The sequence below is a fragment of the Coregonus lavaretus genome (genome assembly GCF_964263955.1).
Source record: "Coregonus lavaretus genome assembly, chromosome: 10".
Lineage (NCBI taxonomy): Eukaryota > Metazoa > Chordata > Actinopteri > Salmoniformes > Salmonidae > Coregonus > Coregonus lavaretus.
Genome location: NC_139997.1, coordinates 42,128,510 through 42,193,343, shown reverse-complemented (window position 1 = coordinate 42,193,343; position 64,834 = coordinate 42,128,510). Strand labels below are relative to the sequence as shown.

The following is a 64,834-nucleotide window of genomic DNA, read 5'->3' as shown; positions in this document are numbered from 1 at the left end:
GAGCAACAACAGCGGAAAAGGACACTGAAGATACACCAGGTAATAGTTGTGGGTTATTTTATGTCAAATCCCACATTTGTTATACAAACATATTATCACTACACTATGTATCACTAGACTATGCTATCATTACATATTATCACTACACTGTGTATCACTAGACTATGCTATCATTACATATTATCACTACACTGTGTGTCACTAGACTATGCTATCATTACATATTATCACTACACTGTGTATCACTAGACTACGCTATCATTCAGTAGCAATTTTAGCATGGAAATATTGGTGGGGCAAACTCCCCCCCCCCCCCCCCCCCCCCCAAAAAAAAAAATGGATGCATGCCAGCAAAGCCACTACATAACACTAAACAATACATGAATTGCACTATAATGGTGACAAACGGTGCCGACAAACTGTTAGGGCCTACATAAAGCTGTCCCAACACCTTACCACTACACCTGGCTATCAGCGAAGCCTTGTCTGGCAGCGAAACAGTTCATTCAGCCTCATTTACTACCTTTCATAAAATAAACATGGCTGACTTGCTTAAACAAATGTGGTTTCTACTGACAATTGAGATGTACAAACTATGGCATAAGGGGATGACGAGCGGATAAGAGGCAATCCGTAATTTCAATTAAAACAATGAGCGAGCTAGGACGGACGTAGTCAATATAACTATTTGTTCAGCACTTTTGAAATGTAGGCCGACAGAATTCAGAACATGGGCCATTCTTACAGTATTCTCCCTGTACACCAACTCAGAACCGTAGGATAAATAAAGTGGGCATATACACAGACAATGAAAGCTGTTACAATATTCGATTATTACATTTCTCTAAAACAGGCTATTGGCTTCTTCACACACTGCTCGCTCAACCCGGAAGCCATCCGCAACAATGTGTCGGAGGAAACACTGTTGAACTAACGACCGAAGTCGACCGACCGGCCCGCCACAAGGAGTCGCTAGAGCACAATAAGACAAGGATTATTATTTATTTTTTCATTGTTTGCAGACTGATATGTGACACGTATTAAAGCCACTGCTCCAAAACCGCCATAAAAAAGCCAGACTACAGTTTGCAACTGCACATGGGGACAAAGATGGTACTTTTTGTAGAAATGTCCTCTGGTCTGATGAAACAAAAATATAACTGTTTGGCCATAATGACCATCTTTATGTTTGGAGGAAAAAGGAGGTCGCTTGCAAGCTGAAGAACACCATCCCAACCGTGAAGCACGGGGTGGCAGCATCATGCTGTGGGGGTGCTTTGCTGCAGGAGGGACTGGTGCACTTCACAAAATAGATGGCATCATGAGGAAGGAAAATGATGTGGATATATTGAAGCAACATCTCAAGACATCAGTCAGGAAGTTAAAGCTTGGTCGCAAATGGGTCTTCCAAATGGACAATGACCCCAAGCATACTTCCAAAGTTGTGGCAAAATGGCTTAAGGACGACAAAGTCAAGGTATTGGAGTGGCCATCACAAAGCCCTGACCTCAATCCTATATAACATTTGTGGGCAGAACTGAAAAGGCGTGTGCGAGCAAGGAGGCCTACAAACCTGACTCAGTTACACCAGCTCTGTCAGGAGGAATGGGCCAAAATTCACCCAACTTATTGTGGGAAGCTTGTGGACGGCTACCCGAAACGTTTGACCCAAGTTAAACAATTTAAAGGCAACGCTACCAAATACTAATTGAGTGTATGTAAACTTCTGACCCACTGGGAATGTGATGAAAGAAATAAAAGCTTAAATAAATAATTCTCTCTACTATTATTCTGACATTTCACATTCTTAAAATAAAGTGGTGATCCTAACTGACCTAAAACAGTGAATTGTTACTAGGATTAAATGTCAGGAATTGTGAAAAACTGAGTTTAAATGTATTTGGCTAAGGTGTATGTAAACTTCCGACTTCAACTGTAGGTGCTAGTTCTAGTTGTTAAATCGAAGTGTAGTCAATGACAAAACATTATTCTCATGTTGAAAAGGTCATGTTCCAGTGTTTTGGAATCTTACTTTGTCTTATATTCATTAAATGTTTAACAATGGTTGTTGTTCAAAATGTTTGCAATATAATATTTTTTTCATACGTTTTTTTTATACATAGATTTCATTTCCACCACACCTTTGTTAGGCCTACTGCTGCTAGGTAGCTCTCTCTCTGCTCTCCCCCTCCCCTCTGTCTGTCCTTGATTGCAGGAGTGAAGTCTGGTGTGCGGGAGTCAGGGTTCCAGCTGCAGCTCATTCACCATAATCACCTCAGCCTTTAAGACCCGGTCAAACTTTCCACTCATCGTCAGATCATAGTCAAGACGACCATGTTAGTCTCGCTGCCGACTCAACCTGTTTGTTTTCGCTCTTTGTGTTTTTGGCCTGTTCTATTTACTTTTCTCCTGTGCCACAGATTATGGGAACCTGACTTCTGCCTCCGCTTCACTCCTGCCACCACCATCCTGCTCCCCACTACCGGACCTCCCTTTTGGACTCACCACGGACACTAGGACATTACGGTACCACACCTGCCCTGACCTGGATCTGTTACCCTCCCTGTAACCTGGACTTGCTCTTCCCCTATTATTGGAAACCTGGACTTTTTGAACATTGTAAATAAACCTGTTAAACCTTCTCTGGCTTGGTGTACTTGTCTGCATTTGGGTTCTAATCCAGTTAAATCATGACAGTATGATCTGACCAACATGAACCCAGCAGACAGTAGCTTGGATACCACCCCAGAGTGCATTCAAATTCGGACTGCTATAGCCAATCAGGACATTTTACTTGGCCAACATGATACCCTGTTTAAGACTATTGCTGAGAACAGTCAGGTGCTGTTTAATCAGGTTCAATTACTCACCAATCAGGTGTCTGTCCTTACTACCCAAGTTAATAATGCAACCCTCGGGCATGGCATACAAACTGCCCCTTCTCCTGCTCCACCTGTTTTTCCTGGCCCTCCAGCCCAGATCAGAGAGCCTTTTGTTCCTGCTCCAGAGCGCTATGATGGGAACATGGGAACCTGTGGTGAATTTTTGACTCAATGCTCGTTAGTGTTTGAACAACAGCCCCTCACCTACGCCTCAGAAAGAGCCCGTATTGCCTACCTTATCAACTCTACTAGCGGTTCCGCTCGTGCCTGGGGATCCGCGGTCTGGGAGAGTCAGTCGGACATTTGCAACGCTTACGTGGCCTTCTCCACTGAGATGAGGAAGGTTTTTGACCACCCCGTACGGGGCAAGGAGGCTGCGAAACGGTTGTTGTCTCTTCGGCAGGGGGTTCGCAGTGTGGCGGAGATGGCAGGCATTACAAGGAGTGTTCATCAATGCTTTGTCTGAGACTTTAAAAGATGAGTTGGTGTCATATGATGTATCGCCTACGCTGGATAATCTTATTTCACTCACCATCAGGTTGGATAATCGGATTCGGGAGCGCCGCCGGGAGAGGAGTGTTAGTTCCAAGCAACTGGTCTGTCGTCAACAAACTCCTCCCCGCATCTTCCCTACGGAGAAAGCCGAGTCTTCCCGAGTCGATACGAGGAGCACTGAACCCGAAGCCATGGAGGTGGGTCGTGCACGGTTGTCCTCAGAGGAGCGTGCACGTCGTATTCAGGCTCGGGTCTGCCTGTATTGTGGAGAAGCTGGTCATTTCGTTCCTTCCTGCCCAGTTCGTCCGGGAAAAGGGCCGGCTCATCATTATTGGGAGAAGTTTTGGTGAGCCGAGCAGCGGATTCTTCCTCTTCTCCCCGCATTCTGCTCCAGGCATCCCTCCAGTGGCAGTCCCAGAATTTCTCTGTTAGTGCGCTGGTTGACTCTGGTGCCGATGAAAGCTTTTTGGATCGAGAGTTGGCTCAAAAAATGGAGAGAGACTGTTCCTATGGACTGTCCGCTGCAGGCTAAGGGTCTAAATGGACAATTGTTGACCCGTATTACTCATCAGACTGTTCCTGTTTGTCTCAGAGTGTCGGGTAATCATCAGGAGAACATTCAATTCCATATAATTGACTGCCCACAGACCCCCCTGGTCCTTGGTATCCCCTGGCTCATAAGACACAATCCACACATTGATTGGGTGACCGGTAGAATTGTTTCATGGAGCACATTTTGTCATGTGAATTGTTTGTGTTCTGCTCAGACCCCTGCCAGCACTGTGCCTCAACCTCCACTGGAGTCCATGGATCTTTCTGCTGTCCCTGACGTGTATCATGACCTGGCATCCGTTTTCTGCAAACACAGAGCTACTTCTCTTCCTCCTCACCGGCCTTACGACTGCGCCATTGACCTCCAGCCAGGAGCCCCTCTCCCCAGCAGTCGCCTGTACAATCTCTCCCGCCCGGAGACGGAGGCTATGGAGAACTACATTCGGGACTCCTTGGCGGCAGGTATTATTCGTCCTTCCTCGTCACCTGTAGGAGCGGGATTCTTTTTTGTTGCTAAGAAGGATAAGACCCTCAGACCCTGTATTGATTTCCGTGGACTTAACAACATCACCATTAAGAACAAATATTCTCTGCCTTTAATTAACTCTGCTTTTCCCCTCCTTCATGGTGCAACTATCTTCACTAAACTGGATCTACGAAATGCGTATCACCTGGTGCGCATTCGTAAAGGTGATGAATGGAAGACTGCCTTCAACACACCTTTGGGACATTTTGAGTACCTGGTTATGCCTTTTGGGTTGTCCAATGCCCCTGCCGTTTTTCAGGCACTAGTCAATGATGTCCTTCGGGACATGTTGAATCGGTTTGTTTTTGTCTATCTGGATGATATCCTGATTTTTTTTCAGAGTCCTCCCAGGAACACGAACTGCATGTGCGCCAGGTGTTGCAAAGGTTGTTGGAGAACAAACTGTTTGTGAAGATGGAGAAATGTGAATTTCATGTGTCTGAGACCTCTTTTTTGGGTTACATAATAGCTCAGGGGGAGTTGCGGATGGACCCAGCTAAGATCTCTGCTGTCACGGACTGGCCAGCCCCCTCCACCCGCAAACAACTTCAACGATTCCTGGGGTTTACGAATTTCTACAGGAGGTTCATCAAGGACTACAGCCGCATTGCGGCGCCACTCACCGCTCTCACCTCCATCGCACGACCGTTCGCTTGGAATGAAGGGGCCGAAGCAGCGTTTGAAGAACTGAAACATCGCTTCGCCTCGGCTCCCATTCTGATGCAGCCGGACCCCGACCGCCAGTTTGTCGTGGAGGTGGATGCATCCGACACTGGGGTAGGTGCGGTGTTGTCACAACGTTCACCGGAAGATAACAAACTGCATCCCTGTGCTTTCCTTTCACGGAAACTTTCTCAGGCAGAGAGGAATTATGATGTTGGCAATCGTGAACTGCTCGCCGTGAAGCTGGCTCTCGAAGAGTGGCGGCATTGGCTGGAGGGGGCGGAACAACCCTTCATCGTTTGGACGGATCATAAGAATCTGGCATACATCCAGTCAGCGAAGCAGCTCAACCCCCGTCAAGCCAGGTGGGCACTATTTTTTGGTAGATTCAATTTTTCTCTGTCTTACCGTCCTGGGTCACGCAACGTCAAACCTGACGCCCTGTCTCGTGTTTTTTCTGCTGTTGATACTGGTAGTAACCCTGAACCCATCTTGCCTCCTACCTGCAGTATTGCGGCCATTACATGTGACATCGAAGGGATTGTTAGACAGGCTCAACATCATCAAGCTGACCCTGGGAGCGGTCCTCCTAACCGGTTGTTTGTCCCTGAGTCTGTTCGCTCCCAGGTACTTCAGTGGGCTCACTCGTCTCCCCTTACCTGTCACCCTGGAGTTACTCGGACCCTTGACTTTGTGCGACGGAAGTTCTGGTGGCCCAGGATGGAGGCAGACACTCGAGCCTTCATTGCTGCTTGTACGGTATGTGCACGTAGTAAGAACTCCACCCAGGCCAGCGCTGGTCATCTAAGACCTCTGCCAATACCCAGCCGGCCCTGGTCCCACATTGCCTTGGATTTTGTCACTGGACTTCCCCCCTCGTCTGGAAAGACTGTCATTCTTACTGTGATTGATCGTTTTTCTAAGTTTGCTCATTTTTTGGCCCTACCTAAACTGCCCACTGCTAGAGAAACGGCTGATATTTTGGTTGAACATGTGTTCCGCTCTCATGGTCTACCCACGGATATTGTCTCTGACAGGGGTCCCCAGTTTGTCTCCCAGGTTTGGAAGGCTTTCTGTAAAGCTTTGGGCATTACATCCAGCCTGTCCTCTGGATATCACCCCCAGACCAACGGGCAAGCCGAGAGAGCGAACCAGGAGATGGAGACCGCTCTCCGCTGTGTCACAGGGTCTAACCCTGGGTCGTGGAGCTCCATGCTCCCCTGGGTGGAATATGCTCATAACACCTTGACTAACGCTTCCTCTGGTTTGTCTCCCTTTCTGTGTGCTCTGGGTTATCAACCTCCCCTGTTCCCTTCTCAAGAGAGGGAACTGGCGGTACCCTCGGTGCAGTCCCACATGCGCCGCTGCTTCAAGGTCTGGAGGAAGGCCAGGGTAGCTCTGTCCCGAGCTTCGGTGTACATGCAGAGGCAAGCCAACCGTCACCGGTCCCAGGCTCCCGGTTACTCTCCTGGTCAAGAGGTATGGCTTAAGTCACGTGACCTTCCATTGAAAGTGGAGTCTAAGAAGATGGCGCCTCGTTTTATAGGACCGTTCAAGATACAGTCTATTGTTAACCCCTGCGCGTTTAAGCTACAGCTTCCTGCCTCCCTACGGGTTCATTCCACCTTTCATGTTTCCCAGATTAAGCCTGTGTCGGTTAGCCCTCTGTGCCCGCCCTCTCGTCCCCCTCCTCCGCCCAGGATCGTGGGTGGGGGTCCGGTCTACACTGTCCGGCGACTTCTGGATGTTCGCCGCCGGGGTCGTGGTTTCCAGTACCTGGTGGATTGGGAGGGTTATGGTCCTGAGGAACGTTCTTGGGTGCCCAGGAGCTTCATTGTGGATCCTGCTCTGGTCCGTGAGTTTCATAGGTTACATCCTGATAAACCCTGTCGGTCGCCAGGTGGCGTCCGTAGAGGGGGGGGTACTGTTAGGCCTACTGCTGCTAGGTAGCTCTCTCTCTGCTCTCCCCCTCCCCTCTGTCTGTCCTTGATTGCAGGAGTGAAGTCTGGTGTGCGGGAGTCAGGGTTCCAGCTGCAGCTCATTCACCATAATCACCTCAGCATTTAAGACCCGGTCAAACTTTCCACTCATCGTCAGATCATAGTCAAGACGACCATGTTAGTCTCGCTGCCGACTCAACCTGTTTGTTTTCGCTCTTTGTGTTTTTGGCCTGTTCTATTTACTTTTCTCCTGTGCCACAGATTATGGGAACCTGACTTCTGCCTCCGCTTCACTCCTGCCACCACCATCCTGCTCCCCACTACCGGACCTCCCTTTTGGACTCACCACGGACACTAGGACATTACGGTACCACACCTGCCCTGACCTGGATCTGTTACCCGGACTTGCTCTTCCCCTATTATTGGAAACCTGGACTTTTTGAACATTGTAAATAAACCTGTTAAACCTTCTCTGGCTTGGTGTACTTGTCTGCATTTGGGTTCTAATCCAGTTAAATCATGACAACCTTGTCATTTCCATTACGACCCATATTTTTTTAGGTAAATGAGTATATTATGTATAATTTACATTGATTGATTTGTTTTAGATAGGGAAATCATATGGTTGTTATCATAATCTCACAAAAAGCTTGGGTGGAAATATCTTATTTTTCATGAGAAATAAATGTTTTCAGCTGTCACCAAGGCAAGTTTATACATTCAGGCGTCATGTTGAATTATTAATATTAGGAAAATAATTACTTAAACGATACAAGTTAATGTATAATGTCAAATTTATAAGAAATGTGTTATAAATAAATTGTATGATATTTCATTTTCAACTAAAATGGATGTTTAATGACGTGATGGAAATTACTTTTGTCTATGGCTGTCTGGGAAAGATGACAAAAAAATATAAATTCCAGAATAGTACAATCGCAGCCATAATCAGATATTGTTTCTTCACAAATCAAATACAATTATAATACTGGTAAAATGGTGTTTCAGTAAGTTTTTATTTATGAAAGATTGCAGTGCCCGAAGTTGCAGAATCACCCAAATAGGAAATTAATCAAATAATATTAGGTTACACAAATATTAGTTTTCATTCATACAAAGTGTCGGGTGAATTGCCACAGTAGATTTGCCGTGGTAAATTAGGAAATACTGTACTTTATTTATATTGTACGGAATGCTTGTAAAAATTAAATCCCCTTTAGGGCTCAATCTATTCAAACTGAAGCGTTACAGATTCCGAGATAGAAATGTAAAGGTAATTTCCGATTGAGCCGGCGTTTATCATGAATGCAGTCTCTGCTAAAGCGGGAACATTGCCTTTAAATTTCAGTCATGCTGTAAAGCTGAACTTCTGCGATGCGGATTGAATAGAGCCCTTAGTCTGTTCAAAAAGGACACTAAATTGTTCCGATTATAATACCAACCAGAGGGCGAAATCTTGAAATACTTTGGTTGCAAGCAGGACTAACATTAAGGTCACACACATATTTTAGGGAGCGGTAATGAGGTGACCAATAATGGTTGCAACTGGAGTTCAGCTGTGCAGGTGAATTTAGCATGTAGGCCTATGTATGGTTGAATGACATCAACTGGCGATAATCTGTGCGGCAGGTAGTTTAGTGGTTAAGAGCATTGTGCCAGTAACCGAAAGGTCGCTGGTTCTAATCCCCGAGCCGACTAGGTGAAAAATCTGTCGATGAGCCCTTGAGCAAGGCACTTAACCCTAATTGCGCCTGTAAGTCGCTCTGGATAAGAGCGTCTGCTAAATGACTAAAATGTAAATGTAATCGATGGTTGAAATAGCCCCATTGTTATTTGATTATATTCCAATAGGCTCTGTAGGCTACCTGTTAGCTTATCCAATGTCGTCCCCTTGGCTCCGTCAACTCTATTACCATCCTACCAACAAATATGTAAGACAAATTGAGTTGCATACACCCAATGTCACATAATGAAAGGTGTGAAAACCGATAATAGGGTTTCCCAAACTCAGTACTTTGCTGAACTGACGCCACTGGGCTGGTCACTAGATCGCCCAGCACTCATGAGGCTTGGAGCCGAGCGCACTACTCGGCTTTGGCAGTTCACAATGCTCTCTAGCAAGCACTAAAATAATAGATACATAGGCACGTCGTTTTTTTTATCATTTTGATTTAGACCTTCCCAAACCATAGCACTAACCTTAAGGACTCGGAAATTCCTTAACTGTTAACCTTTGAGTTGTGTGCTGGGGTCAGTGGCAGTAACCGCAAGACCACACGGGCACTGAGGTAACCAAAAACATTTATTCTACCTATTGCTTGCCTTCAACATATAAAACCATTGATACAAAATGTAAATAAATCCCTAACAAAAAATACATCTACCCCCTACAAATATGTCAATTCATAGTGAACAAAAATATAAACTCAACATACAACAATTTCTAAGATTTTACTGAGTAACAGTTCATATAAGGAAATCAGTCAATTGAAATAAATAAATTAGGTCCTAATCTATGGATTTCACATTACTGGGAATACAGATATGCATCTGTTGGTCACAGATACCTTAAAAAAAGGTAGGGGCGTGGATTGCAAACCAGTCAGTATCTGGAGTAACCACCATTTGCCTCATGCAGCGCGATACATCTCCTTCGCATAGAGTTGATCAGGCTGTTGATTGTGGCCTGTGGAATGTTGTCCCACTCCTCTTCAAAGGATGTGTGAAGCTGCTGGATATTGGTGGGAACTGGAACATGCTGTCATGCACGTCAATCCAGAGCATCCCAAACATGCTCAACGTGTGACATTACATCTACATTTTAGTCATTTAGCAGACGCTCTTATCCAGAGCGACTTACAGTTAGTGAGTGCATACATTATTTAATTTTTCATACTGGCCCCCCGTGGGAAATGAACCCACGCCATGCTCTACCAACTGAGCTACATCCCTGCCGTCCATTCCCTCCCCTACCCTGGACGACGCAGGGCCAATTATGCACCGCCCCATGGGTCTCCTGGTCGCGATGCAGTGCCTTAGACCACTGTGCCATTCGGGAGGCCAGTGAGTATCCAGGCCATGGAAGAACTGGGAGGAAGCAAGGAAGAACTGGGACATTTTCATCTTCCAGGAATTGTGTACAGATCCTTGTGACATGGGGCAGTGCCTTATCATGCTGACACATCAAATCAAATCAAATTTTATTTGTCACAATCGGCGAATACAACAGGTGTAGACCTTACAGTGAAATGCTTACTTACAAGCCCTTAACCAACAATGCAGTGTTAAGTAAACAATGGATGCATAAAAAATAAAAGCAGTAAAATAACAGTAAAAATAACAGTAGAGAGGCTATATACAGGGGGTACCGGTTAGTCGAGGTAATTGAGGTAATATGTACATGTAGGTAGAGTTAAAGTGACTATACATAGATAATAAACAGAGAGTAGAAGCAGCGTAAAGGGGGGGGGGGGGGGGGGGCAATGCAAATAGTCCGGGTAGCCATTTGATTAGTTGTTCAGGAGTCTTATGGCTTGGGGGTAGAAGCTGTTAAGAAGCCTTTTGGACCTAGACTTGGCGCTCCGGTACCGCTTGCCGTGCGGTAGCAGAGAGAACAGTCTATGACTAGGGTGGCTGGAGTCTTTGACAATTTATAGGGCCTTCCTCTGACACCGCCTGGTATAGAGGTCCTGGATGGCAGGAAGCTTGGCCCCAGTGATGTACTGGGCCGTACGCACTACCCTCTGTAGTGCCTTGCGGACGGTGGCTGAGCAGTTGCCATACCAGGCAGTGATGCAACCAGCATGAGGTGATGGCGGCGGATGAATGGCACAACAATGGGCCTCAGGATCTCGTAATGGTATCTCTGTGCATTTAAATTGCCATCGATAAAATGCAATTGTGTTCATTGTCCTTAGCTTATGCCTGCCCATACCCCACCGCCACCATGGAGCACTTTGTTCACAACGTTGACATCAGCAAACCGCTCGCCCACACCACACACGTGGTCTGCGGTTGTGAGACCGGTTGGACGTACTGCCAGCTTCTCTAAAATGATGTTGGAGGCGGCTTATGATAGAGAAATGAACATAAAATTCTCTGGCAACAGCTTTGATGGACATTCCTGCAGTCAGCATGCCAATTGCACGCTCCCTCAAAACTTGAGACATCTGTGGCATTGTGTTTTGTGACAAAACTGCACATTTTAGTGTGGCCTTTTATTGTCCTCAGCACAAGGTGCACCTGTGTAATGATCATGCTGTTTAATCAGCTTCTTGATATGACAGCGCCTGTCAGGTGGATGGATTATCTTGGCAAAGGAGAAATGCTCACTAACAGGGATGTAAACGAATTTGTTCAGAAAATTTGACAGAAATAAGCTTTTTGTGCGTATGGAACATTTCTGGAATCTTTTATTTCAGCTCATGAAACATTTGACCAACACTTTACATGTTGTGTTGACTGTATATTTTTGTTCAGTGTATTACAATCCACATAAAAAATATATTCATGGCAAAGTGATGGTGGCCTAGCCACTGAAGAAATAGATCATCCATGATAGATTATCACACCACCATCATACTTCAGTAATTCTGCCAAATGCAGTGAGAAGTATAATACTTGGGGAGAGGCATTCTGATTACTCTGAAATGATGTTCTCTTCTCATGCCTCAACCCACAGATGATCAGTGCCATTTTTTTTTTTTAAGGCTTTTAAACTTCAATCGTCTTAAGAGGGATGAGACGAATCGAACAAATAGTGAGGAATCCATCTCATCCCTTTAGCTTTTTTCCTGTCTCACTTTCATATCGTCCCCTTGGCTCCGTCAACTCTATTACCATCCTACCAACAAATATGTAAGACAAATTGAGTTGCATACACCCAATACCCATCACAATTATGGGAGGCCCAATAAGAAAATGAGTCATTTGGTGGTATAATTGGAAATGCGCCTTGCCTGGCCTCTCTCCGGTCTCCCAGAGGGCTTTGCTCATTTGTAGAGGCACGCTAGGCTGGCTAATTCCAGCACTAATCACTGACAAACTGCAGCATCAGGCCCTTCCTCCTATACTTCTACTGGAGCGGAGAGAACGGGATTGTTTGGAGAAAGTTACGAGGAATTGCTTTGTTAGGTTTGGCATGGCTGCTTGTTAGGTTGTAAGTGTTTTTTTTCTTCCATAATACGTTTAAAAACAACACAAACTCCACTATAATAAAATACATTTAATCACCAACCAACTCTGGGGTGGGTTAATTTCCCTCCATTGGTTAGCAGACAAATCACCTTTGTATTTATTCACAGAAAGTGACAGACATACAAAGGGGCTAATAGAAACAAGTTGCCAAAATTGTGTTTTTTTCTGACAGTCTCAAAATCACATCTTTAAACCTAATGAAGAAAATAGTCTCTTCAAGCCAAACCAGTCAGGTCCATTCTGAACTAACATCTAGACTGGTGCTGTTCATAAGTCTTTAGAGGAGCAGGGCCAGACCACAGGAAGAGGTATGCGTTTATGTCCTGGGTTCTGCCTTCTGTTCTGCTGTGCTGTGCTGTGCTGTCCATCTCTCCTGCTAGCTCAGAGCATGTCACTCCCGCACTGCACCTTAAGCGAACGAGCTCTTCCCGAATAGTGAGCGATACAACTCAGTCCTACACCATCAAGGAGAAAAACAAATGTTAAACATAACTTTTTTCAAGAACAAGCATCATGGCAAAATTATGATCAAACCTGGCTTTCGCCACAGGCGTAACATTTCAATGTGACAGAATAGGTAATCAGTGAGTGACAGAGGGATGAGACAGAAAAGAAGGAGAGGTCTCAATCATGCATCGGGAGCAGGAATAATTCCACATTCATGCGTCTCAATGACTTGACGGCACTTGAGAGACAATGCCAGTGACCCAGTTGCAGGATTCCAATTACTGGGTATATGCAATAGGCCAGATGAGAGGAGAGACAGAGCAGGGTCTTTACGGAGGCCAGGGCCATATGATTATGGCCTGAACACAAGTGTCTGTCACTGTCTTGCCTGTCCATGACAAAAAGCAGACCAACACACAGCCAGGCAGGGCGGGAGGGAATCAGGGAAAGGTCCCAGCTGCACTCAATCTCCATCTCGCTTGGCTGGGCTGCCTCCTCCTTCCCTGACCAGCTCAGTCATTTCAATCAGTCAAATGTTCCAGACAAAGTGTCTCTACTCAGAAAGATGGACCGATAGAGTTTAATTTTGAGACAGGGCTGGTTTTGTTTGTGTACGACTGTCTGCACATAGATCACAATTATTTTTTTCTACATCCATAAAACATAATGTTCAGCATATACATGCAAATGCACAGCATGTGAAGCCTGTGTGCGTCTCTCTGCATATGGAATAGACACTAGATGGCAGTATGTAATGTCACCAGAAGTGACATGTCTCCGTTAATTGTGTTGAGACTATTAGAGAATCAAGGGAGCCAGTTGACCTGTGCTGGTCTGGTGCAGCCAGTTGACCTGTGCTGGTCTGATCTGAATGCAGCCAGTCATGCCAGGACTGCTGTGGGTCCACTTCCATGGGAAAAGGCAAAGGACGCGACCAACTATAGGTAGCCTAGAGGTAGTCCCTGAAACATCACTGCAGAACATGAACAGGACAACCATTTCTCCCACACTGCACTGCTATTTACTGCAGTGGTATCAAACAACCTATACATTCTGTTGGCCAGGGTAGAGAATTAACCACTCCTACAATAGCATATACAGATTATAATCTATTACAAATCTGTGTATCCACTACGGCATAACCAGTCAGTGCAGGGTCCCAGTCACTGTATCTGTGTAATGTGTTGTGTTGTGTTAAAGAGGGGCCTTGTGTTGCTCTCAGGGAGCAGGGAGCCAGCCTGTCTGTCAGACAGCCACAGGGGCTTAATCCCCAATCCTAATTTGAAATGCGCCACCAGGGTCAAGGATTACAATACACTGATCATCACCACATAATGCATAAATTCTCATTCCGCCTGAGCTCGGTAAACATTGGCTGGGGAATACTGAGGAGCGCCGGGAAGACAGGGGAGGAGGAGAGGAGAGGAGAGGCTCAGAACCCAGCATAAAATAGGACTGACTGACTGTGTCTCTGTGTGTGCGATTGAGAGAAGACAAGAGACGAGGAACAGGGGAGCTGAAGTGGATGTTGGAGGTGCAGCCTGCCTCAAATTGCATATCATATATGTCACATGCAGAAATGTGCCATGATGAATGTCTAAATACCTTCTAGAGGAATTAAATGTGCACAGGTGTGCAATGTGCATGTAATAATAAATAATAATAATATGCCATTTAACTGACGCTTTTATCCAAAGCGACTTACAGTCATGTGTGCATACATTTTTACATATGGGTGGTCCCGGGGATCGAACCCACTACCCTGGCGTTACAAGCGCCATGCTCTACCAATTGAGCTACAGAGGACCACAAAATGTAAAGTATGTATGATACTTGCATGTGGGTGTCAAGTGTGATCAAACGCACATCCTTTAGTGGAGTGCAGGGTAAGAAAAAGACAGTATAAAAGAAAGAGCACACTCATAATCTCCACCACGTACCTTTGTTAATAAACAAACTACGTTTAGATCCTGCATTGTATGTGGGCCCTGTCTGTGACAGCCCCCTCCCCCCTCCCATTAACATTCATGGAGCCAGTGGAGCATTGCGGGCTGCGTCCATGAAGCCAGCGCAGCGTTGAGATATGGCGGTGGGGGAGAGAGATAAGAGGGCCAGGAGGGAGGGTGATATAGAGGGTGAGGAGCGCTGTGCCGGGGCATTCATTCCCAAAGGTCACCCAGTGTGGCTCTCTGGGAAAGGTCAGCGGCCAGCCTGATGCAACGGCCATACATCACCATTATTACTGTAGGCCATTGATTGCTATGGAAATGAGGTGGGCTGTACACACGGCAGGGCTGGGGAAGGTCAGGCCATTGAGCAGTTATTACCGTGTTTAGAAAACATGTCATCTCACAGTAAACACAACCTCAGCCTGCACTACCCTACCTACAGTATGTACTGGACGAGGACAGATAAGGAGGACAGTCAGAGGACTAGCCAGCTACTGTCCTCTCTGTCTCCAGTGTGTGCTGGGAATCAGTATGGTCTCACTAGCATATGGAAAACTACAACACTCCTTCTATGGCCTTTGTAAACTCACATATAATAGGACAATCAGCAGTCTATACATTACAACTGAAGAACCTGTTAATCTAATTTTGAAATCACATCAACACTGACCAACTACAGAAGATGGCATCACAGACTAAAAGTCTTGTGAGTGCAGGAGAGCAAGTGAGTGAAGCAGCACACAGGGATTTATGGGAGGGTAGCCGTAATGAGGACAGTCATTTCAGGTTTGTGAGTGAGGCTGAAGTGAGTGTGTCAGATGTATGGCTGTGACAGGAGGACAGGACAGCGGAACACTGAGCTCTGTGACTTACAGCCCCAAGATAGAGGAGGAGGTGGTGATAGGTTGAAGAACAGGTCAATATTGGCATGTCAGTGAAGTGTGCTGCCTTTACTCCTGTAATGCACCAATAATAATCAACTCACCGTGCGTCGTCATTCATGGAGCTGTGGTCGATGGGGGCCATGAAGTTCACCAACTTACTGTGGATGTGGAACCTAGACAGACACATATGCAAGCGCACACACAAAAACACACACACAAAAACAAACATCATCAGAAATAGGGAATACACACACGTTCTATTATGTTGTAAGTCACTCTGGATAAGAATGTCTGCTAAATGACTAAAATGTTAATGTAATGTACATGTGTGTAACTGTGGTTTGTCCATTATGAGTGTGAGTGTTTGAGTCCATGTGTTAGTTCAGTGTGCCTGCGTGTATAAGATAAACAGAGAGAAATACAATGGGCACAAAAGGCGCCAAATAAAAGGTTGGCCTTTCCACTTGGAATACCTGAAGAAAACAAATAGCGTAATTGCACTTTTTCCACTGGAAAATAGTTTTATACTGTATATATATAAATACAAATTATCAATTTGAGTCCTCAAATATTTAATCAGACCACATGGAAATGTAATTTACATTAACAGACGGGTACATTTTCTATAAAAATATAATTGAAATAACTGAAAGGACTATAGATAAACCAGCATATAAACCAGCATTAGAGGAAGTGAAATCTATTAGTTTTTTCATAAATGAACCATGGGGAATAAATGCTGTCATTGGGGCCTCCATGGACAGAGAAACACAGATTGTTCTGCAGTGGATGTTAAAAACAGACCTAATACACCTAATACTGCTAACTGACATAAATGGAACAAGACATACCAGGAAACAAGGGCACTAAATTATTCTGAGAGTTTTAAATGTGGAGAAAAGGAAATATTCTAGTGAATCAATATTTCCTCACATTATACCTTCGCTGTTCCCTCCACTCACCTGACTTTGCGGCCCTTGCTGGCCTTGGTGTCCACTTTCTTTTTTATCTTACTGCGGAGCTTCTGAATGGCTAGCCATTGTCTGGAAGAGTAGGAGAGGAGAGGATGTGAGGGCCCCTATCAGACAAAGCCTAGAGGGGTAACCCCAGATCCTAGCACCACACACACAGACGCATGCACACACACATCACTCACCTGCCCATAGCCACCTGGTCGTTGGGGTCTGCAGCACTTGTCTTGCGTTCAATAAGCTCCCGCAGAAGCTGTTTTGAACAGAGTAAGGTGAGAGGAGGGATAGAGAGCAAAAGGGGAGACTTAGTTTGGTGTTTCGAAACACCATTTTGTTTCAGGTGTTTCCTCTGTGTGTGTGTGTGTGTGTGTGTGTGTGTGTGTGTGTGTGTGTGTCTGTGTGAGAAGACGTCTTTATCACCCCTGCTCAATCACCAAAGTACAGAGCTCTCTCTCTCCCCCTCCTCTCTGCCCTAGCAGCAAATCCATTCACTTAACCTGGACCTCTTCATCAGCGTCAACCCAGCAGCCAACCACAGAACATAGGCCCAGGCCACCCAGGCTCTGCCAGAATGAACCACCGCTGGGCATCAGCCTCGGTTAGAGGAGTAACACCGTCCCAGGACCCCAGAGCATCATCAGCACTGGACCTCACAGTACAACATCTTAATGAGGACAGTTCTCATTCACACTCCATTCACACAATTGACACCGACTACACATAACCCCACACAGCCCCACATTACAGGCAGTAGTTTCATTACTCAGCCCTGTTCCTTTGTGTTCCCCCCCAGAGATAATAACGTCTTGTCTTGACTGACCGGACCATTTTGTTTTAATCGGCCACCATGCAGCCCTCTCCCTGACCCCTATCAGGAGAGAGAGAATCTTCATTAATGTCCCCAATTAACCCCTCTGGCTCTCCCTCTATGGGGCTCTCTCTCTGTATGGCCAGTTTCCAGGCTCTGAGACAGGGAAAGATAGTGAGAATGGGCACCAGCAACACAACATGCACACTACAGTGGGAAGAAATGAATCACCCCCTCCCCATAGCTTTCCTCATCCTTGGTTAGGACGTAGGTTAGGAATGTGCATATCTTGCAGTTCCTTAGTGAATGTAACTGTTAAAGCTCCATTGGTGCTACATAATTACTCTAATCCAGTGTGGGAGTGATTGCTCTGTTCACAGACATGGTTAATGACTACGCCTCAGCTGTACTGAGCAGTGTGAAGATAGTAGTATAGGAGTCAGCATCACAAACACACAACAGTGATTTATGGCATGCACAGAGTTGCTGACTAAAAAGGTTTCGGTGAATGCAAACATCAGTCCAGCTCTGGCCTGCTGTGAGAGGTTAGCCACATTAAAACGCATGTATTACTGGAGTATTACTGGAGCATGGAGGGCTTAGTCCCACAGGGAACGGCTCTGAGCTGCACTTCCGGAGCCCTCAGACTGGGATGACAAGCCGGTGTCCTCTAAAGGACCAACTATAATAACAAGGGCAGTCCTGGTACTTCACGCGACACAATGTAGATCCAGGATTATTGTGTTAAGCCAGACCTAGACTCACATCACCATGTGTAGAGGTTGAGGCACCATTCCCAAGATCACAGCATCACTTACTGCTGATATGCTGCCTGTCTTTTGTCCATTATTATGTGTCCAATTTTGTAAAAAAATGGAAGTGTGGTATCAAACAATATATATTTTTAGGAATGGTTCAGTCCTTGTGTGATGATTGTTTCATGCAGATCGGTTGACATTTACCTGGTGATAGAAATCATCATCATCAAAGATTTCCTCGTCCAGGTCTTTCAGATGTGTGTTAGCTTTCAGCAGCTGCTCTGTCCCCTGAGAGAGAAGAGAGAGGAAGAGGGGGGAAGCGAGGGGTGAGAACGAGGGAAAGAGGGGGAGAGAGAAAGCTCTCCGTCATGTAGCGATGCAGGAGGTAAAGCCATAAACTCCAGATGTAACACCCCAGATAAACAGGCTGCTCTCCAGATAAAGTGGCACCTCTGGAGGAGGAAGAGGGATGGCTGAGCCGCGCGGGACCCTAATCTAAAACTGCTGAAACAACCCCACTCTCCTCTATCTCCCATAATGTATTTATTTACCAACCTGCAAATGCTCCTTTTTTTTTTTTTTTTTTTTTTTACCTTTATTTAACTAGGCAAGTCAGTTAAGAACAAATCCTTATTTACAATGACGGCCTACACCGGCCAAACCCAGACGACGCTGGGCCAATTGTGCGCCGCCCTATGGGACTCCCAATCACGGCCGGTTGTGATACAGCCTGGAATCGAACCAGGGGGTCTGTAGTGACGTCTCAAGCACTGAGATGCAGTGCCTTAGACCGCTGCGCCACTCGGGAGCAAAAAGGTTGGAATCATTTTGGGCCGTAACATTGCCTACATTTCAGGTTAATACAGTTCAGATGCTGCAGTTTCTGACTAGATTAAGTTAAGATACAGAGCTTAATGCATCTCACTCAGTTAATGCTGTAACAGATGAATGCTTAACAAACTAGAAGGAATCTGACTGAAGAGGGGGTTTCATGGTGACAGCTCCCACCAACTAAAGATACACTCCTAAAGGTCCAATGCAGCCGTTTTAATCTCAATATCAAATAATTTCTGCGTAACAATGAAGTACCTTATGGCCTAAACTCACGAAAGGCAAGCGTGTGAGGCGTGTGTGTGATTTATTTTAGAATGCATTGTTTTGAATTATAATGACCTTACCGAAGCCGGGCGGGTTGTCCGCTTTGACATCTCGCTCAATTAGAACGTGTCTCTATTTTTGCATTTTATAGCTGGCGCTGCAGTCACACACTTTTCTTTTGTATGTTGTCATTATTCCATTTGTTTTATTATTACTCATTTGAATTGGAAGAGGTAGCTAAGGGTTGAGGCTTTAGCATACATGCTAAATTAGACCAATTCATCCACTTATGGAAACACATCGCTATCAGCAAACATGATTGGCGATATGGACTATCCTGCTAGCATACAGTCTCTGCTCTGCCTGTCAATGTCCTTTCCACCTGCCTCGCTCTGCTTGCTCTACCCGCCCGCTTCTGGTGAGTTTTTCGCTTCTAAGCAAATAGCAATTTTTCAAGCAAGAATTTTGCTAGGACTTTCTGGGAATGGTCTGAGTGGTGAAGGGAAAACTAGCTACTTTTGGCAGAGAGGTTTGGAACGCTCTTTATTATTGATCTATTAACTCATTTTACCACCTGGTGATGTCACCAGGCAGGCCAAAACTCCATTCCACCAAAACAGGCTGACATTTCTGGTGGTCTTTTCAAACAGCTCTTACACTAAAAGGGCATCATCATACTTTTTACATTGTCACAATATTATTCCAATCTCATAGCGTGGAAATATATATAAAAAATGGGCCAAAAAGGTAACTGAAAACGGTGTTGTATAATGCAAGGAACCACTTTGCAAAATACAATTATTAGGCCTATTACCATACAGAGAATCAAACAAAAATGTAGGCTACCCTCTGCCTATTGGCTTCTTTGTATATTCAAGCCTGTCTCAAAATACAACACTGCCCATTTAAGGCTCTCCTGGAGGATGGTTGGCCACCCTTCATAGCCTATAAAATATTTCAACATTAGCTTACAAGTACAACCTTTATAAAAAATAGATTGACAATGAATCAGGAATCAAATGGCTAAAGTAGGCTACTTCAAAGCAAGGTAACTAAGGCATGTTTATTTATAAACATATTCTAGAATATTCCGGTTTCAGGGTAAATCTATTGAGAGCATGGGACTGTACAAACCCTGTTTGCTGACCAAGAAGTTGCTATAACTGTGGAAATAACTCACTAATTAGCAAGGAATATCAACAAATGAGCACACGTGGCTACATGCTTTGATCTGAAAAGCTCACAACCAGGGATGATTGAAAGGTCGCTGTCAGTGCAATACAATCCTACTCGATGCGCTGTGCAGAAATTGGGAGAACAGCAATACATCACATCCAGAGGACAATGATCCAATTCTGATCAGAGTACTTGTTTGATATTGTGATTTTATTGCCGCGGACAAGCGTTAATGTCGAGCTCTGCTTACAGTCAAAAGGAGGACACGTCACTACAAACACTCTCAGGCTGCTTTCGCAACATGTTACCTATCCTACATAACCCTCCTTCTTCCCCTCCAGTCTCACCTCTCCCTCTGCAGTGGTGGTCTCAGGTAGGGGGGCCGTGGCCTCTAGCTTGCCAAGGACTCTGTACTCTGAGCGTCTGGTCTGGGTGCGTCTCAGCAGCCTCTCCTTGTCCATCAGCACCTGTTCCACCTGGGTCAGGATGTTTCTGTCAAACGCCCCAAAACCCTGAGAGAAGAGATAAACAGTCAGAAACAATACCTTAACTCAGTTACAGCATCAGTACCATAAGATTATTCCTAATGCAGTATGTCCAGTGAAAAAAGTACCTCAACCCTGGAACAATAAAGATAGATTACAGTATAATTGGCATGTTAGCCCATGGTTTATGAGCGCTATTAAATGTGATTGAAGGGCAGCAGAGGTGTGCTTTAGGGACAGATGGTGGCATTATGCACAGTACTTGCTGATGGAGAACACACACACTGCAGTGCATACTGGTTAGATGATGAGAGCTGGGGGGTGGTGGGGGTTGGTGATGTATGCAAGTCCTCCTGACCTTGCTGCTCTTCCCCATGGTCAGCTGGGTCTTGTCGTGCCATTTCTGCAGCGTGGCATCGCGGTACGGCTGGAAGGCAGCGAAGCGCTTGGCCATGAAGTCTGGGTACTCAGCCATCTCCAGCTTCCGTTTGGGAGGACCTGTCTCCACAGCCGGTTCCACTGCTTCCTTAATTTCATCTTCCTCGTCACTGTGAATCTCCTCATCCTCCTCACTATATTATGGATACAGAACAAAATAGTACTCAACACTATTTTAAAGGCCCAATACAGCCATTTTTATCTCAATATCATACATTTATAGGAAACAATTAACAAGAACCTTACTGTAATAGTTTTACATTCAAATGGTCAAAGAGAAACAAAAATAGCTTTTTAGCAAGAATTTTGCTAGGACTGTCTGGGAGTGTTCTTAGTGGGGAGGGGGAGGGATATGTACAGTGGGGGAAAAAGTATTTAGTCAGCCACCAATTGTGCAAGTTCTCCCACTTAAAAAGATGAGAGAGGCCTGTAATTTTCATCATAGGTACACGTCAACTATGACAGACAATTTGAGAAAAAAATATCCAGAAAATCACATTGTAGGATTTTTAATGAATATATTTGCAAATTATGGTGGAAAATAAGTATTTGGTCACCTACAAACAAGCAAGATTTCTGGCTCTCACAGACCTGTAACTTCTTCTTTAAGAGGCTCCTCTGTCCTCCACTCGTTACCTGTATTAATGGCACCTGTTTGAACTTGTTATCAGTATAAAAGACACCTGTCCACAACCTCAAACAGTCACACTCCAAACTCCACTATGGCCAAGACCAAAGAGCTGTCAAAGGACACCAGAAACAAAATTGTAGACCTGCACCAGGCTGGGAAGACTGAATCTGCAATAGGTAAGCAGCTTGGTTTGAAGAAATCAACTGTGGGAGCAATTATTAGGAAATGGAAGACATACAAGACCACTGATAATCTCCCTCGATCTGGGGCTCCACGCAAGATCTCACCCCGTGGGGTCAAAATGATCACAAGAACGGTGAGCAAAAATCCCAGAACCACACGGGGGGACCTAGTGAATGACCTGCAGAGAGCTGGGACCAAAATAACAAAGCCTACCATCAGTAACACACTACGCCGCCAGGGACTCAAATCCTGCAGTGCAAGACGTGTCCCCCTGCTTAAGCCAGTACATGTCCAGGCCCGTCTGAAGTTTGCTAGAGTGCATTTGGATGATCCAGAAGAGGTTTGGGAGAATGTCATATGGTCAGATGAAACCAAAATAGAACTTTTTGGTAAAAACTCAACTCGTCGTGTTTGGAGGACAAAGAATGCTGAGTTGTATCCAAAGAACACCATACCTACTGTGAAGCATGGGGGTGGAAACATCATGCTTTGGGGCTGTTTTTCTGCAAAGGGACCAGGACGACTGATCCGTGTAAAGGAAAGAATGAATGGGGCCATGTATCGTGAGATTTTGAGTGAAAACCTCCTTCCATCAGCAAGGGCATTGAAGATGAAACGTGGCTGGGTCTTTCAGCATGACAATGATCCCAAACACACCGTCCAGGCAACAAAGGAGTGGCTTCGTAAGAAGCATTTCAAGGTCCTGGAGTGGCCTAGCCAGTCTCCAGATCTCAACCCCATAGAAAATCTTTGGAGGGAGTTGAAAGTCCGTGTTGCCCAGCGACAGCCCCAAAACATCACTGCTCTAGAGGAGATCTGCATGGAGGAATGGGCCAAAATACCAGCAAGTGTGTGTGAAAACCTTGTGAAGACTTACAGAAAACATTTGACCTGTGTCATTGCCAACAAAGGGTATATAACAAAGTATTGAGAAACTTTTGTTATTGACCAAATACTTATTTTCCACCATAATTTGCAAATAAATTCATTAAAAATCCTACAATGTGATTCTCTGGAGAAAAAAAAATCTCATTTTGTCTGTCATAGCTGACGTGTACCTATGATGAAAATTACAGGCCTCTCATCTTTATAAGTGGGAGAACTTGCACAATTGGTGGCTGACTAAATACTTTTTCCCCCCACTGTAATCTGAAAACTAGCTGTTAATGGCAGAGAGGTTTTGAACTCTCTTTGTTACTGGTCTATATCAACTTATACCGCCTGGTGATGTCACCATGCAAGCCCTAACAGGAAATAACACAGCAAATGTATTCACACTTTTACAGTGTTAGTTTCATCAGTTGTTGTACAATATGATACAAAACACAGGAAAACAGAATTTTGACTGCACTGGGCCTTTAAAAGGTAGGTTGAATTGCAGGGCATTTAAGAAAAATATTGCATCCCATTCTTGTTAATCAGGAGAGTGGTCCATGTAGCAGAGCACTACATGTGTTGTCTGTGGGTGTGGACGAGAGGCAGTGCTGACCTGTGTGCGCCCCAGGTGTTGCCCAGGGAGATGGGCCTGGTGTCTGGGTTCTGATGGAGCAGCTGGTCCTGTAGCTCCAGTAGAGACCTCTGGAGAGCCTTCAGGGCTTTGTGACCTTACAGAACATCATAGAGAGAACATGCTGTCAGGATGTAATATACTAACAGAGAGATATGGGAATCAAGAGGGTAAAGATTGAGGGAAACATGCTATGAATATGGTGTTGTCTAAAGTAAACTTAACATTGGTCTTTGTCAAACTCTGAAATGACGATTAGTAGTAAATATGATTACACATTTTGTATGAATTAGGGGGAGTATGAGTGTAAGTGGCATAAATGTGCAAGTCAATTCCTCAATATTAGCTGGATGGAACAGGGAAAATAATAAAACAACGTTATGCCGCATAACAATAGAAAATATGCCTCATAACTTCACTTCTACAGCAAGTATTCCCCCCAAGCATGACTGATTCAAATCTTTTGGAGCAGATCCGCCTCGGCTTTTGTTAGTCCACATCTTGTCAACATCCATTAAAACATGCCACAAATTCTTGAGACTTTGCCCTCCAAATCACAGGGCGTAGAAAAAGAAAGGAGGTGGGGAACACTTATGATTCCATCCTCTTCAACTTTAATCAAAAGTACACTGGCACGCCGGAGCCCCCTCCCTCCCTTTCATAATAATGGGCAGCTAAAAATTCAGGAGGCAGGCTCCACATCAATCACTCGCCAGATTTGAGTCCAATGCAATAAATATGCAAATGAGGAGAAGCAAGTGTCTCGTAGCTTTGAGATCAGCGCAGGGAGAAAAAAAGGGAAAAACTGTATTAATTGCCCATAGCCAGAGGAATCCTATTACTGTGGGCATTGATTATAAAAGTGTGAGTGATTTTCATGAGGGAGGTGGACTACCACCACGCCTTGAGAAAAATAGTATTAGAAGAATCAGGACAAATCGGTCAGGTTTAAACAATAATGAGAGAAAGTCAAACTAACGTTTTACATATGATTCCACTGTGGAAACCACAAGGATGAAGATATTCTTATAAGAAAAGACAGAAAATATTATTTGGTTATGACAATCTTCCTGTAGTGATGTTTTTACCGCCAGCCAAGCCTACTTCAGATTCTAGTCACATAGTTTGAATTATTTTCTACCCACCAAATACTAAACCATAACACTAGCGCCAGCCTTGTCCACCAAGATTAAACATTCATGTTTCAAATGCCAATGCGTTTAAAGTAACTTATTTTACGCACTAATGATCATTGCATATGCAGGCAAGCAATACACATTTTCTAAATCTGTGTCTGGGAGATAACATGTCTAGACAAAACATTCAGTATTATGACCACATAATTTACTGGGTTGTAAACTTTGTAATGTGTGTTTTTGTGTAATTCTTTGACATTTCAATTTTTTCCCAATTTCCCCCTGGGGATCAACAAAGTTAAATTAATTTCATATTCTTGGTAGCTGTAAAATAAAATGTACTGTTTAAAATATAACCAGAAACAAAGCACTCACTCTTCTTCAACGCTCCAGCAAACTCTGCTCCACCCCTCTTCTTGAACTCTGGGAAGGTATGTGGTTGTGGCAGCTTATTGGCTGTCAGAAGAGCTTTCTGCATTTTAATTCGACCCTCAAGTAGCTGGTCCCAAAGAGCTGTGGAGATTCAATAAAAATAATGACAAGGTTGTCTACTGAGAAAAAGAGGTGATAATATGTGCTTAAGTAGGTTCATAATAGTGAAGAACATATACTACACATAGCAGGTCTATCAAAATACATACCAAGTTGATCTTTCACAGCTTTCCCTTTCTCCACCTCTTCATCCACTTTCTCTTTAGAGAATGTCATCACAGCTCCCACATCGTCAGCTTCATCCTCCATCTCTTCCTCCACACTCTCTTCATCCTCATCTTCCTCGCCATCCTCATCACCACTTTCTTCATCATCATCCTCCTCCTCCTCCTCTTCGCTCTCTCCAAGGTGATCCATCCCCTCTGTTAGCTTATGTAAGCCTGTTTCTGAGGGAAGTGTGATGTCAGTCTCCTTCCACTTAGACACCAAGCTTTTCATCTTAGCGGTGTCACTCTCAATCTCTTCATCATCATCTTCATCTCCATCTCCAGCCTCTCCATCCTCCAGATCAGCATCATCAACATTATCATATTCTGCTTCCTCCTCCTCCTTTTCATCATCATTGTCCTCGTCATCATCCTCTCCTAAAAACCCACATTGCAATTGAATGATAAGACCAGGATTCAATATTACATTTGAAAAAAACAAATGGATGTTCATTAATAACCATACAGCAATCCAATGAAGCAATTCTAACTAATGCAGGCAGTTAAGGCTGTAGATGGCCTTCCACTCAGCACCTGAATAGCAGTAGTGATGCCGTGTACACAACAGCTTAATGCTGTAATCAGTTGTCTTCTAAGTTTAAATTGATTAGCTGCATGGCCCGTGTTTGACTTGCAAATCTTTGCCTTAGTCAAGGCATTATGTTTGGATAAAAAGGGATTAGCTTGATTAACAACAATGCAATTTCTCCATTTAATAGCCCAAAAAAACTGCCCACTTGAAGATGTAGGCCTAAGCTATTCTATGTTACATGCTTATTATAATTAAATGTCTACACATGATATGACGATACACAGCTGAGCATATATTAAATTGGAAATAAGGAACATACATCCATTAAAGCTATGGTATCTTGTTCACCAGCAATGTGTCTTATGGTAATAATTATAGGAGACATTAACAATATTATAAGAGAGTCCAGTGTGGCATGAGAGGCACATTTATTTGTAGTTTATTTTGAACTGAACGATAGACAGTTCCTTAATGTACAGGTGCCCCTTGCAAAACCACAAGAGGGCAGAATTCCACAAATAACAAATGCAGTGCATTGATGAAATTGCTTTTGAAATACATCCTTCCTTCCTCCCGTCCTAAGGGTAATCATGTATCTGATTGAATAAGTAAAATCAAGGTTACTACCTTATCGTTTCACCAATCCAACCTTGTCAGATCAATTCCAGGGACAGAAAAAAAAAAGGATACATTTCAAGTACTTGAATCCAAACTATCAGCTCTCATCCAACTTTCTTGACAGGTTCCTTATTTCCTTTTCCCTGTGGTCAGTTGCATTGATTATCCAACATATACGTTTAACATTATTATAAATGACACATTCATGTTCCAACTCACCAGAACCTGCGATCTCCTTTAGCAGGTCTTTACGGGAGGTTGCCTTGCCCAGATAGCGTTTGTCTGTCTCTTCCAGCAGAGTTATAGCTTTCTTCCAGAGCCCACTCAAGGCAACCACATCATCATCATCACCACCACCCTCATCAAACGCCTCTACCACCTTGGCTTTCGTCTCTGGGAGGAATCAAAACGGTGAGTTTGAATGATTGAAAACTGCAAGTTTATATTCATATCTGATCAATATACAAAGTGGCTGGCAATAATAGCTTACTGTTCAGGGTCAGAATGTTACAAATAAATCAGAAGAATTCTTCAAGAGAAAGACAAATCAAGTGGAATAACTGACAGGATATTGCCCCTCTCCATAAGGTCATGTAAATGTTGATTTGTATCTTCAGCAGAGTGGGAATACAGCATCGAGCCGACTTGCTAGCAATGACAATGCATATAAGAGGTTTGGAAAGATACGAATACTAGCTAGTTAGTAACATCCAACATCTCGTGAAAATATTTAAATGGTCAATATAGCTAGCAGCACCAGTAGCAGAATCAACTGTTATTAGAACTGGTGCAGTGGCTGTCCATCCTACACTGTGATCAGTTTGAAAACCTCACAACAAACACATGTCTATGTGGCTGGTTGCCAGTACTGTTGATAACTTTTGGCTAAAAGGGTGGTCATTTTTGGGCATCAAAACAGTTTATGGAGGTGTTTCGTGCTTTCAGTGTACTACTAACCTGTTAGCTAACTGGCTAGCTTAACGTTAGCTTTGCATGCTACCCGGCGTGTATGTAACGAGTTGATACATGAAAACGGAAACATTGTCCTCAAATCGAAAGCAAAATGTACCTATAAAACATTACAAACAGTGTATACCTTCATCTTGATCATCCTCTGGATCCGTGAACTTGGGCAAAGGATTTAATAAATCCTCGAGCTGTTGTGATATGTGGCCAGCCATCGCTTCATGCGCTCACAACTCACACATGTTATACCCACGTCATCAAGAGGCGACTCAAAGATAGAAATATAACAATAGGTACGAAATAGATCAAGCAAGCGGAGGTTGTTGTTCAGCCTATTTAATTTGGATTATTAAAATAATTAAACCAGATAATGTTGGGTGGACGACTACTATCCGACTTAATTGTAGTTCAGCATAATACACCGTAAAACCTGCAGGTAAAGTGGGCTATAATATATAGTAAATAAATAATATACTTTCTATATGTTGTAGGCCTACTTCTATAATTACAGTGCCACCGGGTTGTGACCGCAAATGTTTGCTGCCAATTCATACATGTAGGATCTCATTATCATGTTAAAAAAAATTTTTTGTGTGCATTTGAGAAATATGTAGGCCTACCGGTATATCACATTTTCTTAATTTATAGCCTATATTTTCCTCTTTCCCAACTCTAATCCCCATATAGGAGAGGCCTGTACGTTCTCAGACAGCCTGATGTCAATTAATCTGGTGATGGAGAGTTGAGCAGCATTGTAGACGTGGATGTGGCCCTCTGTGTACTGTAGTCTAGTCAGTGAGTGGATCCTGTACATCAGACACCCCCAATGTCAGGGATTAAAATAACATATCACTAGGGCCTAGGTGCAATTGGGTAAACTGTACTTTAGGTCTACTGTTTTAGAAATCAATCAAGTGTGCAGAAGGTGTGTTAGAAGTGAGTGAAGAAAGAACAGCAGCGTCCATATTTTCAACCTAAAAACGCCCCCCCCCCTATCGTTAAAAAAGCTTGCCATTTTTTTTGTACATGTTTTATTATACAGTGAATGGTCTAATATGCACTAGAGGTCACATAATCATATGAGAGTTGATATTTCAAGAATATAGCAGCTGCAGGTAGCATATTTGACCATCAATGTTTAATCATTTGGACTTTCATGTAAAGACACAAAATAAAGCCTTTTGGACTATGGTTGTTCAATTCAGTGATCTGCATGAAGTCTTTCCACAATAGACAACCTCATTATATAATTAACTAGAATTTAACACATTCTGTTAAAAAGTGCTACTTTGTTTCTTGTAGTATGTTCAGCAATTGATGATGCAGCAATTGAATTGTGCTTTTATCCTTATTTGGCAACTGTCTATTTGTGTTTTTAAATGTTCTCCGAAGTAAACACAATAATACAAACTAGCACAGTGAGGAACCATGACCATAATATAAATAGAATAAATACAAAAGTTTGGTTTGTTGCTTGAAAGATGTTCGCATCTGAATCAAGAGGTTTCAAACAATGCTCATATTCAAACCCCTGAAGTACTGTAAATATATACGTAAACAGTTGACTGTTCTACTGTATGTCCACCTCAAACCATTGTCCACTAATTTTTAAAAGGTTGACTTCTAAAATATTTTTATATTAAATAAAAGGTAATACAACTTTTTAAAGTTTTCCTTTTGAAGGCAAACTCTCTAGGATTTGGCAAAACACAGAAATATACAGAGAAACAAAAACAAATCGAGAAATAAGCACGATAACCAAAGCCATCATAAAAGCTTTTGGTCAAAAATCATTTTTATCTGATATGGTAGACCCTCTAAAAACAAAAGTTCTGCTGAATGGTGAATACAGTATTCACCATTATATGACTGCATTGGAGTCTGCACTGTTACTGTGTGTATTCTTAAATAAATCTGCAACATCAAAACAGCAGTAAAGGTAGTTAGAGACAAGTAATAAATTAAATACATATATATAATTACATTAATTGATGAATAAGTAAATAATATAAATAAAAGGGGATACTCGCTCAGGACTTAATTTGCCTCCTAAGTCAATAGTTAGCCTTGGCTTCATAATGTCCTGTGGGCTACCAGACAGTGCCTTCGCTCATCTCTGAGGAGGGGTGTGACAATTGGTTGCTGTATCCACTGCCGTTGAGGGACAGTGAGGTGAAGGGTGTGCTGACGCCACACATCTCACTTGAGATGCTGTGCATTGACCCAGGTCCGTTGGGTTCTGGGCTAGGCGAGTCCGCTGGATGGTGAGATATGATGTCAGTGAAGCACTGCACCTCGCCACATGGGTGGTGCCCAGCTAGGTGATGGTCCATGCCCCCTAAAGGGGTGCCAGCGGGGCCAGAGGAGAAGCCTAGGTCCACTGGAGTCTGGGCCTGCAACAATGGGGGGCCTTGGGTGTAGTACTCAAAATGTCCTCCAGGTCCATAGTATTCACTCTGATAATCTACAAACATATACACCAGAATTATTATGGGAAATGCTTGTGTGGTGAAAATAAAAACAATAACAATATGTACTGTACTGGTAAAATGCAACTATAGGAATGCCATTTAAATTACAAAAAAAAGTACAACTATTACATTTCCAGTAGTATAAAGGGTTAATTTCCCATAATAGTGATTTGGAGGATGACAATATTGTAATTAGACTTAAAACAATGACAACTATTGCCAATTATTTTCCCTTATTTTTTTCACACCAAGAATGTTTAAATGTAATTCATACATTAAGCATAGACCTATTGCCCAATTGTTTTTTAAAATACATTAAAACACCTTTGAATTATGAGTGATATTAGGAATCTAAATAAGGTAAAGGCCTGTGCATGGCTCTCATAGTCAAAATGCATTTCTGATGATCTTTAAACACAAATGTGTTATTTGGGTGGACCATGGTGAATATAAAATACCTTACCTCCATAGTATGAGAAATGACCGTTGGGAATCAGCTCCCCGGGTTCGAGTCGGTCCACCAGAGTTCTCATTCTCCTTGGACTGCGGAAGAACGAGTGCCTTCTCGCCCCCAGTGCACTCAGCTGCTTCATGCGCCGCTCTTTAGACCGCCGGTTTTGGAACCAAACCTGCACAACACAAATTACATGGAAAGAGCTGATTGAAATTGAGTTTTCAACGCCAGCCAAATATTTATTTTGTGCATTAAAAATGTGTGCAGCTTCTCGAGGTCCCAGGTCTGATGACATGTTGTGAGATGCCCTTTTAATAACCATGACGACGTGATTAGCCTGTAGGCCTATACCGCTAAATGGGTCCTTGGCTCAACTGTCAACTGTTTAATGATCTTTAACACAGTTTATCGTATGTTTCGTGAATACCAGGGACTTAAGACCAGCTAATAGTCCAACATATAGCCCAATGCTAATGAATAGGCTAATTTCCAAATGAGAAAACAAAGACCTTTGCTTTGATATGTATAGGCTATAGATACCCTAGAGTTCATGGGGGGAAAACGTTGTGAAGTCATGACAATATGTGCATCTGCACCACTTTCGTGGTAAGCAATCTGCATATCTTGCCACCTGCCATTATTGACCTAGGTGCCATTGAAATGAAAATACTTTCTCACAGGCCCGTATAAGAATACTGAAAATAGGCATCTTTGTGATTGTTCATGCGATACACGCTAAAGGGAAATGGACTCCTACCTGGATCACTCTCATGTTGAGACCTGTCTCCTGGGCCAGCTGTTCTCGAATGTGTCTTGTGGGTTTTGGCGTGGCCGTGAAAGCAGCTTTGAGGACCTCAAGTTGCTTGGCTTTGATAGTGGTTCGCGGCCCACGTCGTTTCCCCCCTACGTTCTGCTCATCGTTTTCATTGCTGCCCACCTCTTTATCGGATAAATGCCCGATTTCCGAATCTTTACCATCATCCTGTGGGTCTTGGGAATCTGGAGATAGACTTGGGTCACTGCAAGTCCTGACTGTGAGATGAAAGAAACACGAAATGAAATGACTTTAAATGTATTCGTATGTCTTTATAGCCTATTCATTAACAAATATACAAAAAATAAATGACAAGAATACCATATAATTAGGGTATTATTAGGCTATTATTAGGCCTATTAATATTGTTATTATTAGTATTATGCATTAGACATATTAGCCAACTAATTTTTGTCATATTATTATTGGTGATGGTAACATGAATGAACAATAAATGATAATCATTATAATAATATTTTAGATTTGAGATGTTTCATCGTCATCAACGTCATTGTTTAGAATTTTACTGTTATTAAGCCTATCAGGATACTGTTATCAAAATTATTTTCGCCCCCAAAAAATGTATTTTTTATGAATGGAATATAAAGCAATAGCAAAAAGACGAAAGTAATGATTTACAAGAGGCTATATAATTATATGGAATATATACATATATAAACGCTTTACGGCTGAAAATTGTGATTTGGTTCAAGTCATGTTCCATACCTGAGAGGAGGGTTGTGTCCTTTCCGTTGCTGTTGCTTAGATAGTCCTCTTTACAAACAAACTTAAATTCATCTAGAATGTACATTTCCTCTCCAGTGGATAGCTGTTTGTTACACATCATGCACGTGAAACAGTTCAGGTGAAACACTTTGCTCTTTGCTCTTCGAACCAAATCGTTGGGCGAGATTCCCTGGGCGCAACCTCCACACTTTGTGCCAAATCTCCTAAAAGAAAGAAAGCAAAAAAAGAAATACCATCATTGATTAAACAAAGCAGCAGCAAATAGCCACAGAAAATATTCACATCAGATTACCAATAACATGACAACATTACTGGCAACATTATAGATTTACACGAAGGGATATGCGTTTTTCATGACGCAAACTATTTTATTTTCAGTATTTTGATGCTTACTATATTTTTGATGAGTGAATATAACTATATATCAATTTCGTATGCCTTTTCTTTTCAAGTTTGCTTTTGAATCCGGAAATTACAGGCTACACTGATGTTGAGCCTGCAGTAGCTTCCCGGCCACTATATTAATTTTACGTGGGCCTATTTCATACAGATAAGTTATTTAACAACCATGAATATAAGATATTACGTTTTTAGGCTAAATAAATTGTTTATAAATAAATATATATTTATCTTATATTTATGCCTAGGCCTACGTGTTGTAGAACTATTATTAGTTCTACCTAAAACTATAATTCAAGAAAGGCCACGCCGTTTATTATTAGGCTATCGACTGGAGATAAGTCAACCATGCATTCAAAAAAACTGTCCATTATTGAAATACATCCTATTTAATGCTCGAAAATAACAAAGCCACAGTTAACTGTTCAATGTTGCAATGAAGCCTATATTTATGTAAATAGATGTGTATTTAAATAGTTAACAAACGCGTGTGGACTGGAGGTCTGTGATTGCAGTGTGGGTTTTCTCAAGATGATTTATTATTCAAATCCACTTATCACATTTTCACTGGAATCTCAGCATACAAACGGGTGTGCGCCGACTGATTGAACGCGGGATACACTTCCGTCAAGAATCCTGGCATAATTCTCATCCCTGCGGCTTGTCTGACAGCCTTTCCTTGTAAACAAAGGACGCTTTTCTTTAATCCGTCACAGAACATGGTGATATATGCTTATAATGTATCAGCTTTTGGTGGATCACCACTCATAATCTGGGTATCCTGCCTCTGGTTTGTTCAATTTATGTCGCTCATGAGAATAGATTAAACAAGATTGACACTAGGCATATACCCCTGTTGCAAAAAAACAATCTTGCAATATAATTTTGTAATTATAAAACTTGCATTTCACATAATCTGTTGTTCATTTGCATAGTTCTGCTTAATTGAATACCCAGTAGAAGCAAAAGCTCTTCCGCACAATATTGAAAGCCATGTGCCCAGGTGTGCTTACCTAAAAAAGTCGTTTTTGCAGTACAGTCTCCCTTCCCGTGAAAAACATTTTTCTGTCAAATTGCATTTACAGTCACAGCACTGTACGCACTTAATGTGCCATGGTCTGTCCAGAACATTGAGTAGAAACCTGTCCAGAATAGGTCTTTCGCAGCCGGCACAGTGAACCATATTTGGATAATTCCAGCTATTCCAAGTGAATGTCTTTCTTTTTTGTCCCAAACCAAAGCGATGTGTCTGTCTCCTTGGTCGCTTTGTTGATTTGGAGAATGCCCTGCTCTATTCCACTCCTTCAACAATCCAGAGGATGCATCTCATCCAAACGAATCTCTCAACAATGAGTTAGCATCATCATATCCCTTGAGCTCAAGTATTTTTGCATTCCTCTCGCATGCACAGAACAAAAATAGGATATAAAAAAATTGTATCAATAAAAACGAAAACGAACAAATAACTTAACAAAGAGGATACATTTCACAAGCAAGAATGCAAACTTGAGAGCAGCAAGGCCTCCCCTTGTCCATCAAGATGAGCCAAGAGGTGCGATAGTAGGCTAATGATTCAGTGAATCTGAACAAGGCATCACTACAATTACGCACGAATACATAACTGCCACACAGCCGAATAATTATTGCCAAAGCCGAAAGTGAACACAAATATGATCAAATCTGTTACATTTCTTGTCGATTCTGTCATAATCCTTCTATTCTTCGAGTATGATGCACTCTTTAGTCCAAGCTTCACTATGCTTCCCTCTGAAAGCGCACGAGCTAGCCTTATTACGAGCCTCCTGACGTCATGTTGAATCGACACCTATCAGCAGCTTGCTATTGGAGTGGCAATTACTATGCCTGCTAAACTTGCCGGACGGACGCATTAAGGACTAAAGGCGTAAATTCCCACTCGATAAAGCAGGCATAAAGCATATTCCAGGTCGAAGCGCAGCTAGGGTCTCCGGATAAGATACATTTAATAAGGTACAGTATTTCATGAAAACAACAGCTTTTCTTGTAGCTTATAGTCATTTTTGGCAGAGGAAACTAAGTTCGTTTACATCTAACAGTATTTATCTGAAATTGGAAATATAATTTAGAAGGCTATCATTATGGATGGGCCTTCCTATATCATTTGTTTGCAGGTCTTTAGAGATGAGAGAAAGTGAATGACATGGACGCACAACAGTTCACATATCGATTAATCAAACGGAAATGCATCTCTGACACATGCATGGGTATTTAGATTGTTCAATCAGAAACGTACGGATAAACACCCAACATATGTGACAGACTTCTCACTTTATTTGAAAGGAAACCACCCACCTCAAATGTGGAAGAAGGGCAATGCAAAACGACAGAGTTAGGTTAACTTGCAATTATAGCGTTTTATGAAGTTTGTGTTGTCAGACTTGGACGATAATGATGTCGATGAAGATTACATATATTTTATCATTACTAAAGTGGGCAATTAATCCCCATGCACATGAAGAATTCGTTTGGATGTCTTTGACAGACATTAAAAACTCACAAAAATATGTTTTAATGAATTGTCTTAATTTGTGTTTCACTCTATGGCTCTTAATTTCAAACAGGACAATATGCCTGTGTAATAGTATCTGGCACTGTATATGGTATGCTTACTTACTTACTTACTTACTTATTGTGTTCTCATATTTCTTGTGTGTTTTTTCTAGTATTACATTGTTATTGATTATTGTATTGTTGGGTTCTGAGTTGGCAAGAAAGGCATTTCCTTGTACTTGTGCATGTGACATTAAAAACTTGAAACTGAATGTTTTTCATAGATTAAAACTAATTTCAACCTCCAGAAATGTACATGGTCGTTGATGACTGTGTTTTGATGTCTTAACAATTTAGAGTAGCCTACATTTTCGCTAACTAGAGTTTAAGTAACATAATTGTTATAACCTTATAAACGACTATAACAATTTGTCAATTATTATAGTAAATTATTATTCAGTATTTAGGCCTACTCTGGTCTAAAGGTCTACATTTTATTAGCCTACATTGTTTTCCAAAGTATATTTATAATACTGTAAAGCGACATAGCGAAAGAGTAGGCCTGAGAATAAAACAGTGGAGCCGTGACAGAAATGACAAATCATCATGACTTCATCCTCTGCAGATGAGGGGAGGGAAGGGCTCTGGGGGGTCTGAATAAAAGCTTTCTACATAGATTAATGTTTCCCTGCCCTTATTCTACATTTTGAGTGAAAGGGCAAGGATCATCATTATAATATCATGTCTAGCGATAGGTGCTCCCTGAAAGATATTATCGCGCAGTGGGCAATGCACTTGGGACAGTCTGCGGGGCTGGGAACAGGGCGATAGCGGATTTTCATGCCCAGGCTCCCACCAGCCACAGCTCTGCATGCTGCTGATATGTGTTGCCCGGGGAAATGTATAAACAATCAACAGTGTGGACGACTGAAACTGTTGTGATATAGTCCCATTCTGACTCTGAAATTTAAATCCAGGTCTATTCTTCTAGGCCTAGCTCCTCATATGTTTTATTTATTTGTATATGTGCAAAGCTTCCCACTGGGCACAGACGTCAATTCAACTTCGATTCCACGTTGGTTCAACATAATTTCATTGAAATGACGTGGAAACAACGTTGATTCAACCAGTGTGTGCCCAGTGGCTTTACAGGCTATGGTGGGCTATTAAAGGTCCAATTCAGCCATTTTTATCTCAATATCAAATAATTTCTGGTTAACAATTAAGTAATACTTTACTGTGATTGTTTTCAAATAAAATTGTCAAAAAGAGCAATTTCTAAAGCAAGCGTTTTGCTAGGGCTGTCTGGGGTTTGGAACTTTCTTTCTTATTGGTCTATTAACTAATTTACCACCTGGTGATGACACCAGGCAGGCCAAAACTCCATCCCACCAAAACAGGCTGAAATTTCAGGTGGTCTTTTCAAACAGCTCTTACACTAAAAGGGCATTATCATAATTTTCACAATTTCACACTATTATTTCAACCTCATAGTGTGGAAATATATTTTAAAAAACCACAGGAAAATCGTTTTTGACTGCACTGGGCCTTTAAATTGATCAAATACAGCTTATTATAACACTGAAAAAAAATAATGTAGGAAAACAAGCTGAAAGTACTAATCTTTTGCATTAAGAGATTAATTAAATCCGTGAGGGAAAAAACCTGTTTGTATTTGCATAGCAGCCACTGAGTCTTCAGAAAAAAAATAGAGGCACAAGAGAACTGATTTCAGTAGAGTAGATAATAGGGTGGCTCGCGCATGAGAATCACCACAATCTATTCCATTCGTCTGGTTGTCTTCATAGCCTTTTGTGTGCGCAATTGCAGCTCTTGTTGAAGATAGAGCCACCACCGGAGGACGGGCTTAATTTTATAGCCCACAGATCAGGAGAGAGGCAACGCTTTACTTTCGCCAGGAGAGAGATACTTCACCATCGCCTTACGGTTTTATGTTGGGGATATGTCAAGCAGATGAAAATAATGGCTAATTTATAAGCAAAACTCGGTAGTCCCTGCACCGCGCACATTGAGATAGCGTCTGGTAAGGATTTAGGGTCCTTACCATGCATGTGCGAGGCCCATGCATTTTGAACTCAAGGATGTAAATTGATAGTGTAATTCTCACGCACACGCACGCACACACACATAGACACACACACCATTCAAAAAAATATATAAAATAGGCCTAATTTTGAATACACAACAGGGTTTACACATTCAGCAGTCAATATTTAATAGTCTAAAATTAAAATAGACGTTTCAGATAACTATTTTCATGCACACGTGATTTCTGGGACTCAAGGAAATACTTTTTCTTGCAGTCTCAGGTTAACTTAGCCCTAATAATAAAACCATAATAATAAAACCATTGGGTTAATTTATGTTTCCTATTTTTAGACCAATCAATCCCACACACACAGCGTCTATTCAAATGACTGTGGCTGTAGCTGATGGATGACTGAGTGCTGAAGTCTACCTCTATCCTATACCCAGAGAATGTGAGAATCTGCAAATCACCCAAAACACAGTACACATAGGCCCCATCATTTCAAACACATTGTTGTTCCCCTGGTTACTTAATATTTTAATAGATGCATGTGAGATGCAGGCAGAGAACAGACCTGAGCAGAGGGTGATTGGAAAGACCTGGCTGTCAGACCTGCTTTAAGTCCCAAAACACAATATGTGTGCAATGCATGCAGTTCTTATATGCTTTCAAATGCGATATTATTCATCCCACAAATGATCTGTTGATGAAAACATAACGTCAAAAATAAAAGGCTAAATGTCAAGTATATACTAAGACATACACTGGGTGTACAAAACATTAAGAACACCTGTTCTTTCCATGACATAGAATGACCAGGTGAATCCAGGTGAAAGCTATGATCCCTTATTGATGTCACTTGTTAAATCCACTTCAATCAGTGTAGATGAAGGGGAGGAGACAGGTTAAGGATCGGAACCTTTTTTTCAAATTTTTGCCTAAAATGACATACCCAAATCTAACTGTCTGTAGCTCAGGACCTGGAGCAAGGATATGCATATTCTTGATACCATTTGAAAGGAAACACTTTGAAGTTTGTGGAAATGTGAAATTAATGTAGGAGAATATAACACATTAGATCTGGTAAAACATAATACAAACAAAAAACATGCATTTTATATTTTTTATTTTTTCCGTCATCTTTGAAATACAAGAGAAAGGCCACAATATAATATTGCAGTTTAGGTGCAATTCAGATTTTGGCAACTAGATGGCAGCAGTGTGTGTGCAAAGTTTCAGATTGATCCAGTGAAGCATTGCAATACTGGACTATTTTGTATCAAGTCTGCCCAAATGTGCAGAATTGGTCAATTTATACATTTTCAAGTACATAACTATAGAGAACATACAAAAATGATATGGTAATACAAAATGTAAGTTTACACACTCCCAGGAATGTCATACATGATAGATAATTAGCTTATACACTAACTTTCACACATCTAGATGGCCGGGCGGGCGGGGTGGGTGTGGAGCCAGAGACAGCAGGGGTTCAAACTGTAGAACCCAGTTCCTACATTTATATAAAAATGGATTTTATCAAACAAAATTATGCTACATTTTATATCTGGGACCCTTAGGATGACAAATCAGAGCAATATTACTGAATGTAAGTACAATATTTACCTTCAGAGGTGAATGTATCAAACCAGTTGCCGTGATAAGTTTTTTGTTATTATGCACTCTCCTCAAACAATAGCATGGTATTTTTTCACTGTAATAGCTACTGTAAATTGGACAGTGCAGTTAGATTAACAAGAATTTAAGCTTTCTGCCCACATAAGACATGTCTATGTCCTGGAAAGTTTGCTGTTACTTACAACAGTCATGCTAATCACATTAGCGCACGTTAGTTCAACCGTCCCTTATACGGGACACCGATCCCATAGAGGTTAAAGAACGATTTTTAAGCCTTGAGACAATTGAGATATGGATTGTGTATGTGTGCCATTCAGAGGGTGAATGGGCAAGACAAAACTCATTATTTTTAAAACTCAACATTAGGAAGGTGTTCCTAATGAAGGAGCTGCAAAGCTCCACAGCGGAGATTGGAGTATCTGTCCATAGGACCACTTTAAGCCGTACACTCCACAGAGCTGGGCTTTATGGAAGAGTGGCCAGAAAAAAGTCATTGCTTAAAGAAAAAAATAAGCAAACACGTTTGGTGTTTGCCAAAAGGCATGTGGGAGACTCCCAAAACATATGGAAGAAGGTAATCTGGTCAGATGAGACTAAAATCGAGCTTTTTGGCCATCAAGGAAAACGCCATGTCTGGTGCAAACCCAACACCTCTCATCACCCCGAGAACACCATCATTCTGTGGGGATGTTTTTCATCGGCAGGGACTGGGAAACTGGTCAGAATTGAAGGAATGATGAATGGCGCTAAATACAGGGAAATTCTTGAGGGAAACCTGTTTCAGTCTTCCAGAGATTTGAGACTGGGACGGAGGTTCAACTTCCAGCAGGACAATGACCCTAAGCATACTGCTAAAGCAACACTTGAGTGGTTTAAGGGGAAACATTTAAATGTCTTGGAATGGCCTAGTCAAAGCCCAGACCTCAATCCAATAGAGAATCTGTGGTATGACTTAAAGATTGCTGTACACCAGCGGAACCCATCCAACTTGAAGGAGCTGGAGCAGTTTTGCCTTGAAGAATGGGCAAAAATCCCAGTGGCTAGATATGCCAAGCTTATAGAGACATACCCCAAGAGACTTGCAGCTGCAATTGCTGCAAAAGGTGGCTCTACAAAGTATTGACTTTGGGGGGGGGGGGGGTGAATAGTTATGCACGCTCAAGTATTCTGTTTTTTTGTCTTATTTCATGTTTGTTTCACAAGAAAAAATATTTTGCATCTTCAACGTGGTAGGCATGTTGTGTAAATCAAATGATACAACCCAAAAAAATCCATTTTAATTCCAGGTTGTAAGGAAACAAAATAGGAAAAATGCCAAGGGGGGTGAATGAAACTGCACCATGATCTGTGTGAATGATTCCCCACCATACTGAGCAGAGCTGTTTGATTAGAGACACTGAAGACTGCTTCATTAACCTAATGTGCTGTACTCTCCCTGGGTGGTTTTGGTATGTAAATGTGTATTTGTCTGCACCATTCCCTCTCCCTCTGTGGTAGTTTTGGCAGAGTCCTAAATGATGATGGTGACATTGAGGACTATCAATGGTATGGACTAACAGGGGGTGTCTTGATGAAGGCACATCATTGAGCGAGACAAATCCATGATATGAATTGGCAGACAAGGGGAAAGGCGGTCGATACGGATTACAGCTAAACCTCTCCTCTTTGTGGCTGTTGGCCCTGGCATTGATGGGCTCTCCCAGAAGCCCCTGCTCTGTGGGGTTGGGTATGTGCCATAGCTGGGAGGGTGATGAACAGTGTTATACCTGAGAGGTTCACCACTCCTATCCCTGCCCTCCCCAGTCACAATGTGCTGGCACACATAGACCAACCACTGCCAGCTCAATCACTAGTCAACTGGATAAGATGAAGACCTCAGTAGATGATAGGGAATGGAAACACAGCAAAACAATGTGCATATATTTCACCTAGCTATAGGTGTTGTGCATATATGTAAGGTCTTCAAGGACTGTTGTGTATTGCTGAGCACTCTATGTGCTGTGTGCTGCCCCACTTCCCTGCCCTGAAAAACTGCTGAAGTGTGTCATTTCTCAATGGCCTTCGGCGCTGCTTGCTGAGAGGACAGGAGGTGCAGGTGTTGTGGTGTCAGGATGCTTAAACCTTGCTTAACACTCTCAAGAAAGCCTTCTGGTACCTCCTGTGTTATTTACCCTGCTTCTGCCCTAACTAAAAATCAGACAATGGTATAAATTTTTTAAAACTTTCAATTGACATTATTACATAACAGTACCAAGAATGTTGAGGTAATTCCAATTAAGAAAATACCAGTTTGTCTTACTTTTATGGGGTTCAATTATTTCAATGATTTCATTGATTAGTATTAGTAGTATTTGTGTTCTCAACCACTTTGAGTCTGAATTAGTCAGAACAGAGCCTTCTTACAACATTGGACACAGTAATGGAGCTGTCCACATAGTGGTGGTGCTGATTTCACATTCTGTCTCAGCAGAGCCTGTCAGCTATCCCATGATCATAGAACTAACTGCCTCTTTATGAATAGCCTACACTCTATGCACTCACTACGAGTGGCATGTCTTTGTTTTATTAAGTGTTCATACCTTTATTTGTCACCTCTTTGGGAATAGCAGGGCCGGCTGAGCCACAAGCCCCTATCTGAGAGCCAGTTGCCATGGGATTCCTGCGACCTCGACAATCAGCATTAACAAATGCCCACAACAAAGACCGAACCATCTGCCCCCTCACCCAGCCCTGTTTCTGCAACAAGTGTGAGGATATAGTCTCACCCGCTCACTCCTCTTCTCTCTCTTTCTATACACATCACTCCCCATTTTTTGAGGTGATGCAGAATGGAGCCCTCAATTTTGCAATGTTACAGTGAAGCCGTTCTGTATTTCAGAACAGAGTGGTGGTTGATGAATGGATACAGCTCTGGTGAAGTGTGATTGACACTGTAGGAGAGTCTCTGATTAATCATCTGAAAGAGAGAGCAACAGGAGTTTGCTTGTTAGATCAACTACAGCTGGTGAAGTGCTGTACATGCAGGTGAGGATCAGTTTGTTTCAGATGGTCAGGTAGCACTAGGCTGTTATTATATGCAGTGTATTTTCAGCTTCTTTGCTATTAAATATTTGTATCTATTACTTCCACATTCCAGTATTGCTTAATCTGCGATAATTGGCTGCAATTAGCATCTAGTAATTACATTTTTTCCTACACATATTTGTATGAATGATCCCACCGGGTTGCCTTTTCATCTCGTTAGAGACAATTAGCTGCAATTAACATGCACTAATGAGATGCTTTCTGAGTCCAAAACAAACAACGTGCACCCTGCCTGATTCCAGAGCTGTTCAGACCTCTTGTGTGTTGGAGTGGTGCTGGGGACCAGTGCACTGGGCCAGGCTTCCAATCAACACCTCGCTCTCAAAGAGGAACGAAGACAAACCTAGCTGGAGGCGCCCAGCCCCACCGCACAGCAGCATTCAATACCACCAAGCAAATCATTTTCACTTTCCATTGACGTGTTGCAACAGATTTCTTTCATTGTGATATTTCTCATATTGGTGTTTGTTGCATTTCAAATGGGGGACTGAGTGAATGGAGATCACTGATAGGTTTACAGCAGGGATCATCAACTAGATTCAGCCGGGGGGCGATTTTTTCTTGAGCGGATTTTCGGGGGGCTGGAACATATTCACAAATAATTTCTAAACTGTAGCAACTGTTTGCTTGCAGAGGACTACAGGGGTAAGTGGCTACTCTTAGCAAACAGGTAGCGAACCTACACAAGCTACTGGGGAATCCACGGCCGCCTACTTTTTCTTTCTCTTTCACCCCAGTAGCCGGACGCCGCTCTGGCCTGGTGGAAGTGTTGCCGCCGTGTCGGCTCTCCACAGCCGACTGGCCGGTACTCTGCAGGGATCCCTCCCAGAAGGGGCCTCCCCTTTCCCTAGAGAATGGAGTTGGTGGGATGCTCCCGGGTGACTTCGTGGATGTTTCTGTTCTCGATCCTACCAACCAGCCATCGAGATATGTCACTCTTCGTGGAAATCAAAAACCACGTCCTCTGGCAACTGGGGCCTCCTTAGAGATGTTAAGCCCGGACCGGACACAGACTAGAAACAGCTTCGCCGCCCTGGATCCAGAGGCTCATGCAGGTCTTCTCCTGAAATGTGATAGTACGAACTGGCCATGACTGACCCAGCAGACTCGGACCAGCTCCGCAACGCCATCTCCTCCCAAGGAGCCACCATTTGAAGGCACGAGGAGTTGCTTCGTGGTCTCATGGAAGGGTTTCAGACAATTACCGAACGCCATGACCGAGCGTTTAACACATTGCTGGAGCAATTCCGCGGGTTGACTGTTAGGCAGCCTACCATGATGGTAATCTCCCAGCCCCTCAGTAACCTGGCTGTTAGCAGCGCGGCCTCCCCAGCCATCCCGGTTTCCCGAGAACCCCGCTTACCTCCCCCGGAAAGCTTCGCTGGAGAGTCAGGAACCTGTCGGGCATTTCTCGCTCAGTGTTTGCTCATCATCGAGCTGCAGCCCTCCTCCTTCCCCTCGGACCGCTCTAAGATAGCGTACCTCATCACGCTGATGTCCGGGAGGGCTCTCGCCTGGGCTACGGCAGTGTGGGAAAAACTGTTGGCCATATGCTTCAGTCTGGAGGAGTTCATGCAGGATGTAAAGAAGGTTTTCGATGCTCCATTGTCCGGGAGAGAGGCTGCCCGGATGTTACTCCAGCTTCGGCAAGACTCCCGCAGTGTGGCAGACTATGCAGTGGATTTCCGCACGTTGGCCGCTGAGTGTGCCTGGAACCCGGAAGCGCTATTCGACACGTTCCTGCACGGAGTATCGGAGGAAGTAAAGGATGAGCTTGCAGCCCGGGAACTACCGACGGATCTCGACTCGCTCATCGCCTTGACCATTCGGATCGATGGGAGACTATGAGAACAACGGAAGGAGAGGACGGATTCCACCGCGCCTCCGAGGCATCCCGGAAGTCCCCGATAGCTCTGTTGTCAAGAGAACCCGAGGCTACCTGAGTTTCCCTGAGTCTCCGAAGTCTGCCGATTCACCTCTTCCTGAGCCGATGCAACTAGGCAGAGCCAGGCTGTCTCCAGCCGATCGGCAATACATGCTTCACACGAAGAGTTGCCTGTATTGCGGGACTACTGGTCATTTTGTTTCCACCTGTCCACTAAAAGACCAGGCTCACCGGTAGGATCGAGTACTCTGGTGGGTCATACGGATAACTTTTCCTCTCCCCTTACTCGCACCCCCTTTCATGCCATCTTGCTGTGGGGGAACCAGTCGAAATCTCTCCGGGTACTCATCAACTCTGGGGCCGATGAGAGCTTTATGGACGCTACACTTGCATCCGAGCTGGGCATCCCCACTCAGCCCCTCTCCATTCCCATGGACGTTAGAGCGCTGGACGGGTGCTCTATTTTTATTTTATTTTTTATTTAACCTTTATTTAACTAGGCAAGTCAGTTAAGAACAAATTGTTATTTACAATGACGGCCTACACCGGCCAAACCCGGATGACGCTGGGCCAATTGTGCGCCACCCTATGGGACTCCCAATCACGGCCGGTTGTGATACAGCCTGGAATCGAATCAGGGGGTCTGTAGTGACGCCTCAAGCACTGAGATGCAGTTCCTTAGACCACTGCACCACTCTATAGGCCGGGTCACCCACAATACCACCCCCATCGACCTACGAGTATCAGGGAACCACAGCGAGAAAATCAAATTCCTGCTAATTAAGTCTCCTCAGGTTCCCTTTGTATTGGGTTTCTTTTGGCTCCAGCGACACAACCCCTTTATTGACTGGTCTACTGGTGCCATCCTGGGCTGGAGCACTTTCTGCCACGCTCATTGCCTGAAGTCAGCGCAGCCTACCCCGGGACGTCTTTCTGGGTGCTCAGAAGTTTCATCGGACCTCTCCGCCGTTCCCGCGGAGTACCAGGACCTCCTGGAGGTGTTCAGTAAGGCCCGGGCCACTTCGCTTCCGCCGCAACGACCCTACAACTGCGGAATCGACCTTCTCCCAGGCACCACTCCGCCCCGGGGACGACTGTACTCAATGTCGGGTCCAGAGACCAAGGCTATGGAGACCTACATTGAGGACTCCCTAGCTGCCGGGTTCATCTATCCTTCTGCCTCCCATGCCGGCGCAGGGTTCTTCTTTGTGGAGAAGAAGGACAAAACCCTGTGCCTGTGCATCGAGTACCGGGGCCTCAACAACATCATGGTGAAGAACCACTACCCGCTACCACTCATCTCCTCGGCCTTCGAGACGCTCCAGGGGGCCAATGTGTTCTCCAAGCTGGACCTACGGAATGCCTACCACCTGGTGTGGATACGGGAGGGGGACGAGTGGAAGACTGCCTTCAACATGGCCAGTGGTCACTACGAGTATCTGGTCATGCCATGTGGCCTTACCAATGCTCCAGCTGTGTTCCAGGCCCTGGTTAATGATATTCTCTGCGACATGTTGAACCGGTTCATCTTCGTCTCCCTCGACGACATCCTCGTCTTCTCCCACTCCGCCCAAGAACACATGCTCCACGTCCGACAGGTCCTCCTACGCCTCCCGGAGAACCAGCTTTTTGTGAAAGCGGAGAAATGCGAATTCCATCGCTCCACCATCCCCTTCCTGGGCTACATCATCGCTGCAGGGAGTGTATAGATGGATCCCGGGAAGGTGAGAGCGGTGGTGGATTGGCCCCAGCCTACGTCCAGAGTGCAGCTGCAATGTTTCCTGGGATTCACCTAATTTGCAGCATGTCTTCCGGATCCATGGACTCCCAGTGGACATGGTCTCCAACCGGGGTCCTCAGTTCTCGTCCCGGTTCTGGAAGGCGTTCTGCACACTCATTGGGTCGTCGGCCAGCCTGCCCTCCGGTAGATAACTTTTCATTATTTTGACCTCTCCACATTATAACTGGAAGAGGAAGTGTAAACTCTAAGCCTATTAGCTGGAAAGGTAACTCCAAAAACATTTTCGCTAAGAGCAGCTGTTAAACAAAGGTTAGCCATGTGTTGGCAAAACAATAATGTCCAAGTCAAGAAAGCTTACCAGCAGCCAGCGGCACTTGCTGCACTGGTAGCCTATTCGCGGGTGCTTTTTAAAAACGTACAGTGAGGGAAAAAAATATTTGATCCCCTGCTGATTTTGTACGTTTGCCCACTGACAGACATGATCAGTCTATAATTTTAATGGTAGGTTTATTTGAACAGCGAGAGACAGAATAACAACAACAAAATCTAGAAAAAAGCATGTAAAATTTTTATAAATTGATTAGCATTTCAATGAGGGAAATAAGTATTTGACCCCTCTGCAAAACATGACTTAGTACTTGGTTGCAAAACCCTTGTTGGCAATCACAGAGGTCAGACGTTTCTTGTAGTTGGCCACCAGGTTTGCACACATCTCAGGAGGGATTTTGTTGTTTGCAGATCTTCTCCAAGTCATTAAGGTTTCGAGGCTGACGTTTGGCAACTCGAACCTTCAGCTCCCTCCACAGATTTTCTATGGGAATAAGGTCTGGAGACTGGCTAGGCCACTCCAGGACCTTAATGTGCTTCTTCTTGAGCCACTCCTTTGTTGCCTTGGCCGTGTACTTTGGGTCATTGTCATGCTGGAATACCCATCTACGACCCATTTTCAATGCCCTGGCTGAGGGAAGGAGGTTCTCACCCAAGATTTGACGGTACATGGCCCCGTCCATCGTCCCTTTGACGCGGTGAAGTTGTCCTGTCCCCTTAGCAGAAAAACACCCCCAAAGCATAATGTTTCCACCTCCATGTTTGACGTTGGGGATGGTGTTCTTGGGGTCATAGGCAGCATTCCTCCTCCTCCAAACACGGTGAGTTGATTTGATGCCAAAGAGCTCGATTTTGGTCTCATCTGACCACAACACTTTCACCCAGTTCTCCTCTGAATCATTCAGATGTTCATTTGCAAACTTCAGACGGGCCTGTTTATGTTCTTTCTTGAGCAGAGGGACCTTGCGGGCGCTGCAGGATTTCAGTTCTGGGCTGATTCCTCACCGTTCTGATGATAATTGCAACTCCACGAGGTGAGATCTTGCATGGAGCCCCAGACCGAGGGAGATTGACAGTTCTTTTGTGTTTCTTCCATTTGCGAATAATCGCACCAACTGTTGTCACCTTCTCACCAAGCTGCTTGGCGATGGTCTTGTAGCCCATTCCAGCCTTCTGTACCTCTACAATCTTGTCCCTGACATCCTTGGAGAGCTCTTTGGTCTTGGCCGTGGTGGAGAGTTTGGAATCTGATTGATTGATTGCTTCTGTGGACAGGTGTCTTTTATACAGGTAACAAGCTGAGATTAGGAGCACTCCCTTTAAGAGTGTGCTCCTAATCTCAGCTCGTTACCTGTATAAAAGACACCTGGGAGCCAGAAATCTTTCTGATTGGGAGGGGGTCAAATACCTATTTCCCTCACTAAAATGCAAATCAATTTATAACATTTTTCTGGATTTTGTTGTTGTTATTCTGTCTCTCACTGTTCAAATAAACCTACCATCTTTGTCAGTGGGCAAACGTACAAAATCAGCAGGGGATCAAATACCTTTTTCCCTCACTGTATGTCAGATACTTCATTAAGTGTAATTGTCTCCAATGAGTGTAATTTGCTCAATATTAGGAAATAAAATTGACATCATTAGAAATAAGATATTATCCTATTTTCTACTGTAATTCAAAATGTGTTTATTCGGTTGTTTCTAGAGATATTCATAAAAACATAGAAATAATTTTTGTATATATTTTACTTAACTAATTATGTGACTTCTGAAGGTAATTGGTTACACCAGATCTTATTTAGGGGCCTCATAGCAAAGGGGGTGAATACATATGCATGCACCACTTTTCCGTTATTTATTTTTTACAATTCTTTGAAACAAGTTATATTTTTCATTTCACTTCACCAATTTGGACTATTTTGTGTATGTCCATTACATGAAATCCAAATAAAAATCAATTTAAATTACAGGTTGTAATGCAACAAAATAGGAAATACGCCAAGGGGGATGAATACTTTTTCAAGGCACTGTAGACATTAAAAATCATGAGGGATTTCTCAGCTGACCCTGAAGATTACATTGAGCAACTGTTAGGCTTCGCAGGCTTCCAGGCTATGTGACATGTTCATACAATAACTTACCATCCAATATAAGGCAATATTGGGTCATGAGTAGTAATTTATATAAAACATTTGTTCAAGACAGGCAACATAATTTGAAACCTCAACTATTTTCTTTTTTCTTACTAGATGGTAAATGTGTGAATTTTTTGATAAGATTGTAAAACATAAAGCAATTTGACAAATGCAATAATGTTAGGGAAAAGAGAGAGACATTAATATGAGGGAGGAACCAGGCAGTGTGACAGGGGTTGTGTGAGTGATGATGAGAGAGGGTGGAGGAGAGAGGGTTAGGTAGAGGACAAGGGACAGGGGAGAGTAGGAGAGGGGCTCCCCCAGGGGGAGAGGATGCCTGGGGGCCTTGCAGTGAGAGAGCCTTAGGGACAATGTGCCTGGAGCCCAGTGATGATGGTGATTGATACAGGCACAACTCAGACACCCCAGACGCTCAGGCAAATTAAAAGGCTATTTTGTAAAGTTGTAAAAGAGCAGAATGGCAGAGGGCCCTCCCCTCCCCACTCTGTCGCGCTCACGCTGCGGCTTCTGTTTGGTCTCTTTAGTGTCATCAACCCCTCAGGGAGAGGAGCTGTTACATGCCTTTCACTCACACTCACACTGGCCACGTCTGTGATGCATGCCATGCTGCCTCACTCTCTGTGTATGTGTGTGTATGTGAGAGAGAGAGAGATGTTGAGGAAGTATTTAAAATCTTTACGACATCATAGTAGGGTAACACTCAGTAAAACAGCAATACATTTAGCTAATTGGAATTCTGCCATGTTTTGAGTTATATCCTTTGTCATCCGTAAACACAGTCAATATGCCAATATCAGTCAGGCATTTCCTCTCAGCTCCATGAATCCATAAACACAATAACCCAGACAATATGAGTAAAGTCTCAGCTTTTGTAAACCAAAAAGAAGAACTTCCCTCGAATTACTCTCTTATTTGTAGATCATTTGCAGATCATTTATCCTCAATTTGAATTTAATTGACCCGTGTGACCTGAGGACGCACACAGGCCCTGGATGGCTTCCCTGACTGGGAGCAGCGTGTGTGGGGAGAGGAGATAGAGAGACAGCCTGTGTCGGGGTGGAGGTGCAGCCTACAGGGAGGACACTCACACAGCAAAGGTCAAACTTGTGTCAAGTGGGGAGTGGAGGCCAGCTGAGCTGCCCTGCCCCATGCTTTGTGCTCATTTAAGCAGCCATGGCCAGATACTGGGGGTGTGTGATGGGGGTAGTGGAGGGGTGTATGGGGGTAGTGGAGGGCGGTATGGGGGCTTGATGAAGCTGGAGGGCATATGGAGCCTGGCCAACAGGACCTGGAGTAAGAGGGACCTGTGGTGTGTTCCTGTCCAGAACACATGCCAACTCTCACACAAGCAAATCACCTACCCCATATCCCCAACCTGTCTGGGTTTAATGCTTCTCTCAGATCAGCTACACAGACATCATGTAAAATATCACTCAAAGTATTACCTTCATTAGGTAAGTTTTCATTTTGACAAAATGATTTAGAATGCTTTCATTACTAATTGCACTAATTCCATATCCAATCATTATGTTTTCTCTCTTTTATATCATTGGATTTCTATATATGATTTAGGGTTCTGTTATGAAAATTACAATATGGCTGTAAGTTCTGGCTATAGCCTCACTACAATCTATGATTTTTCTCCATAACCAGGATCAAGCAAACCCCATGTCTATTTTTCCATATTACATAAAATTGTCATTGACATTTAATGATCTGATGGGTGACGAGTATGACATATTAAATAGGGCTTGACATGAAAAATCACAAACACTTAACAGCTATCCTTACTCTAACGCAGGGGTTTCCAACCTTTTCTAGAATGAGAGCTACTTCAAAGATATTTTAAATGTCTCAAGCTACTAATTTCTTTCTAGCTTTCAAATAGGCACATTCTTCTCTTCTCATCTCCCCTGCAACTCTTCCCCAAGAGAAAGGAGCGCACATGTTTTCTGTCAATATACCTGTTAAAAGAATGGTTAATAACCAACTTTAAGGGGGGTCCTATAAAATATTCAATATAGTTGTATTTTATTTTAGTCCCAAATTATGTTCTCAGTTTTATTTTTCACTCTAAAAATTGCAATTGTTCATAGAGAAACAACGAAGTTGGATGTTCTGAGTCCATGTCAATGCTTAAATCACATCAGAAGACAATTGTTTTTAGGTCTGGAAGAAAATGAACACATTTAGATTTTTGAGTGTAATTCCCCTTTAATTACACATCTGGCCCTTTAATCGAGCATGGTTCTATACTGCTGCTGCTCATTTCATGGCAAAGTTTCCAATAACAAATAATCAATACAAATGGTATAATTACTCATGATATACTTCTGCCAGGTAAGCCTACTTTGCAGTTAACATTTAATTGAGAAGGTTTTGGGGAAAGCATTTCTGTCAACCCACAAGATGGTTATCACATGAACTGGCTACACACGAGTGATAGACAAATGTGCGCACCACACAGACAGACAGGGGCAATATTGCTGGAAATTCATTGGCAGATATTGTGTTAGGTTTGGCTTTTTAAGCCAATAGTGGCTAACCAGGGGTGGGATAATGTCAATGTTGCTTGATTAGATAGTAGCTGGGAGCTTGTGGTGTCTGATACTTGTGAGATTTGTTTATGACAGTTTGCAGTGGAACACGTGAAAATTGCATGCACTTTCAGAATTGTTTGGCGAGCTACTCACAGATGGGCTGCGAGCTACTGGTAGCTCACGATTGACCTGTTGGAGACCCCTGCCCTAACGTAATGTGTGATCTATTGGTTTCTACCATGTTAATGGGTTCCTCCATGTTGTTTGTTGTGAGGATATGTTGCAAGGGATAGTATGATGTGCCACTAAGAACAGAGAGCCAGTAACAATGGGTGGTCCATGAAGGAGCTGTAATTAGGCAGGTTTGCATGGGGGTCACGACTCTTAGCTGAGTGATATGACTGGCCTGCTGCAACTTATCATCTACACCCACACCTCCCCATCCTCTCACTACAGACAACAGGGAGGAAGGCCACTGTATGAATCGATCTGTGCTCAAACAGAAATGTGCTTTTCAGGGGTCACCGAGTCTGGGTAATATGTACAGTGAGGGAAAAAAGTATTTCATCCCCTGCTGATTTTGTACGTTTGCCCACTGACAAAGACATGATCAGTCTATCATTTTAATGGTAGGTTTATTTGAACAGCGAGAGACAGAATAACAACAAAAAAATCTAGAAAACGCATGTCAAAAATGTTATACATTGATTTGTATTTTAATGAGGGAAATAAGAATTTGACCCCTCTGCAAAACATGACTTAGTACTTGGTGGCAAAACCCTTGTTGGGAATCACAGAGGTCAGACGTTTCTTGTAGTTGGCCACCAGGTTTGCACACATCTCAGGAGGGATTTTGTTCCACTCCTCTTTGCAGATCTTCTCCAAGTCATTAAGGTTTCGAGGCTGACGTTTGGCAACTCGAACCTTCAGCTCCCTCCACAGATTTTCTATGGGAATAAGGTCTGGGGACTGGCTAGGCCACTCCAGGACCTTAATGTGCTTCTTCTTGAGCCACTCCTTTGTTGCCTTGGCCATGTACTTTGGGTCATTGTCATGCTGGAATACCCATCCACGACCCATTTTCAATGCCCTGGCTGAGGGAAGGAGGTTCTCACCCAAGATTTGACGGTACATGGCCCCGTCCATCGTCCCTTTGATGCGGTGAAGTTGTCCTGTCCCCTTAGCAGAAAAACACCCCCAAAGCATAATGTTTTCACCTCCATTTTCGACGGTGGGGATGGTGTTCTTGGGGTCATAGGCAGCATTCCTCCTCCTCCAAACACGGCGCGTTGATTTGATGCCAAAGAGCTCGATTTTGGTCTCATCTGGCCACAACACTTTCACCCAGTTCTCCTCTGAATCATTCAGATGTTCATTGGCAAACTTCAGACGGCCCTGTATATGTGCTTTCTTGAGGAATTGCAGGATTTCAGTCCTTCATGGCGTAGTGTGTTACCAATTGTTTTCTTGGTGACTATGGTCCCAGCTGCCTTGAGATCATTGACAAGATCCTCCCGCGTAGTTCTGGGCTGATTCCTCACCGTTCTCATGATCATTGCAACTCCACGAGGTGAGATCTTGCATGGAGCCCCAGGCCAAGGGAGATTGACAGTTCTTTTGTGTTTCTTCCATTTGCGAATAATTGCACCAACTGTTGTCACCTTCTCACCAAGCTGCTTGGTGATGGTCTTGTAGCCCATTCCAGCCTTGTGTACATCTACAATCTTGTCCCTGACATCCTTGGAGAGCTCTTTGGTCTTGGCCATGGTGGAGAGTTTGGAATCTGATTGATTGATTGATTGCTTCTGTGGACAGGTGTCTTTTATATAGGTAACAAGCTGAGATTAGGAGCACTCCCTTTAAGAGTGTGCTCCTAATCTCAGCTCGTTACCTGTATAAAAGACACCTGGGAGCCATAAATCTTTCTGATTGAGAGGGGGTCAAATACTTATTTCCCTCATTAAAATGCAAATCAATTTATAACATCATTGACATGCGTTTTTCTGGATTTTGTTGTTGTTATTCTGTCTCTCACTGTTCAAATAAACCTACCATTAAAATTATAGACTGATAATTTCTTTGTCAGTGGGCAAACGTACAAAATCAGCAGGGGATCAAATACTTTTTTCCCTCACTGTACATTGGCAAGTCAATAAGAACATATTGGCCAAACTGCTGTGCCTGGAGATGGAAAAGAGGTGGGAAAAATACAGACGCAATCTTGGCGCGCACACACATGCATGCACACATCTAGGCTTGTACTACCACCACACACATATGCACAGGCGCGCACACACACACAGCTTCTGTGTGATTCCCTGTGTGTGTCTAGCAGCAGTCTCTGATCTCTGAGTTGTATGCGTGAGGGGTAGTCCAGGATTCTCCATTAGAATAAGAGAGCACCGTGACACACGGGGAGGAAGGAGCTCCACAGACTGGCGTCCCGAGGCAGCCGCCCACCCTTGTGTTTTCAGCTGGCCCCTCTCACACTCGCCCTTTCATCCAGTCCTCTCAGTGGGAACCAGACCGTTCCCGTGCACCAAACAGATGGGCACCTCACAAAGGCTCCCGCGCTTCAGCAAGCTGGTGTCCTACACGCCCGATTACACCCCAATACCAAAGTTAGAATTGATACAGTGGCTCGTGGGGACTTTGTTTGTGCATAGGGCACGGAGAACAAAAAAGCAAAAGGTAGTTAGAAAGCCATTTTCCTCTCTGCTGTTATAGTGCTGCACGCGTGGAGGGAGAAAATGACACTCTGGTGAACCTGTGTGTCTTGTTCTCTAGGGCTGCGTTTGGAGGCAGTGTTCAGGTTAGGCATGACAGCAGCCACATTTGTATGCACTCCATGGATTTATATGCTGCCAGGCGACCATGGAGAATTCAGAGGAGGGAGACTTTCCTTTTAGGAGAATATCACAGTATGTTCTCTGAGGAGAAAAAAACCTGGATATACTGTGAGACCAAGAGAACATACAGAAGAATAAAAAATGAATGAGAATGAACAACATTAATCATATTAAATCAATGAAAATACATTAACTGTGTTTTTATCCAACTGTATCTAACAATTCCTTTATTTCCTTTCAACACAACAGTACTCCACAACATTCATCATTTTAGGTGGGACCAGATCGTGATATAGGGCAGCGGATGAGGTTGCATAAATACACTGTTGTACCTTGGGTATTACGAAATGTATCACCTTTAAATACATTGCTGTAAAGGAATGGCATAGAATTCTGTTTCACATGAAGGGCCACCCCACCTCCACACTTCAGTGTTGCTTCTGCATCTCCAGAATAGTGTATTACCCAGTTAATATAGTGATTGTATCTAAAATGCTGTAAACACCAGCCAAGCGTGCATGAAGCGATAGTGGATACTGACAGGGAGGAAGCAGATAAAGGCAAAATAAACCATGAAGTATGATTAGATGTAGGTGAGAGAGAGAGAGAGAGAGAGAGAGAGAGAGGGAGAGCGACAGAGGGAGAGAGACAGAGGGAGAGAGAGAGAGAGAGAGAGAGAGAGAGAGAGATAGAGAGAGTGAGAGAGTGAGAGCGAGAGCGAGAGCGAGAGAGAGAGAGAGAAAGAGATATACAGTATATACAGTTGAAGTCAGAAGTTTACATACACCTTAGCCAAATACATTTAAAGTCAGTTTTTCACAATTCCTGACATTTAATCCTAGTAAAAATTCCCTGTCTTAGGTCAGTTAGGATCACCACTTTATTTTAAGAATGTCAAATGTCAGAATAATAGTAGAGAGAATGATTTATTTCAGCTTTCATTTCTTTCATCACCTTCCCAGTGGGTCAGAAGTTTACATACACTCAATTAGTATTTGGTAGCATTGCCTTTAAATTGTTTAACTTGGGTCAAACGTTTCGGGTAGCCTTCCACAAGCTTCCCACAATAAGTTGTGTGAATTTTGGCCCATTCCTCCTGACAGAGCTGGTGTAACTGAGTCAGGTTTGTAGGCCTCCTTGCTCGCACATGCTTTTTCAGTTCTGCCCACAGATTTTCTATAGGGTTGAGGTCAGGGATTTGTGATGGCCACTCCAATACCTTGACTTTGTTGTCCTTAAGCCATTTTGCCACAACTTTGGAAGTATGCTTGGGGTCATTGTCCATTTGGAAGACCCATTTGCGACCAAGTTTTAATTTCCTGACATGTCTTGAAATGTTGCTTCAATATATCCACATAATTTTCCTTCCTCATGATGCCATCTATTTTGTGAAGTGCACCAGTCCCTCCTGCAGCAAACCACCCCCACAGCATGATGCTGTTCTTCGGCTTGCAAGCAACCCCCTTTTTCCTCCAAACATAAAGATGGTCATTATGGCCAAACAGCTCTATTTGTGTTTCATCAGACCAGAGGACATTTCTCCAAAAAGTACGATCTTGGTCCCCATGTGCAGTTGCAAACCGTAGTCTGGCTTTTTTATGGTGGTTTTGGAGCAGTGGCTTCTTCCTTGCATCTCTAGGAGACAGAACGCGTCTCCTTCCTGAGTGGTATGATGGCTGCGTGGCCCAATGGTGTTTATACTTGCATACTATTGTTTGTACAGATGAACGTGGTACCTTCAGGCGTTTGGAAATTGTTCCCAAGGATGAACCAGACTTGTGGAGTTCTACAAAAAAAATTCTGAGGTCTTGGCTGATTTCTTTTGATTTTCCCATGATGTCAAGCAAAGAGGCACTGAGTTTGAAGGTAGGCCTTGAAATACATCCACAGGTACACCTCCAATTGACTCAAATGATGTCAATTAGCCTATCAGAAGCTTCTAAAGCCATGACATCATTTTCTGGAATTTTCCAAGCTGTTTAAAGGCACAGTCAACTTAATGTATGTAAACTTCTGACCCACTGGAATTGTGATACAGTGAATTAGAAGTGAAATAATCTGTCTGTAAACAATTGTTGGAAAAATTACTTGTGTGATGCACAAAGTAGATGTCCTAACCGACTTGCCAAAACTATAGTTTGTTAACAAGAAATTTGTGGAGTGTTTGAAAAACAAGTTTTAATGACTCCAACCTAAGTGTATGTAAACTTCCGACCTCAACTGTATATAGAGAGAGAGATAGAGATGGAGAAAGAGACAGAGGGAGAGAGAGAGAGAGAGATAGAGAGAGATATAGAGACCCAGAAAACCTGAGCCTACGCCTTCACTAAGGTGAATCACTAAAACAATACAGAAATACACCCCGGAAAAAGAAGGAACAGCACATCAGAAATCAGCTCAATGTAATTGAAGAATCCCTAGAATCGAACCACTTCTGGGAAAATTGGAACACACTAAACAAACAACAACACGAAGAGTTATCTATTCAAAACGGAGATGTATGGATAAACCACTTCTCCAATCTTTTTGGCTCTATATCAAATAACAAACAGCAAAAACATATACATGATCAAATACAAATCTTAGAATCAACTATTAAAGACTACCAGAACCCACTGGATTCTCCAATTACATTGAATGAACTACAGGACAAAATACAAACCCTCCAACCCAAAAAGGCCTGTGGTGTTGATGGTATCCTAAATGAAATGATAAAATATACAGACCACAAATTCCAATTGGCTATACTTAAACTTTTTAACATCATCCTCAGCTCTGGCATCTTCCCCAATATTTGGAACCAAGGACTGATCACCCCAATCCACAAAAGTGGAGACAAATGTAACCCCATTAACTAACGTGGGATATGCATCTACAGCAGCCTTGGGAAAATCCTCTGCATTATCATTAACAGCAGATTCGTACATTTCCTCAGTGAAAAAGCTTTTGACTCAATTTGGCATGAGGGTCTGCTATATAAATTGATGGAAAGTGGTGTTGGGGGAAAAAATAAGACATTATGAAAATCCATGTACACAAACAACAAGTGTGCGGTTAAAATTGGCAAAAAATACAAATGTTTTTTCCACAGGGCCATGGGGTGAGACAGGGATGCAGCTTGAACCCCACCCTCTTCAACATATATATCAACGAATTGGCAAGGGCACTAGAACAGTCTGCAGCACCCGGCCTCACCCTACTAGAATCTGAAGTCAAATATCTACTGTTTCCTGTTGATCTGGTGCTTCTGTCCCCAACCAAGGAGGGCCTACAGCAGCACCTAGATCTTCTGCACAGATTCTGTCAGACCTGGGCCCTGAAAGTAAATCTTAGTAAGACAAGAATAATGTTCCTAAAAAGGTCCAGTTGCCAGGACCACAAATACAAATTCCATCTAGACACTGTTGCCAAAAAAACGATATGTACCTCGGCCTAAACATCAGTGCCACAGGTAACTTCCACAAAGCTGTGAACGATCTGAGAGACAAGTCAAGAAGGGCCTTCTACGCCATCAAAGGGAACATAAAATTTGACATACTATTTAGGATCTGGCTAAAAACACTGGACTCAGTTATAGAATCCATTTCCCTTTATGGTTGTGAGGTCTGGGGTCACCAATTTTTGCAGAATTCTGCAAAAATATCCTCTGTGTACACGTAAAACACCAAATAATGCATGCAGAGCAGAATTAGGCCGATACCCGCTAATTATCAAAATCATGAACCATGAAAAACAGCCCCAGTCCATTATTCCTCCTCCACCAAACTTTACAGTCGGCACTATGCAATGGGGCAGGTAGCGTTCTCCTAGCATCCACCAAACCCATATTTGTCTGTAGGACTGCCAGATAGTGGTTCATCACTCCATAGAACGTGTTTCCACTGCTCCAGAGTCCAATGGCTGCGAGCTTTACACCACTCCAGACGACACTTGGCATTGCGCATGGTGATCTTAGGATTGTGTGCAGCTGCTCGGCCATGAAAACCCACTTAATGAAGCACTTGAAGAAACGTTTCTTGTGTTGATGTTGTTTCCAGAGGCAGTTTGGAACTCGGTAGTGAGTGTTGCAACTGAGGACAGACAATTTCGGCGGTCCCGTTCTGTGAGCTTGTGTGGCCTAACACTTCGCGGCTGAGCCGTTGTTGCTCCTAGATGTTTCCACTTCACAATAACAGCACTTACAGTTGACCGGGGCAGCTCTAGCAGGCCAGAAATTTTACGAACTGACTTGTTGGAAAGGTGGCATCCTATGAAGGTGCCACGTTGAAAGTCACTGAGCTCTTCAGTAAGGCCATTCTACTGCCAATGTTTGAATATGGAGATTGCATGGCTGTGCGCTCGATTGTATACACCTGTCAGAAACGGGTGTGGCTGAAATAGCCGAATCCACTAATTTGAAGAGGTGTCCACATACTTTTGTATATATAGTGTACACTGCACATGCAGCTGCATGACTAGAATCATCTGTCTACCTAAAGAAACCTTATCCACAATGACGATTGTGTTTTCTGATGTGTTCAGGCTTTCATGTGTCTCCCTTTCCCTGTCTTTCTCCATGATCCCTGATGGAGTGTCTTCTCTCTGTGTTTGTGTGTGTGTGTGTGTGTGTGTGTGTATGTGTGTGTGTGTGTGTGTTTTTGTGTGTGTGTGTGTGTGTGTGTGTGTGTGTGTGTGTGTGTGTGTGTGTGTGTGTGTGTGTGTGTGTGTGTGTGCGCGTGGATCTGCAAGTGTGTGCAGAATTAGGCCGATACCCGCTAATTATCAAAATCCAGAAAAGAGCCATTTAATTCTACAACCACCTAAAAGGAAGTGATTCCCAAACCTTCCATAACAAAGCCATCACCTACAGAGAGATGAACCTGGAGAAGAGTCCCCTAAGAAAGCTGGTCCTGGGGATCTGTTCACAAACACAAACAGACCCCACAGTGCCCCAGGACAGCAACACAATTAGACCCAACCAAAGACTGACCCAAAATTAAGGAAATCTTTGACTATGTACAGACTCAGTGAGCATAGCCTTGCTATTGAGAAAGGCAGCCGAAGGCAGACCTGGCTCTCAACAGAAGACAGTCTGTGTGCAAACTGCCCACAAAATGAGCTGGAAACTGAGCTGCACTTCCTAACTTCCTGCCAAATGTATGACCATTTTAGAGACACATATTTCCCTCAGATTACACAGACCCACAAAGAATTTGAAAACAAATCCCATTTTGATAAACTCCCATATCCATTGGGTGAAATACCACAGTGTGCAATCACAGCAGCAAGATTTGTGACCTGTTGCCACAAGAAAAGGGCAACCAGTGAAGAACAAACACCATTGTAAATACAACCTATATATATGTTGATTTATTTTCCCTTTTGTACTTTAACTATTTGCACATCATTACAACACTGTATATAGACATAATATGACATTTGAAATGTCTTTATTCTTTTGGAACATTTGTGAGTGTAATGTTAACTGTTAATTTTTTCTTGTTTATTTCACTTTTGTTTATTACCTATTTCACTTGCTTTGGCAATGTAAACATATGTTTCCCATGCCAATAAAACCCCTTAAATTGAAATTGAATTGAGAGAGAGAGAAGAGAGGGAAAGAGAGGGAGAGAAAAGACAGAGGGACAGAGAGAGAGATGGAGGGAAAGAGAGAGAGAAAGAGAGAGAGACAGAGGGAGAGAAAGAGAGAGAGAGAAAGAGAGACAGAGAGACAGAGGGAGAGAGAGAGAGAGAGAGAGAGAGAGAGAGAGAGAGAGAGAGAGAGAAAGAGAGAGAGAGATAGATAGATAGCGAGAGAGAGACAGAGAGACAGAGGGAGAGAGAGAGAGAGAGAGAGAGCGGGCGGTTGGGGTAACAGCGTATTTAGCCATGGTCCTTGGATATACACTACATAACCAAAAATATGTGGACAGCTGCTCGTCGAACATCTTATTCCAAAATCAAGGGCATTAATATGGAGTTGGTCCACCCTTTGCTGCTATAACTGCCTCCACTCTTCTGCGAAAGGCTTTCAACTACATGTTGGAACTGTCACGGTTTCGGCCGAGGCTGCTCCTCTTCCTTGTTCGGGCAGGCTTCGGCGGTCGTCGTCTCCGGAGTACTAGCTGCCACCGTTCTATGTTTCATGTTCGTTTGGTTTTGTCTCTTTGTAACACCTGTCCCTTGTTTGTGTTTGATTATGTTCCCTATTTAGTTTCGTTTGTTTGGGTCAGGTGTTATGCGTGATTGTTTATTGTCAGCCTGCCTCAGAGGAGTTTGTATCTCTCGTTGTTGTTTTTTCGAGAGTTCGCACTGCGTGCGCTTTTCTTGTTTTTTCCGCACTGTGTTTGTGCGTAATTGTTCGCGCCACCCGGTTGGGTTGGCGACTCATTGTTCATGTGTGGGACATTACTAAAGTCTGTTGAAGTCATCCTGGTTCCTGCGCTTGATTCCTTTCACTCATCCACACACAGCACTCTGACAGGAACATTGCTGCGGGAATTGCTTCCATTCAGCCACAAGAGCATTAGAGAGGTCAGGCACTGATGTTGGGCGATTAGGCCTGGCTCGCAGTCGGCGTTACAATTCATCCCAAAGTTGTTCGATGGGGTTGAGGTCAGGGCTCTGTGCAGGCCAGTCAAGTTCTTCCACACTGATCTCGACAAAGCATTTCTGTATGGACCTCCATTCATGCTGAAACAGGAAAGGGCCTTCGTCAAACTGTTGCCACAAAGTTGGAAGCACAGAATCATCTAGAATGTCATTGTATGCTGTAGCATTAAAATTTCCGTTCAATGGAACTAAGGGGCCTAGCCCGAACCATGAAAAACAGCCCCAGTCCATTATTCCTCCTCCACCAAACTTTACAGTCGGCACTATGCAATGGGGCAGGTAGCGTTCTCCTAGCATCCACCAAACCTATCTTTATCTGTAGGACTGCCAGATAGTGTAGCGTGGTTCATCACTCCATAGAACGTGTTTCCACTGCTCCAGAGTCCAATGGCTGCGAGCTTTACACCACTCCAGACGACGCTTGGCATTGCGCATGGTGATCTTAGGATTGTGTGCAGCTGCTCGGCCATGAAAACCCACTTAATGAAGCTCTTGAAGAAACGTTTCTTGTGTTGATGTTGTTTCCAGAGGCAGTTTGGAACTCGGTAGTGAGTGTTGCAACTGAGGACAGACAATTTTGGCGGTCCCGTTCTGTGAGCTTGTGTGGCCTAACACTTCGCGGCTGAGCCGTTGTTGCTCCTAGATGTTTCCACTTCACAATAACAGCACTTACAGTTGACCGGGGCAGCTCTAGCAGGCCAGAAATTTTACGAACTGACTTGTTGGAAAGGTGGCATCCTATGAAGGTGCCACGTTGAAAGTCACTGAGCTCTTCAGTAAGGCCATTCTACTGCCAATGTTTGAATATGGAGATTGCATGGCTGTGCGCTCGATTGTATACACCTGTCAGAAACGGGTGTGGCTGAAATAGCCGAATCCACTAATTTGAAGGGGTGTCCACATACTTTTGTATATATAGTGTACACTGCACATGCAGCTGCATGACTAGAATCATCTGTCTACCTAAAGAAACCTTATCCACAATGACGATTGTGTTTTCTGATGTGTTCAGGCTTTCATGTGTCTCCCTTTCCCTGTCTTTCTCCATGATCCCTGATGGAGTGTCTTCTCTCTGTGTTTGTGTGTGTGTGTGTGTGTGTGTGTGTGTGTGTGTGTGTGTGTGTGTGTGTGTGTGTGTGTGTGTGTGTGTGTGTGCACGTGGATCTGCAAGTGTGTGTGTGTGTCAAAACAGCGCCCTTAGTCATCCTATCCACATTTTTCTTCGACACAAAAAACAAGCCAGTTTCTTATCAGCAGCCACTGTCCTTTCATTTCTCCCACTGCCCTCCCGTCCATGTCTGTCTGGGCTTCAAAATATGCTAATCGCTGTGTAAGAATATCCTGTCGGATAATTACCATACATTACCCTGTGGTCATCTCCGGATGAATTCTTCAGGTGCATAATCGCATTGGGGATTTTTTCCTCGCCCAATGTGAAAGGTGTGCCATGGGTAAATACAATCTATCATTGATTGAATATCAGCCACGACTGTATATAGGTAGTATGAATGTGTTGACAAATCTTGGCTTCAGGACGCTAGCTGTCTGTACACACTGATCTAAAAAAAACAGTATTGGGGATTATTTCTACCATATGCAGCCCAGAGTTTATGTGTATGTTACCTAGTCAAACATTTCTAAAGCGTCACCAAAGGCAGTATAAGATAGAGAGGGAGGCAATTTTTTATATACGATTATGTATTTAATTCTGATGGTATTAGATATGGTTCTACTCTCTGGATTGTAGATGTCAGAACAATAAACCTTTGTAAACTACCAGAGATCAGTGAGAAACGGCTTTGCATGTCTTTATTATATGTAAGAATGTTCTTAATTCACTTACCTGGTTAAATCAAATGGAGTAAAATACAGTGCCTTGCAAAAGTATTCATCCCCATTGGCGTTTTTTCCTATTTTGTTTCATTACAACCTGTAATTTTATGGATTTTTATTTGGATTTCATGTAATGGACATACACAAAATAGTCCAAATTGGTGAAGTGAAATGAAAAAATAAACGTGTTAAAAAAAATTATACAAAATAAATAACGGAAAAGTGGTGCGTGCATATGTATTCACCCCCTTTGCTATGAAACGCCTAAATAAGATCTTGTGCAACCAATTACCGTCAGAAGTCACAGAAAGAGTTAAATAAAGTCCACCTGTGTGCAATCTAAGTGTCACATGATCTGTCACATGATCTCAGTATATATACACCTGTTCTGAAAGGCCCCAGAGTCTGCAACACCACTAAGCAAGGGGCACCACCAAGCAAGCAGCACCATGAAGACCAAGGAGCTCTCCAAACAGGTCCGGGACAAAGTTGTGGAGAAGTACAGATCAGGGTTGGGTTATAAAAAAATATCAAAACCTTTGAACATCCCACGGAGCACCATTAAATCCATTATTAAAACATTTAAAGAATATGGCACCACAACAAACCTGCCAAGAGAGGGCCATCCACCAAAACTCACGGACCAGGCAAGGAGGGCATTAATCAGAGAGGCAACAAAGAGACCAAAGATAACCCTGAAGGAGCTGCAAAGCTCCACTGCGGAGATTGGAGTATCTGTCCATAGGACCACTTTAAGCCGTACACTCCACAGAGCTGGGCTTTATGGAAGAGTGGCCAGAAAAAAGCCATTGCTTAAAGAAATAAATAGGCAAACACGTTTGGTGTTCGCCAAAAGGCATGTGGGAGACTCCCCAAACATATGGAAGAAGGTACTCTGGTCAGATGAGACTAAAATTGAGCTTTTTGGCCATCAAGGAAAATGCTACGTCTGGCGCAAACCCAACAACTCTCATCACCCCGAGAACACCATCCCCACAGTGAAGCATGGTGGAGGCAGCATAATGCTGTGGGGATGTTTTTCATCGGCAGGGACTGGGAAACTGGTCAGAATTGAAGGAATGTTGGATGGCGCTAAATACAGGGAAATTCTTGAGGGAAACCTGTTTCAGTCTTCCAGAGATTTGAGACTGGGATGGAGGTTCACCTTCCAGCAGGACAATGACCCTAAGCATACTGCTAAAGCAACACTCGAGTGGTTTAAGGGGAAACATTTAAATGTCTTGGAATGGCCTAGTCAAAGCTGTGGTATGACTTAAAGATTGCTGTACACCAGCGGAACCCATCCAACTTGAAGGAGCTGGAGCAGTTTTGCCTTGAAGAATGGGCAAACATCCCAGTGGCTAGATGTGCCAAGCTTATAGAGACATACCCCAAGAGACTTGCAGCTGTAATTGCTGCAAAAGGTGGCTCTACAAAATATTGACTTTGGGGCGGTGAATGCATGCTCAAGTATTCTTTTTTTTTTGTCTTATTTCTTGTTTGTTTCACAAAAAAAATTATTTTACATCTTCAAAGTGGTAGGCATGTTGTGTAAACCAAACGATGGAAACTCCCCCAAAATCAATTTTAATTCCAGGTTGTAAGGCAACAAAATAGGAAAAATGGCAAGGAAGGTGAATACTTTCGCAAGCCACTGTATATCCATAGCCTCCAATAACTGTGTAGTTATCTTTAATGAAGAAAAACAGGTTGTCAAACCTAGATGCTATGAACAGATCTTGAGGAAAGATTGTATGACTGTTATTCCTTAAACCTACTCTAGCTTACGGTGTAATCGTCCGTCTCAATGGTGTGACATATTGGCGTGTAGTGCCACTAGGCTGGTCCGGAGTGAGCAGCGTCTGCGATCACAGACAGACAGGGAAATGAGACGGTCCCAGCATTGTCTCACCCCACCCCTGTTTTGCATGTCTCATTAGAATATATTGAGTGGGCCATCTGTAAGCCATTTATCTAATTCAAAAAGCCGTTAGGACTGCTCTCTCCTCCCCCCGATCCTCCCTCCAGCCATGTCAACACATACCAATCAACACATGCATACACACATATGTAGGCGAACACACTCATGCACACTCAGGTACATGAACACCAATAGATGAATGCAGACACACTCGAACAAACAACACATACAGAGAGTCAGATACTCCAACAACAGACACAAGACAAGACACTTTATATACGTCTTATCCCTTTCCATCATCCTTCCTCCTTCCTAGTGGCCCATTATTTCCCCCCTTTTTTTTTTGGGGGGGGGGGGGGGGTGTATTTATTTTGCCAATTTTTCCTCATTACACTCAGTGATCTCTCAAATCCTTCAAGCCTTCAGCTGGATGTGTGGACGTCGGTCCGGCCATCCATCACCAGCCTTATCCACTACGATGGACGTTGTTTTTATATCATCCTCACGTCAACCTGTCAAGTGATGCCTGGGTCCCTCGCTCCAGTCCTGCTCTCCCTGGACCAATGGGACTGTAGCACACACGACCTCTCGGTGCTGACCGTAAAAGCACTATTACAGGAGTAATGACCAAATTTAACAGCTTCCTTCAGCACACCTGGGTTCCAGACAGGGCCGTATCTCTCCTCCCACAGTCCCACACCTCTGCCGAGCAGCGAGGCACCCGACCACTGAACCAGAACTTCACTGACAGGGTCAAAATCACAGTGGAGGGAGAGGGTTGTTTCTTCTAAAGATGCAGTACAGATTTTTCCGGTTCTCATTCGCGCCTGCATGTAGGGCCAAAGGGGCTTGAGGAGAGGAAGACGATGGGAGAAGTTCTTCCAGTTAACCCTCACAACTCCAGACTGAGAGGGAAGCAGGCAGCAGGTACTAGGGGATTTAGGGAATGAACCCGGAACGCATGCTCAGTGTGTGTAGGTCAATGAAGTCATTCAACTGTTCCAAAGCTTTTCTGTGTGTAGTCTGATTGGACATACAGTACCAGTCAAAAGTTTGGACACACCTACTCATTCAAGGGTTTTTCTTAATTTTTTACTATTTTCTACATTGTTCAATAATAGTGAAGACATCAAAACTATGAAATAACACATATGGAATCATGTAGTAACCAAAAAAGTGTTAAACAAATCAAAAAATCTTTGAGATTTTAGATTCTTCAAAGTAGCCACCCTTTGCCTTAATGACATCTTTGCACACACTTGGCAT

The 64,834-nt window shown here is 43.4% G+C and overlaps 2 protein-coding genes across 2 annotated transcripts; both read right to left on the bottom strand.

Moving 5' to 3' along the window:
- Positions 1-11,452: 11,452 nt before the first annotated feature.
- LOC311136434 (protein AATF-like) lies at positions 11,453-27,802 on the bottom strand. Its single transcript, XM_084170562.1, has 12 exons — positions 27,670-27,802; positions 26,793-26,966; positions 25,367-25,801; positions 25,101-25,238; positions 23,572-23,686; positions 21,189-21,402; positions 20,693-20,857; positions 18,276-18,359; positions 16,691-16,758; positions 16,497-16,577; positions 15,636-15,707; positions 11,453-12,709 (listed from the first exon to the last, which is right to left on the bottom strand). The coding sequence occupies exons 1-12, from the start codon at positions 27,752-27,754 to the stop codon at positions 12,664-12,666; spliced, it is 1,677 nt and encodes a 558-aa protein (XP_084026688.1). The 5' UTR covers positions 27,755-27,802; the 3' UTR covers positions 11,453-12,663.
- A 1,827-nt stretch (positions 27,803-29,629) lies between these two features.
- Positions 29,630-33,607, bottom strand: LOC311136150 (LIM/homeobox protein Lhx1-like; the record flags this gene model as incomplete). Its single annotated transcript, XM_084170239.1, has 5 exons — positions 29,630-30,003; positions 30,474-30,639; positions 31,222-31,496; positions 32,005-32,228; positions 33,438-33,607. 5 exons carry the CDS (start codon positions 33,605-33,607, stop codon positions 29,630-29,632), a joined length of 1,209 nt encoding a protein of 402 aa, XP_084026365.1.
- Positions 33,608-64,834: the final 31,227 nt, after the last annotated feature.

Bases quoted from the DNA above. Each gene is read 5' to 3' on its own strand.
- LOC311136434 (XM_084170562.1), bottom strand. From the start codon at position 27,754: ATGGCTGGCCACATATCACAACAGCTCGAGGATTTATTAAATCCTTTG. The intron at 21,403-23,571 runs GTCAGCACTGCC...TCCATAATATAG, and splicing joins AACACCTGGGGCGCACACAG to TGAGGAGGATGAGGAGATTC. The intron at 16,578-16,690 runs GTGAGTGATGTG...CTACTCTTCCAG, and splicing joins GACCAGGTGGCTATGGGCAG to ACAATGGCTAGCCATTCAGA.